Here is a 71,360-nt window from a genome sequence, read left to right on the forward strand (position 1 = left end):
TTAAAATAATGACACTTTATTGGCAATTGTTCTTATTACCCCTAGTTTTGGCATTGATGATACCTACTGCCGGACGGTCAGGCCCCACACATTGCTTTCAAGACATTTTAGAACAAATAACTGTGTGATTGAATACAAAGTATTTTTTTTGACAGAAATTCAAACGTTTTCCAACAAAGTCCCCTTGAGACATGCTCTGCCCAAAGCATTGATGCGGGGTCAGTCTAGCTCTGCCCCCCTCTCAATGATTAGGGGTGGGAGAGGTGGGTAAGCTGATCCCAGATCTGGCTATAGGGGCCTCCACAGTCTCCTGCCCCTTGAAACTTCCATGGGCCATACATAATTTTTTTTTTTTTTCAAAACCCTGAATGCTTTATTGAAAATATGCATACATAACACTTCTCCTACACAACAATACAAAACAGTACAATCACTTTTGTAAATAACACATTGAACGCAAACCCACACATCACCCCTACCCGCCCCAGCCCGAGGAACTCTTAGAGATGCTACAGTAAGCCCTTAGTACTCCCCCACCCCGTCCCGCCCCACCACCACCATCACCTCTGAGAGAGAAATAAGACATATTGTTAAATCAGAAACAACTCCCTTGGTAAACTCAAGACAAAAGAACAGAGTAGACACCAAATTGCATACAGACATAGCATATGCCACCAGCAGGTGAATGAGAAGCTTTACTGAAAAGCTTTTTTGGGTTCTTTGCGTTTATGATTTGCCTCAAGTCTTCTGAAATGATGTAGGGTGTGGAAGAGGAGGTTTAAGTCCATTCTACGGTCCAGGAGTTGATATAGAGGATTCCAGAGTGTGAATATCAGACCATGACACACACACACACACAACACCTACAGAAAACACCACTGTGTGCCTCAAGTGTTTTTGGTTTTGATAAGGGGTAGAGAACTGGCAACTGCCAATCAGCAATGGCACATCAAAAGAGAGATTTCGGTCAATTACACAGACATGCGATAAGTAGATTTTCACATGAAGGTAACTCTCTTTAAAGGCGAGGGGTGGATAGTTCAAACCTGATTGATTGTAGGTAACACACTTCCCAAAGACTCATCCCACTCATATTGGCATGGGTGTTACTGTGCATATTCACTTGTAATAGTAGTGGTAGATATATTGAAAACTCAACTGAAAAAACAAAAAAGAAACAAAACAAAACAGAAAAACAAATGAGAAGAGGGATTATAAAGATTAAAATAAAATGAGGACTCCAAATGTCTGGTTATATTTTAATATGATCATACAGGGATAGAGGTCAACCAAAAATGATATAATGTGAACAAAAAATTTAAGTAACAAAAAATTCAATAAAAACAGACAGAAAAGCATTGTTTTTAAACATTTTTATCAGTCTGTAGCAAATAGTCATTACATACCCTGAAAAAGGGAGGAAGAAAGCTTTGAATGGTGCACTGACCACTGAACAACTTGGCTGGAGAGCAAGGGGGTGTTGTGCAGAAATCTCTCTAAGCTCCAAGAGTGGTACCCTCAAGACGAGGCTGCTATGCCTTGTATGCGTGAGGTTGAGTTTCATGACGTATCGTGTACAAGATACTCAGTCACTGCGTAGGGGTGCATGGAGGCATAGTGAGGGCTCAATTCCTTTAGGAAACTCCTCTTAGGTTTAAGTCTTTGCCAATACAACCTTTTGAGCCGCCAAGAGTGGCAAAGGTGGCAACCATAAGGTCTAGATGGCTATGAGAACCTAATGGAATCAGGCCATTGTAGTAGGTGCAAGAGAGCAAAAACACCACTCAAAGTGCAGTGGGGGGTGTCATACATACTGAGGGCGTGTGTGCAAGTGTATGAAGAGGAAGGCAGTTTGTGTGTGTTTGAGGATTGCAAAAACATTCCCTAACACTGTGGGCTCAGAGTGTGGTTCTGGTTATTGGTGCCTCTTCCCTCTAGGGACGTGCTAAACCCTCCTCCAATAATTACAATCATTAACTTCTCATATGAAATGACCCTTTGCTCATAACACAACAGTTTACAGCTTTTTGAAACGTGCGCCACTCAATTTTGCTTTTTTAAATTTCCTTTTCCCCCACAAAAATTGCCAATAACTCAGTGCCATTTGAATGCCATGTGGTAAGGAGAAATATAAAAAAAAAAAAAATTCAAATGTAAAATTAAAGCCCCAGATTAAAAAAAAAGATTTTTTTTTTTTTTTTTACAAAATGGCTCTCAAGTATTCTCTGTTCCACAGATAGAGGTCGCTATGGGGCTTTGGATAACTTAGAATGGGTTTAAAATCCTCTTTACAATTTCACTGTGGGATCGGGGGGCATGGGGGGGGGGAGCAAGAATCTTCTGCTGGTGTGAATAGAACACACACATACAAAACACGCGCGCAAATAAACCCGCACCCACAAACGTCAACTCACACACAAATGTGTGCATGCATAATGACACACACACACCTCATCACCCACACAAGTGTGTGCATGCAGAATCTCACACGCACGCGCACACACACACACACACACACACACACACATACACACACACAGAGGAGGGACAGCAGTCATCAGTGTGCAATGTAAGCTGCACTTTATACTCCTTTACATCTGAAAGCATGTCCTTTGAGAGAGATCATAGTATATGGCCCTGCAGTGGAAACCCCACCTCACCAAAAATGACTGACCCCTCACTGTTGACATGTGACCTATGAATCCCTCTGTCTCCTCTTAGGCAGATGTAATGGAATTGTGCGGTAGCTAGCTCAACAGAGGGGTTGGGGGCTGTCAGTTAGGAACATTACAGCGACTGTCCTTGTTAGAAGTTAAATTAAGGGATAAAAAGTTTTTTTTTCCTAATTTAGAGAAACAGAAAGTGGATCCTTCACGCTAAAGCTTTCCACGGGCACTACTCGAGCTAAGATTCACCTCTTAAATGAGAATAATGCTATGACTATCATAAAAAAATTCAAACATTTAGCATAGCCTTTTTTTTGTGTTCTCTGTCAGTTGGTCGGTCAGTGTTTTACGGTGGATTTTCAGCCTTTGTCCAACGACTCGAGTGCGAAGAATATAGCAAGAAAGAGAGGAAGAAGAAAAACATACATACAGAAGAGTTGCTATATCCCCCTATGCACCATCCTCCCCCAACAACACCCCACCCGTCTCCAGGGACACATATACAGGTACGTGATGGACAAACAGGCAGACAGACTTAGTCCAATGAGTAGACGGCTGGTCTGCAGTGTCTGTCTGGAGGGATCGCGGGGGGCTTGACGTGGGGCTCCAAGCCCAAGGTGGAGGTGTGTTTCCCGGGAAACTTTGGGAGGCCCTGGCACGGCTGTGGCCATGCAGCGAGATGGGGGAAGAAGGGCCGGTCGGAGGAGGACAACAGCCGTCACAGCTCACCAGTGGATAGGGGTCGTATCCCGCCGGGGGGTGACTGGTTTTCCAGGTCTCTGGGTCAAGATCAGGTTTTGGACGAGGACCTGAATTTGCGAAGTGTCCATCGTCACCTCCACAGTTTTGTCTAGGTCAGTCAGGAGACAATTTTTTCTCACTTTTGTTTTCTGTTTTGTCTTGGTGGCTTTCGTTTATTTGTTGTTTTTCTTCAGGTTGGTGTTAGGTTTTGTTTGCCCGTTTGGATTTTGTTTTCATTGTGGGTTTGTTGGATTTGTTGTTAAAGAGAGAAGATGTCTTCTGCTCCATCAGTCACCATCAACTGTCCATGTTACTGCAGTTCTCTGAGGAGGAAAATGGGATTAAGTAAATATGGAGATAAGCTGCCTGTAACACCTTGTAATTACAGGTATAATACAACAGTACATTTTTACCAAGCAGCTCTGTACTACCTCACTAAACTGAACATGTTAAATGGCTAACACAAAGCTGCATCAATAGCTTTGAGGTTTAAAAATTGAGGAAACAGGAAAGGAAAGGTTTCAACCAGCTAAAGAAAAATTTCACACCACAAATGAAAAACTAAAGATGGTGGTCAAATGCACGAGGGTCCACTGTGGCACAGATCAACAGGTTGCAAAACGTTTTAATAGGTTTCTATGGCTTATGGTCACGCAATTTGTGAAGTACTGCAAATAGCTGAAACTGCCGAGCTAACGATGCTAGCTGGTACCCTCGTAAAAAGATGCTAACGTAAATTTCACAAATAGCACATCAATCTCCCACTGCTATAACTGCTAGTGTGACTAGGATAGTTACCATTGAGTACGTCCGCCTCTTGCGAGTCAAGGAAGGGCGCGGGCCCCCAGACACGCACTGTACCGTCGTCTGAGGCGGAAGCCATGAGTCCTGGGATGGCCGGGTTCCAGCTCACACAGTTGACGGTGCGTGTGTGGCCTGTTAGCTCAGCAATGGGCAGCTCACTGCGCCGGTGCCAGATGTACACCTTGTGGTCTGTGGAGAAAGAACGAGGGCAACAGAACGGAAAGAGGTAAAGAGAGATGGAGGGGAGGAAAGATGGTTGAGAGCGGATGGATGGGTGTTTTGGATTAGAGCAGGAACGTGGATGGGAAAGATGTTCAAAATTTTTAACAAGCGAGTCACAAAATAAACAATTGCTCCCAACGCAAGATTTATGACCAGCCTGATCTTGGTGCAGAAATCTACCTCGAGACAAAAGTTTACCCAGTAAACAGATGAACTGAACGATTGACTTGAATTCTGATTTCATTAAGTCAAAACTCAAAGCTAACCCACCATCAATTTTTTAATCATGTTTCATTAAGACTTTATGGAGTTTTTGAGCTATTATATCCAAATGAGGTTCATTTAATTACAGTGCTAACATTTACAAAGCAGAAAAAGCTTAAAAAAAAAATCACCCTGGTTACTGTCTCCCATTCATTACCTACTGGGAATCTTTTGGATTTGTCTTGGTTCTCCTGCGTCTAGCTATGAGTTCACAAAATGTAAAATGAACACGGAAGGACATAGGAATAATATGTTTGATTCTGTGGTAGAGTGGATCTTCCCTTTAAATCCATACACTGGAGTCAATATCATTTTGCCCGGATCCTGTGCAGTATGCAGTCAGAAACAGATGACCCATGTTTCACTATAAAACCACATGATACTACACCACACTGAGAGAAGATCTAAAATGGCTGACCTTCTGTTGGCTCTAACTCCCAGAATGTTCCAGGAATGAGATGAGGCTACTGTGAGCATAAATGAGGACAGGCAGTCTGGTTACCACAGTGTATTAAAACGAACTACTGCCTCAATTAGGGTATCATTATTTTTAATAATGTACCCTGTACTCACCCTCTTTACAAAGGTTATAAACTGCATCTCTAAGCTCTCTGTCTGTACCTTCGCTGCCGCTGGCAATGAAGTCTTCGTTGTGTCCTCCAAAGCAGGAGTGGATGGTGTAGAAGCCCTGGGTCACTCCTTGGTACTTCCTCACCAGCACCCGGTCCTGCAGGTCCCACAGGTGCACTCCCTACAGGGGGGGGGGTGAAGGGAAATTTTTGAATATATGGTACTTTTCAATGTGGCAAATACACTAATATTGCTCACGAACACTGAGGAAAGCTGGAATGATCAAAAGGCTCACCTGAGTTGCTACATTTAACAAAGCTAATCTTCCGTTCTTTGAAACAGTGAAAGACATGATAGGGTGGTCCTCCTGAACTCTGTAAAAGACAACAACAAAACACCAGCAGTCAGGCATGTAGTTATTAATTAACTAGTTGATAATGCAAATATATAAAGACATTTTATATGGAAAATGGTATCTTGAGGATGTGGCACCTATGTATCAGCAATACGATAGCTACAGTCATAAAGCTATGCTCTTATGGCTCGTTAAAAGGCAAAATGCTGGAATGTTCAACATTTTAAATCAATCATTTAACCTTTATTTATATAAGCATATTTTCTAAAAACACTTGCGGTGCACTACACGATAAAAGACAGTTGCAGGTGGTAGGAGGGCTGACACGCACATGTTTCTGTCCGTAAGGTCCTCGAAGTTGTAACCCCGGATACGTTGGTGGGTGTCCGAGGCCAGCACTGTCCTGCCATCGCTCAGGCACCACAGGCACTGCACTCTCACGCCCTCCCAGGAGTCCAACAAGTTACCGTCCAGGTCCTGACAACACAGACAGAGGGGATGAGGTCCTGGGCTCACTAGAGATCCCTGATCTCTCGTTCTTGACAGGTGATTGACAACATGTACAGAGCACGGTATGGCAATTTCTCTCAAGCTCTTATAGCATAGCATCTCTCTCTCTGCTCAGAAACAAACACATTGGAGTGATCAGACATTTAAACAACAGAACAGAAGTTGGGGAGGACAGAAGTCCAAACGGGAAAAACAAAAAAAAAATCATGAATTTACCTATCAACACCCTATGTTTTCAGCTCTTCTGCATAATTGTACCTGTCTCACCATTCTCTGATTTGATACAAGGCTAACAGGCAAACATGTCTGCATTTCAGAATTGTCTGGTTTGTAGTCAAATTATAATCAGAAGGCATAGCAGCAGAATCATAAATGATTCCAGCTGTGGCAAAAAGTGACTCTACAATATTGTAAGGACAAAACAAAAAAACAAAAAAAGATAACATTCATTCAGACATGATAGAAAGGCAGACAGAGATCACATTAGAGTTGTACTAACACCTAAGAGAAATCTGTATGTTTTGGCATTTCTACTTTTATGCAAGCCACTTCAATGGTTTCATAGCCCTTGTTTAAATATCCATGAAGTAAGTCAAAATTTCCATTCCTAGCAGCACGCTTTATTGCATACAAATGTACACAGTCAAGGACACAGAGACATGCGCATGCAGAGCACACACACACCATCCTGACAGTGAGGTATGGTAAACAACACATCCTTATGGGTTCAGCAGGTTCATGGCTGGCAAATCAATACATGGGAGGATCCAGTTATCTAGCCTATAAGCTGTCTGCTTAAGTCACAACAACATCACTGGAGGTTTAACAGCTCTTCTACATATACCATGACTCACACATCTTCACCTTTCCTATCCACAACACCACACCCACCCCCCTCCTTGCCCTCCTCCGCCTTGAACACACACCATTCAGCACTGATTGAACAAAGAAGTGGTGCATAATACTGACAGAGACACACAAAAAGGACAAAGACATATTGGAGGCACTTACTGGTAGAAACACATCACATATAAACAATACTGTACATCCACTTACACACTGGTAGAACTGTCCCCTCTGTCCCCCAGTCACGAAGCGCTTGCCATCGGGGTTCCAGGCCACGCTGGTCAGACTGTCCTCGTGGGACTGGGACATTTTAGTCCGCAGCTCCCCCGTCTGGTCGGCCAGGGGATAGGCAGAGTCAGTGGGAGAAAAGAAGAAGAGGAGAGAGATGGGGGAAGAGGAGACAAGCGAGACGAAAAATGAAGTAAGAGAGGGGGAGGGGTAAATGACAGAGAAGGGGAGGGGAAAGGGGTGGGTGGGCCAGGAGGGAAGGGGGAGGGGTGAGACAGGAGGAGAGGTCATTGAGTACACAGCCTACAGAAAATCTATGGGAGGCTCAAGGCATACAAATTCTCGCCTGTTTTCTTTCAAGCAGCCACTTGTTTACTGAATTTGAATTGAACAGCTCAAGTTCTTGGCCACATCCTATGCTTCTCTATCTGGCCAGTGCACATTACCATGTACAGAATGATACACAGGGAAAACAGGGGCTGGCATATACAAACACTGTTACTGAAAAGATATCACAAAATTAAGATTATGTAAAACTAGGATACAGGGGGGTCTGAAAACTATTTAGATAACCTCTGTTTGTGTGTGTTACCTGGACATTCCAGAGCCAGAGCTCGGAGCAGTCGTCAGGTCCGCAGGCGATCAGGTAGGTGTCATCGGGGCTCCAGGCTAAGTAGGAGACTCCGTAGGCATGACCCTCCAGGGTCCGCAGCAGCTTCAGCTGGTGGCTTTCCTATACACACACACACATATATGTATGCATAAACACATATGCACATAAGGGCAGTCACATGCATATGCATGCACACACACACACATTCAAAGAAAGTATATGAGTGAAAGATAAATATGAAAAATGCAAATATAGATCTATCCCCAAAGGTACGTGTAGGACACTTAACAGGGATTCACCAGAACATGCCTACAAAGCAATTTATTTGGAATAAATTATAAACAAGAGGGAGTGCTCGTTTGTATATGCATCTCTCACACTCACCGGGTCCACTTGCCAAATTATGACAGTTGTGTCTTTGGAGCCAGTGGCCAGTTTGGTGCCATCATTGGAGAATTTGCAGAACCACACCTCGTTACAGTGTTCCGTCAAGATCTGCTGGGTGTAACAGGGAAATTGTTTCCTGTGGCAGGGGGAAAGGTCAAAGGTTAAAATTTTTATTGTGCAAGTCAGCGGTGGTACATCTTGTTATTATTGTCTGTAGGGCTGCAACTAACGATTATTTTCATTGTCGATTAATCTGTCGATTATTTTCTCGATTAATCGATTAGTTGTTTGGTCTATAAAATGTCAGAAAATGGTGAAAAATGTCAATCAGTGTTTCCCAAAGCCCAAGATGACGTCCTCAAATGTCTTGTTTTGTCCACAACCCAAAGATATTCACTTTACTGTCATAGAGGAGTAAAGAAACCAGAAAATATTCACATTTAAGAAGCTGGAATCAGAGAATTTTGACTTTTTTTTCTTAAAAAATTACTCAAACCGATTAATCGATTATCAAAATAGTTGGCAATTAATTTAATAGTTGACAACTAATTAATCGATTTATCGTTGCAGCTCTAATTGTCTGTATCTCATTAACTTGCTGGAATCCAAAAAAATTCAAAAAGACATTTCAAGGAAAAGATAGGAGGGAGAAAACTCAAAAGGTTAAAACTAAAATAGCAAGATGGGAAGCATAGAGAAAATTTGCAACAGACAACATTTGGCATTTACCTAAGCCAGTGTTTCCCAACCCAGTTCTCAAGTGCTCCTGTCCTATAGGTTTTTGTTCCATCTTTACTCTTGATTACACCTGATCCAATTAAGGGCTTAATGCGGATTGGTTGAGCAGCAGAAACAGCTCTAACTGCACAGGGCTAGCATGAAAGTGTGTAGCCCTTAATTGGATCTGGTGTGCAAGAGTAGAGCTGGAACAAAAATCTACAGGACAGGGAGCACTTGAGGACTGGGTTAGGAAACACTGACCTACTGAACCGCTTTCAGTGCATGCGCCTCAGCGTTATAGTGTTATGACAGGAGGCTAACTGATCACATCCATATCCGATGTGGCGGTATGCTAATCTAGCGTTGAAGTCTTGACTGTAAAAGCAGCATGCTAGCTGTGTGGTACTGACCGGCTGCAGACATGATCGAGGAGCAGGGAGACAGAGTCCAGGCTACTGTCCAGCTTGGTGTTATGGTAGAGGCAGCGGTCCCTCTGCAGCTCCACTGCTTGCCGCAGCAGGGTCTGCAGCCGCCGCGGGGGCAGCATCACAGAAGGAGGCAGGTACGCTGTGGGGAGAGGAAAAAGAGATGAGATTTACCTTGCATATAGATTATATGTGCACCAAGTATTTAATGTGTGTGTGTTAGCTTAATCAGCTGAAGTCAGGCAATATGTGCTCTAATGAGTCAGTGTGCTCATGTGTCTCCTCACTCTGTAATTTATCCAGCAGTCGGCAGCGTGAGGCTGTGCCCTTGCCCTCCCACTCTGCCTTGGCTCTCAGATCCTCAGCATGGCTACACATCAGGTACCTGCAGGAAGACACAACCACACAGCTCCGGCAAAACAGCAACTCTGAGGGGATCTGGGCTGGGGTATCTAAAAGTATGTCAAGAGTACAATATCATTTTTCTAACTGATTTAAAACGGGACAAACATATCATTGCACTAAAATACATTTGCGAAAACCACGCCATAATATACACAGTAAATTGATCACAATAAGAAAATACAGTAATACGCGTTGATATAAACGGGTCCCCAGCAAGAGGTAAGCAGGAGCAGGAAAATGCAAGTCTCTACATCGCACAATTTCGATTGTGGTCATTCTTGTGGAGAGAATTAATTACAACAGTAACGTCAATATGATGGTGAAGATTCCCTGTAAAACAAACATCACATGCTTTTTCTATGATGCTGCACAGCTTACTCTAGATTTGCATGGAGGAACAAATGTCTGCCGAAGCTAGAAACATGCAGTATTTAAGTCAAATTACAGACAGATTAAAAACACTACTCTAGAAGATAGAATGACCAACTGAAATACAGGTCTCTACTGTTTGAGTAATGGGCTTGTTGACAGTACAGGGACACATCTGGATAGATATAGCTGATTGATTGACCAAAGACAGACAACAGATCAATAGACAATTCTGTCAATGGAGTGATAGCCTGATAAGACAGATAGACTGGTAGGTAGTGTTGGCTGATCACTTCCCACTAATTGATAAGATAATAGATTTGAGTAATATGTTGGCTTATTTGCTGAGAGCATAGGGATTGTGCATTGATTAGATCATTGGTTGGATGATCCCATAGCTAGTGAAAGATGCACACATGTCAGCAGAACAAACTGAAAAGAGAATACACTACAGAGGAGAACCTAATTAATAACAGGCTACAGATCATCAAAGTCTACTGATCCAAGCCATCTAGATCATTTGATTTTTAGGGCATTGTGAAAACAATCAACAACCATATTGATGCACTCAGCAGATGGTAACAAAATCAGGTGAAAATACTGTCACTAGCTATTTGAATGACTTCTGAATCATATTAATGTAACATTTCTCTTCTCAAGTTGCAAAAATATATTCTTTAATATCAATATGAATGAGTGAATTCATCCATACTTGTATAATTCTGATTATGAATAGTCCTTAGGCTTTCCCTGAATCCGCTTGCTTAGGTAGATCTACCTAGCTTTTTCAAGGAAAAAGTGCATGGTAACACCAAGTAATGGTGGCCCACCCCTGATCTAAGTGACCAACTGACAAATACATGGATGAGACTTGCTTTGGTGGTATCAACAGGTCAATGCCTGACAAATGGAAGCTGACACCAGAGTGAGTGTCATTAAGGATTATTAGGGTATTATTGTAGCAAAACAGAACTTGAATGTTGGAATTTACACTCACAGAAAATATTGACACCTGTGTTCTAAATTTGAATTCACAGAAAAGATCTACAAAGCTGCAAACTTGTAATATGATATTTGCTCAAATTAGTTTTTTGTTAAATATATTTTTCGAGTACAAGCACTCCATGATTACAACTTCTCAAATCTGCTCTTGCCACCTCTCAGATGCAGTCTTGTGCATCACAAATGGTGATGGTGTGAATATTTTCTGAGTGTAAACTCCAACATGCAAGTTGTCAGGTGTTTTGCTACAATAATACCTTCATAGTTGATGTATGATAATTAAACTGATGAACTGATATCAGTATGTATTGAAAAAATATTAGATGCTTTTACTGAGTGATATATGATAATGAGACAGATATCTGTAAGCTAGATGAGACAGCAGTGAGATGTTGGCTGTTTTTATGTGTGCATTTGTGTAGATACAGATGATTGACAAATGAAATATTAGGCATGTGACAGTACCCGCTGAGTACGTGGATGCGGTCTGTGTTGTACTTGAGCGGCGTCAGCTCTCCCCGGAGCACCTGCAGCGCCTCCAGGACTTTACCATCCTCCAGATACTCTAGGTACTTCTGCTGCAGCAGCAGGAACTTCATACGCTATGGATGACAGGAGAGAAAAAGACAGAGAGAAAGAGAAAAAAGAATATTAAAGGAAAAAAGAGAAAATGCAAGACAGAAGGAAAGAAATAGGAGAAACAGAAGGAATAGTTAGGATGAAGTGAGGGTGTGGGAAATAAGGAGAGGATGAAAGAAAAGGAATGACGAACAACAAGTTCAAAAAGGTAAGACCACAGAAGCACACAAACTCAAATAAACCAGTCTCAAATAGACTACAGAAGGCCATACATATATACAGAAAATGTCTAGGGTGCAAATGTGCATTGTAAATTGCGTGTGTTATTATTCACCTTATCAAAAATATTAAATTCACAGATGTAGATAGCATATGTGCAGAACGTGCAGATTTGTATAGTATACAGTATGTGCATTACTAGCAGTTCACCTTATTAAAAATCCAGATGGCGGTACTGTGTGTACAGTACACAAAAATGTGACAATGTCCAAGGCCGCATGTACACCGTTCTCATTATCAGAACATATTTATAGATGGAGCCAACAGATCTGGTAGTGTCAACACTAACAGGCCACTTCCTTCATCATACTGAAGACCAATGAGAAGAGTATTAACCAGTCACTGCTGCTGGTCAGTGCTGACATTTGTGGTGTTAAAAGGGACTCTATCTTATCTCTAGTATGCAGTATGAGCCACAGCCCTGACGATGGGTACAGTCAATACACACAAATGCAAGAAAACGCCCACGCACAAAAATCATACAAATACACAGAGCGCAAAAACACACCGTCACACATCTCCTAAATAACTAGGCCTGTAGTGTTAGTCATTGCCTACTACATCTGCAGTGAAAATGGTGTTGACAATGACAACACTAACCTGCTACCACTCAAGACCCAAAATGGCTCCCCAGTTTTCAGAGCTCCAAGAAAACCAACAGCCAGTCTCTCAAACCAACAACCTGTCTCTCAATAACCAAACCAGTATTCGCAGCTTATCAGTGTATCAACACAATAGCTGCAGGCACTTCACTGAAACACAGGGGACCATTTTCTGGAGCCCATCTTGTCTGCTAATGAGTGAGCTAGCTGGGGCTAATTAGCATGGTTTAGCCAAGCTGCAGTACTAGGGAGTGTTCTTTAGATGACATCTGCACATGCCAGGCCCTTTGGGAGGGATATCCCTCTTATCAGACAATAATCTCACAGGAACAGCTGTATGGAAAATATGTCCTTGACTTCAGACAGGGCTTTGTAAAAGCACTGATCATCACATCCTCCCCAAAATCTAATGTAACTGTACAGTTACTTACAAACTATATAGTTTGCTCTATATACGCTACATTAGGATAAAGCAAAAACAGTGGGCCTATTTTGAGTCTATTACTTCCAGTTTCTAAAGTGATCAAAGGATAAGCCAAAAGAACATCCAAGCCTTAAAGGTATGGCGGTGAGAAAAAATGATGCAAGCAAAATCATACAGCAGCCATATGCTTAAAAACATTGAACTGTACATGCATCCCCTCATAAAGCCAACATGGTATCCATTCTGGCCACTACAATTTCCGAGGCCTAACCCAAGACACTTTAGCTTTCAGCGTAGACACCAATCCCAGCTGTAAAGCAAGGGACGTGTTCTAGAACTAGAACCTACAGCCTGCATTCTGACGGCACCATTCTAGAACCTCCTGGTGTGCCTCCTCACTGTTTGGCTGTCATTCAGCTCAGTTCAGATTTGGGCGGAGAGAGCTTACCACAATAGCATTGGGAGAATGCATCAGTGCTCTCAGCTCGTTGAGATCATTCTCAGCCTGGACCAAAACAAAGAGAGGGCGAGAGAGGGGAGAGACAGAGGGAGAAATGGTTAGCTCAGCACTTTCCATGCATGCACAGGAAAAAAAGGACTAATCACAACACATCAGCAATATAACAGATCTTTAGGTCACTTTCTCGCTCAAGATGAGTTAGTGAGAGACTATAACAATGAGACTGATGTCGATATGCTGTGGTTATAGTTCTGGAGGGCTGAAAAATAGGTTTTCTGTCTACAGGCCCTAGTGGTTGGTAAGCTCCAAATTTCACCTGCCACTTTTACTATTTTACCCCTGAAGTAGACTTCTGGAATCGTAAAGAACCTCGAAATGATGGCGGGTTACCTGCCGAAATGGCTGGTAGAGAAGACAAAGTTACCCGTAACATTCAGAATTTACCAGCACTTGGCTCATGGCTGGTGTTAATTTCTCACCAAGCGGTTCTGATGAGGGCTCATGATTCCAGAAAATTTATGAGGCCATTTTTAATATGATGTGCACTTTTACAAGCCTCAGCTCCAGAATGTTGGAATGACAGTTATTTTGCAGCTAGAACAGTGTAGTACAGCCGGGAGTGGTCATTTTATAAGCCAATTACACAAACAACCCCTAACAATGTGCTACTATAAACCTCATGTTTTCAAATTCCACTTGGGCTACTGGGCTTAATGAAGCCCCCACAATCTTGTAATGATGCTTTACTGTGCTTTGGGCGTCTTTCATAGGCAAACATCATAATCTAATAATATAATAGGCACATGATGACGGCTGTGCCTTGTAGCTCCATTTCAAACATGACTGAAAATCATTTGCTAGACTTCCTGGTAGGCATAACCGAGATCCCATAAAGGCCTCACAATGTGATTCATTCTTGCCTCTGAAGTGATGTTTTACTTTGATGGAGCAGTTTCACTTTTTAGCACACACTCCTCCTTAGAGGTTCAGGAGCAGTTCACCAACCATACATTAGCTTCTCACCACCAAAAGTCAGGCTTTTCCCCCAGCTCTCAATATTAATAATTGCAAGCAGACAAAATATCTTCTTGTAAAGTACGACCCAGGCCACTGAATGAAAAAAAAACCTGGGTCTGATTTCCTTTGTTTCTAGATGTGTTAGTAAGTCTTCAAACTGAAAGCTAGTAATCAGTGCTGGCCACAGGTCTCCAAAAGTGGCAAATTTGTGGATGACTATTCATAAACTAAATCCTACAGAGCTAGGTGTACCAAAACAGTGTCAGTGTTCTACCAAAGTCAAATATCACTGTAAGACCTGTTGGTCGAGAAAGTACTTAAATGTCAAACACAGCTACCAGTTGCAGGAATGTGTATCAGCTTTATACAATATGCAACTATAATAATCTGTATACTTTACCACTCATGTAGGCCATTTAAAGGACATGTTATGCCTTAGCAGCTTGCCTTCAACCTGTTGTTTAACCAGAAGCCCCATTTTAATATTTGCATTGAGTTATAGGAGTTGACACTTGAGATTGATCTGAAAAGATTTATTTCTGCTACTTTCTTGACCAAACAAACAAGCTCTTTATATTACAGCCAAAGAACTGGGGAACATGGGAGGGAACATGGAATGGATACCAGTTCCATATCTATCAAGATGCTTGCTGTCATGTAACCATGGTAACCTGAGACTAACCTTGTCCCACTCCCCCTCCATGACGTGGTTGCGGAACTTGGTGGCTGAGGGGTGTTCCAGTCTGCAGCCGGATTCCTGCATCAGCAGGTCCACTGTCTGACTGCAGAGAGAGAGAGAGAGAGAGAGAGAGAGAGAGAGAGAGAGAGAGAGAGAGAGAGAGAGAGAGAGAGAGAGAGAGAGAGAGAGAGAGAGAGAGAGAGGAGAAGAAGATTACTCAAGTGTTGAAATATGATGAAGGCTTAACAATGACCTTTATAAGCATTAACTACAATGATGACATCACAGCTATAAAAAAAAAAGTACCAATTAGAGCCAGATCAATACCAAGCAAATGCGAGCACAATCAACATTATGCTAAATAAACGATCACACTATTACATTAAGTGGCGTTATCTGGGCAGATTCCTCAATCTCCCTGGATCCTCTATCAGTCTATGGCACACCATGTCAGTTAATGCCATGTCTAGAAGGACAGCAAATGGAAGAGCATGGGAGATCCGCACCTGGTTTCACAGAAGCATTTTAGCACTAGGATAATATTAGCCTCAATGGCTTACAATGGAACAAAGACATTTTTTTGCCAAGATTGTCTGGGGAAAGCCAGCCCAGAACAGTTGTGTCATCAGAGCATTTTTGAACAGTGGGGGATGATTAACATGGGTTAAGCTTCCACTGCAGTTGTCATCAACCTGTCAACCATAAACCTTAACCACCCCCACAAAAAAGGGTCTGCTGAGGTGTCTGTGATAATGAAATGAAAGTGGGGGAGGCGGAAGGGGGTGCTGACACCTCCAGCATAATGACATCATCCTCAGGTATCAATGGAGTGGCGCAGCAGCTCTGTTTTCAGCGTCACCCTGCTGGGTGCTACAACGTTTTCACTTGCATTTCCATAGCTGAAACGTAGGGGCGTCTGTTCGATACCAGGCAATGCCATGTATTCTCCCCCCTCTTTGTAAACATAGCGATGTAGGCTGTCTTTTACAGTGCCGTGTAATGGCAGCTACACTTCCTCAGCTGGGTACCAGAGAGCAGCGGAGGTCTAGCTGTCGATCAGTGCATTATAAGGATACCACGGTGACTTTTAAAGTAGAGGGCTAGGAATACATTTCATGCAGAACCCGCTATGCTATAATTAGATTCAAACCCAGCGTTTCCATCTAAAACAGCTGGTAGGACGCGCATTCCTCAGCCGCCATGAAACCCATTCTGTTCAATTCAGGACCAACTGTCGCCCACAATATCGACTGCCATGTCTCAATAAATACATGTCCTAAATTTGAACGTCATTGTTTGTGACTGACAGTGTTGACATTACTCTGACATACACTGATAGTGACAGAGAAAAAAAGAGGACACAAACGTCGAAAAACAAAGTTATCACGTTCCTGAGACAGAACTGAAATGGTGTTTATTTGATGGATAAAGGGCTTCCTGGAAATGTCAGCTTAAAACGTGCAACGGGTGCACTCAGCATACTAAAATAACCAGGACAGTTTTCATAACCATGCTCGTTATTAAAATGTGGCCGAGCTATTTATGCTCCCCCGACACTGTCTCGCAAACGACGTTATTTTAGCCGAGGCACCCGAGCTGGAAAATGTAGAAAACCACCATCAGGACGAAATCGACCCTGTCAACCCGCATATTATTATTACCTCCGCATTTTTTGCGCAATATCCTCTGAAATGTAAAAAATGTAGACAACAATCTCGCTAATCAAGCGTGTGCACTTGTATAAACGAGTTAAATCGTATCCATCTGTTCACATGACAGACTGATTTATGTGCTTTATAAACCATATAAGTCGTTACGAATCTTGTTTTCTCTGGATTACTAGATGATGTAATGCGCCTTCATTCCGTGTAAAAATCTATAATTAACACATTATCCCACTACTGGCCAATAAAACTTGTTTCAGACCACGATGGATGTGTAAGCACTCGAATGGTGGACTGTTTTTATGTGGAGGTTTAATGTCAGAATACAACACTTCAGCGCAGGCTAGTGGTGTTAGCCATCAAGCTAGCAGTGTTATTGTGCAAGATGGACCCCTTCTTCTTCCAACTGCCGAACTCACAGGCTAACCACCCCATCCCCCCATGTTTGTGTCTGTCAAACGCAGTAATAGCGCTTTCATCAACTGCAATTTCGCAGTTTCACACAAAACACCCATAATTCAGATTATATTTCACATGCTTAGATGTTTTTGGAGCTTTTCCCTCGACTGACACATCGAGTAAACTTACTTTAGCCCAAGTCCATGGAGATGTTGTCCTATTAATCGGATGACATCTTCCTCCGCCTGCGAAAGACGTTTCTTCTTTTTCAATGAGCCAACCTCAGAGCCTGAAGCTGTGGACACGGCCGAAGTCCCAGAACCAGGTCCGGTTGAAGCCCCGTTACTGGTACCGACACTATTCCCGTTGTTTGTACTGGACAGAAGCCCGTTGGAGTGCGTTCCGCCAGCCGAAGATGACTCCCCGTTTTGTGCGCTGTTTAGGCAGGAAAGCTCTGAGGATTCCTGTCCCTGTCCTGCCCCGTTTGCCTGCATGTTGTTGCTGAGATTGTTGACAACACTTCGGTTAAAGTGAATGGCAGAGGTGGCTTGAGAGTGTGGAGAAGAAGTAGCAAGTCCTAGAACAACTCCGGTAAGGCCCGTTACAACTGTTGAAGCCCCGGGCTCTCCTGCTCCCTCCGCCGCCGAGGCTCGGTGTTTCTTCCGCGGGGGCGGCGACGCTCCGCCGGTGTCCGAGTCGGAGGAGGAGGAAGCGGAGGCCAGAGTTTCCTCACCGAGAGCGGCCGTGGTTAGAAGCCGGCGAAGCTCCGGGTGGGAAAGGAAGTTTCAGCTCCCAGAATTGAGACCTCGTTGTCTGGCTAAGAACGAACTGACACTGTGGACGCTCTGTCAGTTGCCCCGTTTTTGTTGTTGTTTCTCTCAAAACAGCTGCAACCCTAATGGAGTCCTGACGCGCTGACGTAACCGGAAATTCCTACACTACCATGCTTCCGGGTAGAATTATAATCCATGGGTGGCGCATGAGAACTTATTTAGCATAATAATTAATTTGCAACAATAAAATGTAACATTAAAAAATGCATTTCCATATCTCCAGAGACTCGACTTTAATAGACTTGGAATTGGACGTTATCCCCAAATGTCAAGTTTTTGCTACCTCGCACTGACGTTCCACAGGTAGTCATGCCTATCATTCTGATCAACTTGTCGATACATTAATAAATCGTGTAAAATAATGCTTTCTGACATTTAGAGATTTATTGGGGCAAAGCTGCGCAGCGCATTACAAAGTTTTTTAATAAACCACCAGACTGATGAGCTGATCACATGCTGATCAAGCCAAACTCATTCAGGTGTTTTCACTGTAGGGCCTATAAAATAATTATTGACCAATGGAACTCATAGGCGTGCATTGTCACGATAACCTGGTGAATTGTCATACTAGAAACTCCAATCCCACTGATGAAGGCTGATCGAGATATTTTTGCTACTATTTATACAATATGTCATAAAATAACCAGCGGCCAGTGCATCTTATAGTCTTCAATTGTATTTATAATTCATTCAGTTATCACACCTGCATCTCAATTTCAGTTGCCAATCAGACGGAAATTTTAGCTGTTGCACCACAAATTAACACGTCCAATATTGCCTACCTGCCAGTGGTTCCTTCCCCAGTCTGTCTGTCTGTCTGTCTGTCTGTAGCCTCTGCATGTTTGTTTGTTTGTTTGTTTGTAAGGAGATTTTTGTGTCCTGCAAAATAAAACGCATGGCAGTCTGCAGAGATACACTCTATAGACCCCCCGTCCAACAACATTCTTTTCTATTCAAGTTACAGGCCTATGCTTTTACAAATATATTAACCATTCAATAATCCTTCGACTTTTTAAGCTCAGCAAGCACACTCACTTCATCTTCATGAAATGCAACCTTTTTAGTTTAATACCTGTGAACAAAATATGAATTTCTCACCTAACTATACTTGCATAATGTGGAAACCCAATTATACTGACGCACGATGAACCGATATACATGAAGGGCAACACTGACACCTAGAGGGTAGATATTGCAACTCAAATCAACCAGATGGTTAGGATAAAAAATAATAAAAAATCAAATTATTTAGTGAAAACATCTTTAATCAAGACAGTATAAATAAAACGGAATTACAAAGCTGCATTATTTTACACAACCTGAGCTCAAGGTATTGAAAACAATAGAATATGGAATAGAAGTTAATATATCTGTCCGGTCCAAGCTAGTGAGTCCAACAGCACTCTGTGAATCAAGTGCAAAGTTACATATCTGATGCAGGAGCTCTGTGAGACATTTGCCTATATTCCTGAATTATGTGCACATATGCAAAATAAAAGTTTCTGTACTTGAATCCCTTTGTTGGCGAAAACTTTGTATTTTACTCCTATAATGCTTATGATAGTTTTAGAGATTTATTTTGTGTATGTTTGTCTAGTTCCACATGGTTTATATTGCTACAGAGCTTATGACAGGTAAGATCTATGTAAATATATATCTGAGAGAAATGGAGTGTACATCCTGCGCTCATCGATCTGTCCTTGTGTTAATGACGTTCCAGCAGGTGAAAAGAGTCAAGAGCGGTCCGCCACTTGGTGTGGAAGGGTGGTGGTCATCGGAGCCGTTCCGTTGCTACTGGGCTTGTCTTTGCCTTTCATGAAGAAAGTGAGCAGCTCCCCTTTCCCTTTGACAAATATGGGCCCTCTTCGGACAAAGCGGAAGCCGTACTCCTTCAGGATGTTAGAGCAGTCCTCCACCACCTGGGGGCAGAGCAGAACAAAACACCACAGAGTCAATAAGGAAGGAAGTTGAAAACGAGAACAGAAAAAAACGGTTAAAACAATATAGAGAAGTTAAAGTGTTTTTGTATGTGCTTGTGTATCTGTGTGTGTATGTGCTTGCATGTGTGTGTTACCTGGATGTTCCCCATCACCCCAGTAGACTCCATTCTGCTGGCCACATTGACTGTGTTGCCCCAGATGTCATAGTGAGGTTTACGAGCCCCGATCACTCCAGCCAGCACTCCCCCCTTATTCAGACCTGAAGGAGATAAACATGGAAACATCAACACACATGCATGCACACGTACCCACTCATGTACACATGCATGTCTGCACACACACACACACACACATACACACTCACTGACCGATACGGAGCATAAAGTTGTTGAAGGACTGTTTGTTGAGGTTGCCGAGGGTGACTTTCATGGCCAGGGCAAAGTCTGCCAGGTCAGCAAGGTGCTGCCAGCGCTCTATCAGTGACTGGTCCTCTGGCTGGGTAAAGACAATATGTAGTCATCATCATCATTATCATCATCATCATCATTAGCATTAGCAGCAGCAGCATAGAGTGTTACGCGGTACAACAGACAGAAAAAAGTATATATTTAAGATAGATGCTATTATAGTATCCCACCTTGCGGTTGCTGTATCCGTTAGTGTTGCTCTCTGGTGTGACACCTGAGGCAGCCATGTAGGTGCTTCCTATGGTCTTGATCTTGGTGATGCAGCGGAACTCGTCCCTGTCTAATAACTGGTGGAGAAAGTTGAAACCAGTTAGACACTCTGGAAGTGTCTCTCTCTCTCTCTCAAACATGGTGAGGAGCAGAGGTCCTACAGACTCTGTGGCAATGCTGAAAGGAAAGGCTTCTGTGCACCTTAGGGTGGAGTATATGAAGTTTTCTCTCAGAAATTATACTGTCAGATCTATGAGTGTTTGGCTGTGGAATGCAATACGTATGAAGGGAAAAGAGTCTGATTGCTTGTCTTAAATGTCAGTTGTACTTGTGTGGGCTTTCGGGACTATAGAGTTTGATATAGTCACTTCTGTTGTGTGTGTGTGTGTGTGTGCATGTGTTTCGGGTGTGTATGAGGGGGTGGGTGTGGGAGTTGGTGAGTTTTTGAGGTGTTTCGATTTGTTGTGAGATGTCTCCTTAGGATGGGGACACACTAGAGGATTATCAGGCCAATTTACACCCAATCAGAGGGGGAAACCCAGATCTAAGGCTTGGTCGGGACCAGTGGTCGGTCAGTAAAGATTATCTGGAAGCGTGAAGGGTTTACAGATTCCAACCAATTCTAACCAACTGACTCGCAGACTGACCCGCGCCACCCCGATAATAGCAACATCTCTCTCACAGATACAAACACTCTGCTGTGACTCACGCTGTCAAAGTCGGAGATGATCTCATTGAGAATACGGAGACACTCGATGCCTCCGTTGTTGATGCTCTCTTCGGTGTAGAAGTCAGAAAAGTTGGGGATGGAGGCAAACATCACACCTATCTCATCATATGACTGGCTGTACAGCTCCTAGGAATGACAAGTTGACACTTGTTTTTAGTTTCCTCTTTCCTTAGCTCATTCTTTCTTTGATATAAAGCTATCTGTTTTTCTTTCTAGTTGCAGTAATAGTACCATAGACCCACTTTTACTTTCCTCACTCCTTTTTTCAGTTCTCACTCTCGCTCATGTCCTTCCCTTTTCTCCACTCACTACCCCCATACTCAGATAAATATGCATGTTTACACAGACACACACACACGCACACACACACACACCTCATCTCTCTTCTTGGAGCCCAAGAAGTGTTTGGCCACATGCTCAGGCAGCATGTTGGTAACCAGCGCTTCGTTCCAGCGCCTCATCTCAAACACCCTCTCCTTCTGGTCATGCACTCCAATCTTCCACAGGAACAACTTCCGAGACTGACGCTCCACCTACACGTGTGTGTGTGTGTGTGTGTGTGTGTGTGTGTGTTTGAAAGACAGAGCATGAAAAGGATGAAAGTTAGTTCCATATAAGATATTAGTAAGATATTTGGGGAGAAATACATGCCATTATGGAAAATGAGAATTGCATTATGCCTTTTGTAGTGATTTTGAAAGGTTTGTGAGGCTGTCACCGACAGGCTGCGGGTCAGTGAAGTGTGATACAGTGTGGGTGTGGAGGAGAGCGTGACTCACATGGCGGGCAAAGTAGTAGAAGCTAATCATCATGACGATGATCATCATTGTCATCAGGTACTTGGAGGGCACTATGGTTGTTCTGGAGAGAGAGAGACAGAGAGATTTCCAGGATGTAAAAGTAATGGGACTTTGATATAAACATTCAAGAAAGTACATTTTTTGTAAATTTTTTGGCATTTATTGCTAAATAGGTGTACATTATGATGTGGAGAATTATCTAAGTAGGTAAAAAAGTCATTTTTCATTGATCTGTAATATGCATTTCTCACCTGTAGCTGGCGAACCGTATGAAATCATACAGGTCATAGATGTCCCGCCAGCTGTAGATATTGACGGCGCCAGTTGCTGTGACAACCATCACCATAAGCCCTAGTTTGATCAGGTGGCTGACCTGCACCAGCATGGTGGTTGCTATTAGTGACATCACCGCCATGAAGCTGTAGTGCTTGGGATTGTCTGCACAGCCTTGGTCCCCTAGTGACTCCAGCATAGGACCAGAGGTGGTGTTGAAGACCCGCAGGGACGGAGGGACACAACTCAACTGCAACATCAGATGGAGTGATAGAATAAGTGAATAAGTTGGGAGGGAATGAGTTACATCAACATCTTCTATAAGCACAGTACTAGGTTGTGGTTGGCTAAATGAAGACTGGGGCGAGGCCACTGTCGGCAGCCTTGGAGGAGGCGGCCGCCTTCCAGTCGACACTCGGGGAACAAAAGTCCCCTGTGCCCGGATGTGTGTGTCACAAAGCTGAATCTGAATTAAGAAAACTGAATTTGAATTTGGAAAACTGAATTTGAAATTGTAGTTACAAGTAAAATTCAATAATAATCATATTGAGTTTCAAGCTATTGCATTCAATTTGCATTTTTCAATTCAAGTCAACATTTCAGTTTGAGAACAGCAAATTCAAATTAATGCAATTCAAATACAATCTCTGCTGGCACTAATCTCTTGCCGTTGTTAGTGCATAACCTTGTTGTTGTCATGTTGGCTCTTGTAGCAATTACAAAACCACAAGAAAAGATTTATAACAATGTTAGTTACTGTTTGGTGTATGTTTTGAGGTGGGAATATTCCTATTGAGAATATATACATAAGGACAACACCTCTGGAATAGTTATGCATGTCAAACCTATTCATGTATATATGGTTGTTTTTCAAGAGTTAGCATTGTGTGACTGTCACCTTGTTGTCCATATGATGACTCTGACGGAAAAATAAGTGTTCACTTCAGTATCCTCTATTCCTGCCAGACTAAAAAGGCAGCAGTGTGTGGAACAGGCTGCTCCTGTGGGGCCGTGACAAATGAGCCAGCAGGCAGCGAGACAGACAACTAAAGCTCTGTACCTGTTCCCACTGGGAACAGGTAGTCAGACACATAAAAGGCACTGATAGTTTGATGAGGACAAAGTGGAAACACACAAATGGAAAGATGCACATACACACACACACACACACACACACACACACAAACAGAGTGTGTGACAGTCATACCATATCAGCGATCTCAGCCATGGTAAGAACGAAGATTGCTGCCATGGCCCATGTGTTTCTCGCCCAGCGTGTCCGATCAATCCACACTGAGAAAGACACCAGCCTCTTGGAGAACATCTGTGTCAAACAAGCATCCATGTCATTATCAACATCAAAAATAATTTACTCAAGTAGCCTTCAGCCATATATGTAAGACAATAGTTCTCCAAGTACAGTCAGCAGGTCAAAAGTACTCATGATGATAATAAACAATTGCCATATTTCTATATGTCCAACTAGAACTTTTACCCGTCAATGCTAACTTTATAACAAAATTTTACAGAGAATTTCAAAGCCCAAATGATAAGGGAAAATAAAACTTGCTCAGTATCAGAGTTCCCCTTTCTGTGTGTGAATCCCTTTGTTTTTAGAGACCATCTGCGAAAAAGGTTGTGAAACACTGAAACACAGACATCATTTCTATGCGTTCTCACCCTGGGGAAGACAGCAGCAAGAGAGCAGACTGTGAGGATGAGCAGCAGCACCTCTCCTATGGCGAGAGTCACGTAGTTCACACTCAGCCTGAAACAGGGAGAAACACCCTTGGTCAACTTCCCACACACCATGGACACTATACAATGCACTGTAGAAAATGTACTGCATGTAATATTCTTGTGTGTAGTATGTGTACACAGTAGTATGCACTTGCACTAGCAGCACAGTTAATAGAGTGTATGTGTCCGACGTTGCCATTTTCACAACACTTGACAGTATAAACTCACACGGCCTTGTGAGCACTGCAATGTCCGCATGCGTCTGACTTTCATATCTGGTGTCTATTATAAAGGATGTAGTAGTAGTGTGAAGTATGCACTGTAATGTGCTTAAACTCACAGTGGGTCTATGAGCACCTCCATTGCTGTGATGAAGAGGAGCACTATGCAGCAACAGCAGAAGGCCACTCCGCTTCGCCTCTCCTTCTCTGAGGAGTAGCGTTTCTCCAGCTCCCCATCCACAAAATAGAGTGATACAGGGTTGACCTGATGCTCCTTCATACTGTGAGAAAGAGAGAGAGATGTTGCAATAGGGAAAAGAGTGTTTGTGGAAGCAAGTGTACAAATCTTAAATTGTCTTCAGTCTATGGCAGGGTGAGAAATTAACAGGGGCTTGGGGCTAAAATGCCTATGAAATACCCTGTTCACTCTTTTTTGTCAAAATATTCATGCATGAATGCGACTGCTGTCCCCTGTGGACCACTGTGATTCATGGGAGCCTATGACCGAGCGATTGTTTTCAGTTTCAATCTGGGTGAGAAAAATGGAGCAGTTTTCGATAAAAAAAATGAGTTTCCAGCAGTGGAAAAGGAGTCAAAACAAATCTTAGCGGTACAAATTGAGTGTTTGTTTGCCAATATGCAAATGTTTTATTTCACAATTCAACAAAATTGCCCCTAAAAATCAGATCAAAGAGTTAAAAAATGCTCTCTGAAAAAAAAGTAAATTGGTCTAAGGTAATCTCAGCTAACCTTGTGAGTCATCTGGATCTTGCAAGTTCAGACATTAACTCTCAGTTTATTCTTCTAAAGCTCTATTCATTCTGCTCTTCACATCTCTATCTCCTTTTCTTACATCTCCTGGTTTTCTCTCTCCAGCAGCTCCTGGTGCAGCCGTCTGTTGATCTCTCGTTCCTCAACCATCTTAATCCTCTGAGAGGTCACCAAGGCAACAGAGATCACAGAGAAGGTAAGATTATCAAGAAGCGTACTGATGGAATTGTTGGAAGAATGGCTGTGTATTTAATGGCATTGAGGATTTATCTGTGGTCCTAATGTGTGTGTATGTGTGTGTATCTGGGTAGGGGGGTGAGTGCACTAGCAAAGCATTCTTTAGCCATGTGTGCATATTGTATGTAGGCTTGTGTCTGTGGGGTAAAAGTTAACTTTGGACCCAGGTTTATGGTTGACAATGAATTATAAAGTCCTACACCTCTATCATGATCTACCTCTTGTTTAGACTCAGTGGGCGAGGTCCGGGGTGAGCCAGCGTTCCCATTGGTTGCTGTAGTGTTAATCAACTGGTTTGAATTTCGATTGGACAGTGTGCCTGGTTTCTGAGGGACGAGAGGGGGAGAAAATGTCAGTTAAAATGAGACAAAGAAAGATACAAAGGTGTAATGAGAGACAGACTGAGTGACACATTAAAGAGAAATCAGAGATGATTTAGCGAATATATGGCTTTTAGTGAGTTTGAATGGTCATGTTATGCTCAGCTACTGTAAAGCTAGAAGGCACTGGGAGAGGGCAAACCTCCACCAATGCTGAACAATTCTCCAACTTGCTGTTACACCCAAAACCATCATTCTTATCACTTAATTTGAAGTCAAATAGATTACTTGACCCTGCAAACCGACCCTCAGGATTTGGAATCAAGTCTATCTCCATTTGTTTCATAATTATGGCTACAAAATTGTAATCTTCTAATGGTGGAAATCCTAGATCCTTGGCCCAAGGCCTATCTGTCCACTAAATTTCATGTAAATCCATTCATACATTTTTTAGATATCCTGCTGACAGACAGAAACATGTCCTCCTTGGTGGAAGTAAAAACAGGAAATGCCAGCTTACTGAGTTTTTCAGAATAATGTTCAACGTACATGAATTTCAGGTATTTTGTTCTTTTGATTCAAGCAACACTTTTGTCTGCCAGTTAATAAAATGATTGCCTGGAAAGAACAAGGAAGCTATTTATAAAAGTAAAATGTTAACTGCTCTTTTGCAATGCTGTATTATGGTTTCCAATTGACAAGGACATCTGGTAATGTCTTTTTCAAATTGAAAGTGATCTTTTGAGTAGCTGCAGGTAGTTCTATCATTATACAGTACACTGTATCTTATAACATGCTATATGCACTGACTAGTCTAGATGGGTTCTTGATAACACAAGCATTTTCCTTGTGTTTTAATGCTAAAAAAAAGAAAAAAAAAGAAAAGACAAAAGACAGATAGGAACAAGAAAAATGTATCATTAAAAGTTGAGAGAGTTACATGAAGCTACAAGCCACTCACATTCCCATTGAGCCCGTTTCCATGGGTCGTCCGTTTAGGCACTCGAACCAAGTAAGTGTCAATGCCTTTCTCCAGCAGGTACTCACACCTGTCTCCTCCATTCCCCGGCTCCAATTCAAACTCTCCATGAAGACACTCCATCGTGCTCTGGGAGATATGCACTCTCCTATGAAACACACAAACATATTGAAAACAAATACACACACACGTACACATGAGGAGAAAGAAAGTGATTGATGGCCGTGACAGTAAGTAACCGGTATCGTCCTCTTACCCAGGAATCCCTCCAGACTCCATCTTATTGGCTACGGTGACGTCCGTGGACCAGACGTCAAACTGCCACCTCTTCTGACCCAGCACCCCTCCCAGCACTGTGCCTGTGTGAACGCCCACGCGCATGTCCACCTCCGTCCTCGTCTTCTCTCGCACATACCTGGAGGGAGAGGGAGAGCAGGGGATCTCTGTTGTATCTCTGAAGTCAGTCTGAGCCCACACCTACTGCATGTTCTTTCACATCATCTTTCACATCTTCTGCTAAACACTGCATCTGTTCCCTCATCTTCCTCAGGCCTATCTCTCCATCCTCCTCCATGTTCCTCATGTTCAACTTTGGTATGAGATGCAATGCAGCCTGACTTATCTAGTCTTCCTTCTCCTCATGCTTTTGTTTTTTAATTGCTGACTGCACAAATGTCCTCTGCATTCCCTCCCTCGTCTTCCCTTCCTCCTTTCCTTCATCCTCTTCTTCTTTTGTGTCTTGATGGTGAATCCATTAGTGAACTTTGTCTTATAAACGTGCCATACAATAACATTTGTCTTAGAAAAGTGCCATATAGAAAAAGTTATTATTACTATATTATCTTTACTTACGAGATGGCCTCTACCATGGCTAGGCCCATCAAAATGGAGCAGGCAGCATGGTCTTCTCTGTAGTCAGGAAGACCACAGATACAATAGTAGCAGTCTCCCAGGATCTTAATCCTCAGCTGGTGATGTTCCTGCAAGAACAGGACAGAGCAAGAGCAGAGGAGCACTTACATTGAGTGTATCAAAGTAATACATCCAGAATACCTTGAGTTTCAACAGCTGATTTTGCTGAAGTTCTTAAAAACATAAGCATTGGAAAAAAGTCATATAAAATACATTAAAACAAAACATGACCAGTAATCATATCCTGAGGTTTAACACATTGGAAGTGATAGAATAGAATAGAACAGAATAGAATAGAACAGAATAGAATAGAATAGAATAGAACAGAGACACTCACAGCTGCCAGTTTATCGAAGCGGGCAAACAGTTCATTAAGCAGCTTTACCAGCTCCTGGGCACTGCAGGCTGACGACAGCTGGGTGAAGCCCACGATGTCAGCAAACAGGATACTGGAACAGAAGGTTGGAGGGTGAAACGTAACATTTAACATCACTGAAGCTGTAAAAACCTTCCTGTCATGTTGCCAATCACAACTAGCACCTTTGAAAGTTCGTTCCAACTTTTGAAAAAGCTGATTGTGAGGTTCTGACCTGACGTTTTCGTGGCGGTACATGTACATGGTGTTGAACTGCTGATGCTGGACCTCGCTCTGATTGGCCTGCTTCTTCATGCCCTGCAGCATCTCGTCGGCTATGTGTTTGGGCAGGATGGACAACAACAACTCCTCCTACATGGAGACACAGTCAGGGACAGTGCGAGTTTAGCTGTGTTAATTTATTACAGACGTAGGGAAGAATAAGGTGTGTGTCTGTGTTTTCGTGTCTGTGTGTACACAAGTGTGAGACTGAGGCAGCAAGCGGATCCCAGCAGCTCTCACAAGATGCCGTCAAGCCGTCAGATGTGTTCTGACTGGCTGGTTGTACCTGTCTTGTAGCAGCCCCCAATGCCAGGGCATTCTGGGAATTCTCTCTCTCTAGCTCTCAATTTCTATCTCTTTTCCCCTCCCTCCCTTAACAACTCTCATGGGTCTGCTCTGTTTGTTCCACAAATAGTCACCGTCAGAAACAACATGCACAGACAGACAGGATGGAGCATGGTGAAATGGAGGGATAAACAGTAAAATCAAGGCTTTACACAAGAATATTCCAAGAATATTCCACTTGGTGTTGGCGAAGGAAGAGGTTGGAGACAGGGCTGGGAAACATTAACTCTGAATTCACAATTAATTATGGATTTGCAGCTTGCACTTTCAAATTTTGACAAACTGTTGGCATGAGAAAATGCCATATTCAACATACTATAAAATAACTGTAGAGGAATGCTGTATCAAGTGAACTGACTTTGTCCCTGGCTGGAACCCATACTGTTTCCTTACGTTTCTTTTATTAATGTAATCCTTCACCGTTCAGCCTCACATCTGGGAGAGCCAGATGATACATGATAGTCAATTAACAAGATTGGCCCATCAGCAAATGAACCGCAGCACAATGTGCTCATTATAGAAGAATGATAGAGTGGCTGGAGAGAGAGATAGAGAGACGACTGGCAAGTAATAAATGAATGAATGAAAACGCAAACTATGACGAAAAACATGATGGCCAACGAGGAGAAGATAACAAGCTTCTGACTCAAGAGAATAAAACAAAAATCAACAGGGGAGGGGAAATTTGAAAATGGACTGAAAGACAGGAAAGGAAGTGTAGTCCTGCAAAGTCTGTGCATCAGTCTACTGGAGCTCTGAGCTAAGTGCATTAAAAGGATGGGAAAACACAAATAGGACATGCAATAAAGTGCTATAAAGGCAAGAAGATGATGGAAAATTCAGCAAAATTTCCCCCAAAAATGCTTTAAAAATATCTAATCATATCAATTCCACAATGCTTGGCCCTCTAGCCATTGCTCATTGCACAGTTCAGGTCAGGCTTCCTATAGTCACAGAGCTTAAGCTGACCGCAGTGTGGCACGTCGCTAACGATGGCTCCACCGGTGATAACAACAGTCTCTCTAATCAGCCTATTAGCCCGGAGCTGAGCAAAACACACCGTAATTAGGCAGCACTGGGTGTTCCAGCTCACAAGTCACATAACAGGTGTACCTATGGGTTTATGTGTGTGTATGTGTGTGTGTGTGTGTGTGTGTGTGTGTGTGTTTGTCCTAGATATGAGGACCCACAAGTATCAGAACTTTAGTGTATGGGCTTATTAAGCAAGGTGTAGGTGTGACCCTGTGTGCATTTGTGTACGTGTGTGTGTGTGTGTGTGTGTGTGTGTGCCTGCCCTACTTACCTGCTGGGTACTCTGCTCCTCCAGGGTGAGTTTGACCTCAAGGGACTGACGCGCTTCCAAGAAAGCCGTCCTGTACTTCCTGTCGGCCATGTAGAATGACAACACCCCGACAGTGGCTGAGCAGAGGTACAGCATCACATTGGCTATGAGCTGGAGAGAAGGAGAGAGGAAGAGAGGACGGGCGGGGGTTGTGGGTTGGTGCCACAGTGCTGAATAATGGGTAGTTTGTTCTTATAGGCCTAGTCATTATATACCCACTGTGTAACCACTCTACAAGCTTCTTGAAAGAAAGCAGTTTCTCACTTTGGTAAAATGTTTTCACTTTTATGATGCATGCCATAACGCCATATAAGTTCATGAACTGTCAGCCACCATAATGGCTGCCTCACCTGGCTGTAGTCACATTGCTTTAACTCAAACTATGGCAAAGCTACCCAAATTCTGCGTATTTTTCTATGTTTGCGTTATACTGTGCTCTGTTTCGTATTGATAAACCTAAAAAAGGCCTGCCTAACCAACTCACTAGGTGGCTAGCTTTTTGCCTGTAGCAACTATCAATGAAAACAACCCAAAACAGCTAGGAGTATAACACACATGGAGGTTTGCATGGTGAAATGTAAATCCTCTATTGAATGTATATATTGCTTCAAGATGGATCAGAGATACATAAATGTGGTGAAAAAGAGGAACACAGTCAAGTATGCCCTTGGCTATTCAAATTGTCTCTGTCCCCTGGTGTCCTTTCTACATACATTGAACCCTTTCACCTGGACCAGCTGTGTGTATAAGCTCCGCCTCTCACACCTCCACTTAGGGACTAAGTGCTAATGAATGTCACTCATTCCCTACAATAGGCTGCAGGCACATGTAATGTCATGCTTACCCCTTTCCCTCACTTAACTTTCTCCCACTCAGGTTGCCTCCCCTCCCCATTGCTCCCCACTCCTGTGTTAACACCTGTTACACCTTGACTTGGGCCTCTTTCATCCTTTTGTTGAGGGTTGCAGGTGCATTGTCATTTGCATGCAGCACACCCCTGAAGGCTTTTTACCTGTCTCACCAACATGTGCCCCTGCAGGTTGTCCTGGAACCTTTGAGCAACAGCCACCCCCAGAGCCAAGGTGTGTATCCCGCAGGAGAAGGCCGTTAGAAGGAGGAGGGGCACCAGGTTCAGCGGCAGTGTTAGAAAGCAGGAGAAACTGAAAAAGGCCTGCCAGCCCACGGAGTCACTGGCCTGGGGGAAACGCTGGTAGTTCAGGTGCATGTAACATAAAACATGGACGGCTATCATCAGCCACAGTATGTATGGTACTGCTCCGCGGGAGACCGGTGACGCGGGGAGCTTCCGCAACCGGCACAGCACGTACAGCACAATATCCGCGGCCAGCCCCACTGCTGCGACCACCACCATTGCCAGTTTGTCCTCGGTATACATCACCGCGCACATGACGATGATGTAGCTGTTGAAAAGAGCGGCAAACATCACCAACACCAGGAGGGTCTCTTGGCGCTGGCGGCGGAAGTAGATCTGGTAGAGCCGCTCCAGGGATTCGGGCGTGAAGGTGAGGCGCATTGAGCGCGGCAGGCAGCGGCAGCAGCCCGACTGGAGCACCGCTACTTCATGCCTCCGACCCGCTTCGTGACCCGGATCACTGGGACCCGGTACTGAATATTCTGCAGAATACTCTGCAGAATTTCCAGTGTCTGTTGTGTGCACCCGGTTCAGAGACATGTTGGTTCAGGAAAGGTAATCCACTTGATTCATATAATACTGGTGTACAAAAGATGAAGGCACTGTTCCCAAAGTGCACAGAATGCCGAGATCCTCACTCTAGAGAATCCGTAGGGTGTCCCATCATTATGATTCCTTTTGGGGTTAATGACATGATGAAACTGCCACAGCTGTGGAAAGTGTCATCCATCCAAATCAGAGACACGGTGTAATTTCAAGGCAACGAAATGAAATTCCAGGCGAGTCAAGTGGCACCTATTAGAAAGTAACATAATCATCAAATACTGTTTCAACTATCTCTCTCACCATATATCCACCATAAAAACTCTCTTACCTTTAGAAATCATTATCATGTTTCTGTTTATGATTATAATTCCATTTAACACCTTAAAATTGAATCCGATGGTCAGAGCCTCCTAGACAGTTACAGTCTCGGTGCTACTGTTCCGTTTCCATGGAAAAACTTCTTGCATCCTCTTAGCTGAAGTCCTGTGTGCTGCCATGGCTGATCAACAAAACCTTGTGCCACAGGTGGGTATCCAGTTGCATACATCTTCCCAGTGAGACAGATATGAGTTAATCTATAAAAGCTGAAGAACACCACATTTTGACATTTTGAAGTATAAATACAATTTCCTTTCAACCATGATAAGAATATGCCTACACAACAGTATTCATTCTCTACAAAGATGCTCCTTCTCTCTCTGTCTCTCTCTGTCTGTCTCTCATTCTCTCTCTCTCTCTCTCTCTCCTCCCACTCCTCCTTCCTTCTCCCCTCCCCCTTTTCCCAAATAGCAAGACCTCTGTTACTGTTGCTAAGATGAAACCAAAGTCACTGCCAGATTGCAATCATGTCTTGGGAAAGGTCGAAACAATGCTGTGAAGAGGTGAAGAAGAAAAGCTAAAGGGAAAGTTAAAGCCACTCTACATCTTCAAAGCTCTTTTACTCTGCATAAGTAATGATTTATTTTACTCACTGGTCCTTTGCAGCTTACTGTAATTGTAATCAGTCCAGTTTCTCCTATATCCCCCAGGAAATAATGTACAAATACAACAACATTGGCTTGGTTCATGTTTTTCATCTCTTTTATTCAACAGCGGTGACAACAATAATCAATGTTTCTGACGTGATTATCAGCTGAGAGAACGGTAAATGCCTGTTGAAACACAAATGAAAATCAGAAGATTTAAAAGGATATCACAGATTTGTTTTTGTTACAGTCCAGCTCACATTCAAGCAGCATTATTTAATGTGTTGCAATGTCCATTTGCAGGTATGCAAGCACACACACATCATCACTGTTCTTTAGTGTTCGGCTACATGTTAAGGCATGCTGGTGACTGACACCAGTAGAAGATCTCAACTCAGCCATCGATCAGTCTCTGTGTTCACTTGTTGTTGGTGGTGATTTTCCAACCATGCCACTCAGAGTCTTTCCCACAGCCAACATTACAGTCGCCAGAACTCCCACAGTCCCCAGTCTCCCCAGAGCTGCGGTACCCAACGCTGCAGCCCCCAGTGCCCCGGCTCCAAGAGGTGCTGCTGCTGCGGTGACCGTCTCCATGCCGATTCCTCTAATTAGGTTTGGCCCCGTGAGAAGGCCCCCTTGTAGATTCACCTTAGTGTGGAACGGGCTCTTCGGTGCACCCAGGATGAACGCCCCTACTGCAACAAGGGTGACTGTTATGAGTTCCGTCGGTGTCAGTATAATCGTTGTCAGCGCTAGACCTCTGGTGGCCAGAACTGCACCGACAACAACTGAACCTAAAACTGCTAAAGTGGTGTTTCTAGCCCTGAACTCCGCTTTTACTGCGACGCTCGCAGCCCCGAGTGAGATTCCTGCAGCTGTAGCCGCCCCTAACAATCCCCCCACGCTGCCCCGGGCTCCTAGAATAGAGCATGCTGGGAGAATGGCTCTCAGGGCAACTGATGATGTTACAGCAGCGGCCACAGCCACCCTCCCTGCCCCCTCTGGCCCCAGCCCGACCATAGCCACTGTTCCCAGGCCAGCTCCCAGCAGCCCTGCAGACAGGAACCCCACCCAGAGGACCGACTCCAGCATCAAAGCCACCTTCGCCTCTGCCCCTCCTTCTCCTTCTTCTCCTTCACCTGAGCCTAAACCTATTGGAAATCCCAGCATTGCCACCACAATAGAGTAGAGCAGCATCCTCTCCAACAGGCGGCCGCTGTTGTTAGTGTTGGGCCTTTGTGTCGCCCTCTCTGTCAGGGCTTTCCGCAGGGCGCAGAGGAAAGAAATGGTCAAACCCATGGTGAACAGCCCGGTTATGACGCCCATCTGTCCGTACATGACGCTGAGGTAGAAAGTGGTGAAGATGATTAACAGAGCTGTGGTCATCTCGTTGATATTGGAGTATGAATACACTACAAGGACCATAATGCATTGGGCTGTGATGGAGACCCATGCTGGAATGACGCCCCCAAACGTTCCAGTTGCGACAGCACCCACTACGATAGAGGCTCCTGCTGCGGCCTCCGCTAGCCACGACCTCCTGTCTTGAACCCTGGTCAGCAGCTTCATCACCACGGCAGCAAGGAGGAAGCCGCTTCCTAGGGAAATGAGCGCTGAGGTGAATAGGAGGCATGCCGTCACCACCCCGACTCCTCTGGAGCCCACTCGCTCAGCAGCTAGGGCTGCAGCGGTCAGCAGCGGGCCGTCTTCAGTCAGCGTGGGCTTAACTGCAACTAATACAGCTTCTCCAAAGGCAAACGCTGCTGCTGCACTTCCTAGGATCGCCTTCACCACACCAAAAACACCTTGGAGGGGGAGAGATAAGGAAAAAGAGAGGATTATAGTCTAGTATATTCTAGTATTCATAGATCTATTTTGCAGTTCCCCATAACTGCTCCTGTCACTTTAAGAGGAAAGTGAAACTACTTCCATGCACGCTCCATGCTGAAACTTAAAACCAGGAAGTCTATCTGAACCGAAAAGATCAACAAACATTTCAACAGAGCGTCAGTTAATTGCCATGAAAACCCACCTTGAAACTTTGTCTGTAAAACTGATTCTTTGCAAGTATAATTGCTACTTTTGACATCTCTATGCACTTATTAATTTTACACCAACTCCATGACATGCTGAAACCTGCAGAGCTTGTTGAGATTCCACTATGTTCTCTTTCAGTGTATCAAATAATAGCAGCTGCATGGAAACATGAAAATCTGACAGTTATGTTAAACATCACAAGTTTATGTTTCCCTGTGCCCATGTTTTAGGTGTATTTCTGATGGGATCTTACCCAGGCTTGTCTCTGCCATTGCCTCTTGTGGCTTCCTCACTCCTCAGTCTTCTCAAGCTCCTCCTTTCCCTGTTTGATGTCACATTTAACCCACGTGTGTCAGTAAAGACTCATGAGGGTATCAGTGTTACAGCCTAGGTCTTTATTCTGTAAAGTAAGTAAATAACATTGTAAGTTCTATTCATATAACTTTACAGAATAAACACACCCAGTAGAAGGTACAGTACATTGCTGGGACTATATAGTCAAGGGGTTTCTAGCATTGCAAACGGGGTAAACCCTATTCACATTATAACCCAAATTTAGTTTTGATCTCAAGAACACAGAACAAAGAGCAGTCTCAAATCATATGTTCACTGAGTTATGATGTTATGGACTTGTATATGAGCTGGAAGGACTGCACAGATGATGCATTTTTGAGTCTATTTGGTTTCACCTTCATTCATATTGGTGAATGAATCGGTGGGGGGAATGTGTAGTGTATCCATAAATATTTAGTAAAAAACTGTATTAATGTTACAATGCATTTTATAAGCCATACCAAGTGTGACAGTTAGTTATAAAATAAGGTTTACCCCGTTTGCAATGCTAGAAACCCCTTGACTTTACCTAGTCCCAGCAATGTACTGAACCTCCTACTGGGTGTGTTTGTTTGTAGTTACACTATGCATTTGCTCTGCTCTGCCAATCATTTTATGTCGGTGGCCTTATCTGATCAAATAGAAATCACAGAGCTGCCATGGACCGCTCTACACATCAAGGTAAGTAAAAAGTGTAATTTTCTGCTATTACTTTTACAATAGAGCTGTGGTAATTCTGTAGTACATTTTGGATAGATACTATACAAATATCACAGTAAAAATACAATAGACTATAAGTCCCTACAGGAATATTGTAGGGATATTATAGTGATACCAAAGAAGATTATTAATATAATAAGGTCACTATAAACTTACTGAGTAACGCAGACACACCGGGTGTTTATTTTTGTATTATTGGGTTTACTTAGTAAAGTTTCCAGTGTTTTCTGTAAATACCACATTGTCTTTAAAGATTATAACAACAGGGGTTTGTCAGTTGGTGCAACAAAACAGACAAGGGAAATTCCTGAACAGAGTAGCAAATCCAAAATAGTAAGCAAAGCCGGTTAGACTGGCTGCTTTTCATGTGTTGACTGTCTTGATTTCCAAGAAGACTCTAGCTTACCCAGTCAAACTTCTTTCACTTGGATAACTTTTGGTTTTTCTTTTACATTTACAGGAACACTGAACACTGTACTGATATCTTTGCTGAGTGGTTTTGCCTTTGGAAGTGCTGCAGTTACGGCTCATGAGGCTTCATCCATCCTGACTGCAGATGGTCTCCATCCAGCGGTGGTCAAGGTGGCCGGTGTTATTGGCACAGCTGGCACAGCCGCAATACTCCTTTCTTTGGCAACTGGTGTAGCTACTTTGACCACATCAGCAGGCCTGGTTACGGGTGCTTTATCCACTGCATCTGGACCTATGATGACACTTGGTGCCATCGGAGCTGGACTTTTGATAGGAGCAGAACTACAAACAGCATTGTCATTCGGTGTGTCTGGGCTCTTGGTAACAGTTACTGCCTTGTTGCTTGTCGGCTACTTAATCATGTCGTTCCAGAACCAGAGACTGACTGTGGGACAATGGGTGAAGCACATTGATTCTTCACAGTTTATGGTAATGCTGGGCGTGGAATTTACTGGAAACCTTGTGGGTGTGGTCTTTGGAATGGCGGAAGGAGCACACCTTGAAAAGTCAAAGGGAGGAGCTTTGCTGTGTCTAGCAGGTCTCAGAGTGATGCTTATGATATTATATATATTCCTGATCTTGCTACGTGTTGTAATGTTCAAAAACCTATGGACTGCACTTGGATATGTGCCATACTACACTGCCCTTAATTTCCTGTCCTGGGTGTTTCCTATGCTTGCAGTGCTGGGAGGATTTGTGGCTGGTTTTGGGGCTGCGTCACAAGCTGAACCTGAATCAGAAGCAGAGGTGGCGCTGATGCTGAAGTCTGTCCTGTGGGTGGGGGTCCTGTCTGCGGGGCTGCTGGGAGCTGCTGTGGGGACAGTGGCTGCGGTTGGTTTGGGGCCTGAAGTGGCTGGGAGGGTTGCAGTGGGGGCTGCTGTGACATCATCAGTTGCCCTGAGACTCATTCTCCCAGCATGCCATGTGATAGGGGTGGTGGGCTGTGTGGGGGGGCTGTTAGGGGGCGCTGTGGTGGCAGGGGTTTCTGTGGTAATGGCAAGCCGTTCTTCGTCAGATGCGATTATATGGTGTAGTCTTGGGGCACTTTTGGGATCGGGTGGCTTTGTCTCACTGGGGAAGATGAGCACTTTTACAATTCTGATTCTTGCAGGAGGAGTGACATGTTTCCCATCCTGGGAGGCAGCAGCTAGACTCGTATTTGATCTTCTTCTTTTGCCCGCATACTTGGAGACATCAGTGGAGGGTGCTGTACTAGGTGCGTTGGTGCTAGGTATAACAACTGTAGGGTCAGCACTGCTCGGAGGGGCAGCGCTATGGACAGCTGCTCTGGGGAAAGTGGGGACACTGGGGGTGCTGGGTGCTGCTGTGGTTTCACTGGTAGTCAGTGGCCTGGAAAGACTGAGAACACTAGAGAAACCAATGACATTTACAGAACTAGCTGGAAATCTTACAATCACATTTGCCATGCTGTCTGGAATAGATCTTGCATACTTTATATTTCATTAGGTTCTCAATTCACTACACCACAGTGGTCACTTGTCTGCCCAGAGTCCACATGATTAGACAACAGACATACATGTGTGACAATCTAAGAATGACTATAAAATAGACAACAACAATAAATACATAAATTATCATTTCATCTGGTTTGTGCTTTGCCTGGCAGCCACAGTGAATTGGTCCTCTGCTTCTGTATTACACGCGTGTTAAAAATCCATGTTACATGTAAACTATGCATTTTTCCCATCAGACAGGAAGGGACAGGAACACAATGCCTGTTGGCTTTTATCCCCAATTTCTGAGCTCTTACCAAGACATTTTCTATAGAATGTTGAACGATTATGTACTGATCATCTCCCGTATCATTTACGGTTCATTTACAGCTATGTCTTGCACTGTGTATGAGATCGTGTGGACCTTGTACCATGTATTTCAGCATGAACTGTTCAATCATTCACATTTATTGTAGCTACTTGACAAAGTGAGTGTGACTGTGACAAGCTAGAGTTGGAAGAAAACAAATTACATGGAAGCAACAAAAAAGCAAACAAAACAAACACTACATCAAAGAAATACGTTTTTAGAGTTTGAGAATAAATGAATTGAAAAATGTGTCTGCAGTTTCCTAATAATTTCCTAGAATGGCACTATTAATTTCTTAGAACGTTTTCTGGAAAGAACCATGACATTATGTACTATTTATAGGGAAAATAGAGGAAGAGTTCAGAGGTGGAGTTGGTGAGTACCAAGAAATAACCATTAAATTATGTAGTAGTTATGTAGAAAATGGAAGCTGAACAGGCAACGGCAATTTATGTCTGTCTTCCTGTAAGGTTATAAATTAAAGATAAATAATTCTACATATCCCAAAAATAACTTATAAAACTTACTAACTAACTTGGACCTAACTTGGAAATTGTGGACCCGGAAAATAAAGCATTACTGTTGACCTTTAGAATGGCCCGTGGCAATTAAACAAGGCACTATAATAGTTCTCATGCAGTAATCTTAGGAGATTCAACTGTGGTTCTTCTGCTCAGTACTCTTCCAGCACAGCACCCCCTTCTGGATATATTGCTATTTTTTGCAGTGATGCTTTTCCACAAAAGTACAGTGGGCAAGTCAAAATGCAATACTGCTGAAAGTGATATTTTGTGTTGGGGAAAGTATCTGGAAGGTATTTTTATGTTAGTATGGGAGCATACTGAAGAGTTTTAGGTTTGTGTATCATTGCTCAGAGAATGTGAGATTTAATTTGTGTTGAAATGAAGAATTATTGTTTGATTGTTTGCAATAAAAACTAGTGGTCACAATAATTCACTACCAAAAAATCAAGAGAGTAAAATTACTTGATCTAATGGTTTCACTTTGCTCCAATCACATGTTGTCCAACAGCAGACAGTTGTGGGAATCCAAATGCACTGTGGTTAGCAATGCATCACTTATGTCTTTTTTATTTAGAGGAACATGGGGGACCACAGTTGCAGAAGTTGTGGGATTTTCCTTGCTGTTAGCTGTTAAGAAAGCCACAATATTTGCTCGTAATGGTGGCAATTGGTATGATAGGCTACATTGTTTTGAAGGTTTTCATTTAATAAAATGAAAACATTAAATGCAATTTTGAATCTATATTCAATATGTATAATCTATTTACTGCACATCCTCACCAGTTACATCAAATTGTCTTGGTTATATTTAATGCCCTTCATGGTCTCTAAATCCGCCCTGAATTTGCAGTGGGATCAAGATTGTCCTGATTTTGCCATCAAAACTAACTCCTAATCTTTGTCTTTGAGTTTTGAAAAATGCAGAAACAACATTCAAGCTTGATTAAAGGTTTGAATGGATTACTTGACCCAAATCCCATTTGACCTTATGAGTCTTCAGCACACCTGCCCCTGCTTTGAGGCATGGACTGGGAAAAGTTAGTACAGGAAAGGCTCTGTCTTCTTGTGAATATAGCATATACACAAAAGTACAGTTTAATAATGTATATACGATCAGTAAATCATGGGTTATCAAACACTGTTTCATTGACAATAAAAGTGATGGAATTTATATTTTTTTCTCATCCAACTAACCACCCAACAAAGACATAGACTACATGCATGCACATGTAATACATAAACGAGTGTATTAGGCTACACTTTGGAAAGATTTTAAATGTGGATATGTTAACAACGTAGCCTGTATTTGAAAATAAATCTTTTGTCTCTTTTTGAAAGACCATGATGAAAACCGCGTATCATTCGTCGCCATTTATGCATGGGAAAATAACATTAGAAAATTCAGCGGAATGATTGGGGAAACGAAACTATGAAGAAAATGACATGTGTGAAAAAATAATGGAACGGGGCCTTCCCCCCTCCCGCTTCCTCCTTCATACGGTCAGCTGACAGCGATCCGCTATGTCATGTGATTTTCGCTTCCTCGTGCACACGGATCGCTCAGTTTATGTGTTTAGAGGGTTTAGAGCCGGCTTCAAGAGGAGTTTACTACATCGTTTTAAAGGCTGTGTGGAGTTTGGAGAAGAGCAGGTTCGTGGACTTAAGGAGCCGTAAGGAGCCCGTCTTCCTTCATCTTCCCTTATCTTCCAGCTTCCAGAAACTTTCTGAGAGCCTAGCAGTGAACTTCAGTGAGTATTCAAGTTTGTTGTTTCGTTTATAATTCCGTATCTCATTTTATGTCAGTAACCAGTGGGGATTGACTGCCACTTTATACTCTTCGCTACTGTAGGATGTTAGATACAACCAGCCTTTTTTGCCACTTGATTATTGAATGAAATTCTTGCCATCCCCATAGATGAAAAGCTACATTTCAGTGGTAGGCAAGTCACTGTTGAAATACATAGCTTAAGGCTTAAATTACAGTATTGGAGAAGTTAATATTGTGCTTTTGGCAACTCTGCATGGTAATTTCCACAAATACTGTAACGTTATCTGTCGGGTTGTTAGAACTGTAGGTTCTTTGTTCCAACTGTCCGTACTTGGTTTTGTTTGTGGTTTAACGTTAGTCAGCTGACAGTTTTATACCTTTTGACGGCATAAGTCACCTGGCAGGTTGGTGCTGCTTTCAGCCCAGTCACACCCAGTCGTCAGGTGTGACTCATGTGTGTGTGTGTGTGTGTGTGTGAGAAAGCAATGACCACAGGCTTGCATGTATTACTCAGAATCCATAAATATTGACAGTACTGTTGTTGTCTTGGCTGTAACAACAAGCAGGTGTAGTGGAGATGTGTGGCTATGGATCCACAACAAGGGAACAAGAGACCAAGGTAATGCAGGATACAGAAATCACTACTGACCAGTGCACAGGATCAGTAAAGTCTTCATTAACCAGATATGTTTTAACAGCTCAGATTGTCTATCAGCTGGTATCTCAGGCACAGATGGAGGACAGCTAACTGGGGGAGGGGGCTGGACAGAAACTCTGCTGTGCCCAGTGTGCCAAACAAATCACCTGATGCTCGATGTGTGAAGGACTGCATTCCCATCCATGCTGCACACCTGCTGTGTTTCTTTCGCAGGAATGCGCTTGGCAGTGGTTGTTTGTGCGCTGGCGCTCTCTGCGGCCACCTTTGCCCTCGACAACGGGCTGATGAGGACCCCTCCCATGGGCTGGTTGGCATGGGAACGATTCCGCTGTGACATTGACTGTGAACATGACCCCAAGAACTGCATCAGGCAAGGCAAAATAATATGAATATTATACACGGTAATCCCCTATGAACCCTTTCTTTAAATACACTCTCACCATAACAATGTGCATTTGACAGTGGCCAACAGATGAAGAGCTCCTATTACCTTGGTGCTAAAGTCCCTCGGCTGTATTAACATTTACATTTCCTTATCAAATCCTTTTTTGTGAAGGGAGAATAATGCTGCAGGGGAAAAAAGAAGGAAGGCGCTCTGCAGGCAAAAATTTAAACATGAAAATAGTTTGGTGTGCCTCTCCCTGATGAAGGCCACAGCATAGCCAAAACATGTTGTATAAACATGGAGTATATTGTTTTGAACTAGCTATACAATAAAGGCTTTTTAAATGCCTAAAGAGTGCCATGGAACCCCTGCTTTTTTCATTAAGCAACAAACCAAAGAGCACCAATTCAACAAAAACCTCCACACCCCAAAACCCAGTAGAATCACTCTCTATCCTCTCCTCTTTGAATGCTACAGTGGCTTTGTCTGTTTATTTATGTGTTGGCACTTTATTCCCTTCTTTCATGACTCATTGCTCTGTTTCCCCAGTGAGAATCTGTTCATCGACATGGCAGACAGACTGTCGGAGGACGGCTGGAGGGAGCTCGGCTACGTCTACATCAACATAGACGACTGCTGGTCCTCCATGGACAGAGACAAGCAGGGACGACTGCAGGCTGACCCTAAGAGGTATTCACTGTTTGCATACAGAGACAGACACACACACAGAAGCCCTCTTGCCTTACTACAAACACTAACCTCTTACTTCTAAGCCCATAAGTCAATAAAACCATTAAGGTGATCACAATATGACATGTCATGCAGTCATATGACTAACAAAGAATAAAGTCAATAGCTTCAGCATAATTCACTGTGCAGTGTCACTGTATTGACCTTTGTGGGTACAACATGTCAGCAACATCAGCACAATGACAACAAAGAGATATACAGTAGATAAGATAGAGATGGAAGAGATTGATTGGCCGATAAGACAGCTAGGTCTAGAATGGACTGTAAAAATCAGCAAAAATTCTGTAAAATATTCCAAAACAGCAGCGCTTATGTATTGTTGTAAAATTATCGAATACATTGTGAAAGGAATGGAGTATCTTTTCTACATTCATGATTATTGTACTTTAGGGCTGAACAATTAATCGAAATTTTATCGAAATCGCAATATGGCCTACTGCAATTTTCAAATCGCAGGAGGCGCAATATTTGTTAAAGGCGAAATGTGTGTCAAAATACCATTTTAAATTAAATATTGTCCTGCTGCAGAGACGTCCTGGCCTACACATCATATTCTACAGACTTAAGAAAACATCTTTGTTTGGTACAGATCCCCGCAAAAGTCACACCATAATCATTTTAATACGTTTTTCAATGAAAATGAGAATAATGATGTAAAAATTATCATTCCCTCTAATATCGCAAATCATATCGCAATTGCAATATCAGTCAAAATAATCGCAATTAGATATTTTTTTCAAAATCGTTCAGCCCTATTACTAAACTGCTTGTACACTTGGATATAGCATGTACATAAGTCTTGAACCGCTGTACCTCAGGTTCCCAGGAGGCATTCCCAAGCTGTCCCGCTACCTGCACGACCGGGGCCTGAAGCTGGGTATCTATGGGGACATGGGCACACACACCTGTGGGGGCTATCCCGGCACCACGCTGGACAAGATCGAGTTAGACGCCCAGACCTTCGCCGACTGGGAAGTGGACATGTTCAAGTTTGACGGCTGCTACTCTAATGCCACAGAGCAGGAGCAGGGTGAGAAAGGGAGGACTGAACTTGACATATGGAGATGAAATAAGTTTTGGGAAGAACTATTGTGCAGCTCTTGTTTGACTCGACTGTTCCTCTCTTGGATAGGCTACCCTCGCATGTCCAAGGCTCTAAATGCTACGGGCCGTCCCATTGGCTACTCCTGCAGCTGGCCCGCCTACCAGGGTGGACTGCCACCCAAGGTGATACAAACAGGGTGTCTGCATGTCCTGAAAAAGACTTCAATGTCTTCAATTATTTTATTGAACTGAAACATAAGGCCTTAAATGGTGCTTACAGTTGCATATATAATTCTCATTACATGTATCAGTCTCAAATTCAGTTGTAGAGATCTTAAAAATGTTGTAGTTTCTTTATGCGCTGTTTTTTCCCCAGTGGAAAAAATGTCAATAGTTTTAATTTTCTTTTTTTTATATCTAATTCTAACTGCCAGTAAAAAGGTCGTAAAAAGTCTTAAATGTTGTATCTCTCTGATGATTTGTGTTTTCAGGTAAACTACACCCAGCTGGGCGAGATCTGCAACCTGTGGCGTAACTACGGTGACATCCAAGACTCTTGGGACAGCATTATGAACATTGCAAATTGGTTCTTTGAAAACCAGGATGTGCTGGTACCTGCAGCCGGACCTGGAAGATGGAACGACCCAGATATGGTCTGTCCGGCTGACTTTATCTAAATGTGTGGACTTTATCTGTCCACACATTTACTCCATTATTTTGCTTGATCGTACCTTCTTTTTCTTTTGCTTGATCTTACCTTGATCGTTTACCGGCCCTTGACCCCATGTTGAGAACCGCTGTTATGGAAAATACAAACACATCTGTCTTTTCCATCTTCTTTCTGTCTGTTTCTGTCTTATCATTTAAAACAGCATCACAGCTATGAAATTAAAACAATCCCAAACTCATCTTATGTGTGACTTTGACCTAAACAGCTGGTTATTGGGGACTTTGGCCTGAGCATGGACCAGTCCCGTGCTCAGATGGCTCTGTGGGCGATCATGGCTGCTCCTCTCTTCATGTCCAACGACCTGCGCACCATCAGCAGCGGGGCCCGCGCCATCTTGCAGAACAAAATGGCCATCAGCATCAACCAGGATCCCATGGGCGTTCAGGGACGCCGCATTGTAAAGGTGACAAATTCTAGAAAAATTCTAGTGACACATTCGCAACGAAAGTGTTCAAAATTGGGAACTGAAACAAACTGAAATCGACCATGGAGAGTTTGACTTTAGTGTGATCTGTAAATGCAAAGTTTTACTTCACCCGTTGTGGGTCTAAATTAAGAAGCAAAGGTTCAGAGTCTTCCGTGGATTCTTTATTCATACATGCATGGTTCAGTTCAATGTACCAGGTAAGCAACAAAGAAGTGACAAAGACAGGAGTTTAGGATCCACTTATATAGGTTGAAGTAAACAAAACTATAAATCTTGGCCCATAGCCAAACCTACTTGGCTCAAAACCAACCCACCAGTTCGGACTTTTAACTGCGTGTCCACCTATAGAATCACTTAAAACCACACATAACCATATATAGTGATCATGCATGCATTCAAGCACTGATTACATCATTGTAGTAAGTAGGACAAAAGACACTCCACTTTTCAGGACAAAGGAAAGCAAGAACAGAGTGTACTATTCATATAAAAAAGCACAGTATACATTTTATTTCTTACAGATCTTCCCTATGTTGTTCATTTGTGTGTGTCTTCTTTTTCTCTGCTTCATTATTCACATTCTGTCGGCCATTTCTCTCCAGGAGAAGAGCGGCATCGAGGTGTTCTTGCGCCCCCTGTCAAAGAATGCCAGTGCCTTGGTCTTCTTCAGCCGCCGTAATGACATGCCCTACCGCTACCAGACCTCCCTCAGCAAACTCAACTACACCACCGGCAGCTACAAGGTCAGTCTGTGATGAACGCTATCTGGCCTCCGTGTCAGTCGGCTGCCGGATCTCCCATTGCGTTGATGAATGAAGTACGCCAACTGCAGCTTGCGATTCTTGACTTACAGTTAAGTTCTCTCACTTTTTCTCTGTTATTCTCTCTCTCTCAGATCTATGATGTCTTCACTGAGAAGACCACAGCGCTGAAAGACTCCACTGACTTCGTGGTGTCGGTCAACCCCACGGGTGTGGTCATGTGGTACGTCTCTGCACCCGCCAAGCTGAGCCTCCGCCAGTTCTACGCTGGCGGCAAGCTCCGGGGACCTGCCGACTATCGCCACGACAACGCCATCCCACCCAGCTTCCTCTAACCGCTCGCCGATTGAACTGTCACTTAATCATGACATCACCATTTCTGCGTCAATGCCATGACTCCTGATGAAGTGATAACTGACCAAATTCCATGCATTCATTGCCAGGTGCTTGATTACCTCAGACAAGAGGAACATTGGACTTACTTCTCGAAGAATTGAGAACCAGTATATGCAGTGTTTATGAATAGCATCAAGTAATGATATTTAATGCTTGCCACTATCTATCCCAAGTAATGAAGATATCATAAGGTCAGGGACAGCCATTTTGTGTCTGAAATGCACCTCTCTCGCTTTGATTCTCTTTACAAATTCTGCACTTGCATAGTAATACACGTAGATCAAGTGAATGGGTCCAAAGCAAAGCACACTTCATACCTTTGTGAGAAAGGCAGCAATTTGACACACATGTATTTCTATACTTTTCAAACCATTAGAGTTGATGACTGAGTTTACAGTCTCGATCAGGATTGCCAAAACTGAATCACTGATCATAGATCAGCACTGCTACTCTCAGATGTTTCCTACAGAAGGACTATAGTTAGTGAAACATGCTGAGATGAAATCAAACACAGATTTCTGAATGATGTTTGCATTTCTGTTCTGATTAGTTTTATTTGGAGGGATAATTGTTTTATTCTGTTAAGATGAGGATGTTTTTTCACTTTTAGGGACAATTGTTTTGAATGTACTGGTAAGTGTGTTAAAGAAATGAATGATTTTTTATAAGAAATGATTCTGTGAATTATATTTTTCCTCTTCATTGAATTAAAGAGCAAATTTCACTATTCAACCAGGCAATAGCCATGTTTGTATTTCAGTATGTTTGAAATCGTCAAACGACTATGCAGTGCACTGCTCAGTATACAGTCAATCAAGGCTGTTATCACTGTAATCTAAGAATTCCCTGTATAATTTGGATCAACACTCATCAGAGGTGCTGGTCCAGGATCACTTCTGTCTTTGAGACCTTTAGGAATGAGCATGGTATGTGCACCAGCTGTGTGATTCTAGATCAGTCCCGCTGCCATTGTGTAGGGTTAGAGTGTAAAACCCACTATCTAGGATGATGATGAAGATTGCAATAAGGGCTCTTATTAATGATTATATGCTACATCAGCACTATTGACAAATACATGTTTTACTGGGGAGGCCTTGACCCAAAAACCTGGCAGGAACAGCCCAATAACACTGAGGGATCCTGTTGAGGCTACCTCACAGTTTAGACTCATAGAGTCGGCACAAACATTAATATACTGTAGTACAAAATGTAATAAAAGGACCCTACAAATAGCTTGAAAATTGACCAGCCCTTATGAAGTAATAATTGTAATGTCATCATGTTATGTTATTACATTATCCAGCAATTTATTGCATTATCAGGTTTTATTACATTTTTACCCATTCAGAACAGCATTTTTATTACATTTCAACATTACATTATCCAGCAGTTACTACATTAGCAGGTGCACCATGCATCAATGTTCAGTTCTTAGAAACACACACTGTTATGAACTGGTATGAGGTTTTGTTTTCACTTGCACTTCCCTATTCCATACAGAAGACCAACTGTCAAATATTTTCTCTTCTTGGTTTTAAGTTTTTGATGTGCACTGTACACATTTATTATGAATCAACACAATATCAGTTACCAGTCATGTCACTCACAAAAATGATAGGTGCATCTTCGCTTTGTCGTTTTTCTGTGCGAATTACAATGCAGAGCCTTATTTTTCACGTCTCACATTTACTCTGTGCGCTACATTTTTTTTTCTTGAAAAATAGGCAAAGCATCAGCAGCAACTTACCACAGCCATTCAAGCGGTGATCATTTTTTGCATACGTATTCAGGAAAAACAACACTGTCAGACAATGAAAGCAGATCTATAGCTGTGAGGGCGACCTCAGCATGAAACCACCATGACCACAGTGACACTTCCATATTGAGCCACTAGAGGTCAGTGGTGCCTCAGGCTTCAGGCTTCAGGCCTTGTCTGACAACGATGGCCTTTCAGTCAAATCTACTGCCAAAACTCTGATGCACCTGCTAAACAGCACAAGGACAGTCAGTCCATTCTGCTCTCTCCTTTATCTCTCTGTTTTTCTTTTCTCTGACATCTCTCCCTTTCTCTCTCACACACAGACAACAATGCATACACTCCATCTATGCTTCATCCTTCATTCCTCTCCTCTGCCTCATCCATCACCTGCTAATTCCTTGTCCTTCATTCTGCCTCCTCATCTCTGTTCCTCCCTTTCCTCCTCCTCTTCCTCCTCCTCCTTTTCTCCTTCCGTTGAATGTTGTGGATATATTGCCTGACCTTGGCTTTACAGCACCTTGTTTACACACACTCTCAAGATACTGTAGATAGCAGAATTTGGACTAGTCACATGAGTGTGTGCATAAGCATGCATGCTACTGTAAGTGCGTATGTATGACATGCGTAAACTCGCTCTGAGTAACTGTGGAGTTTGGACTCTCTCCACACACGCTGGCACTCCCAGAGTGCATCAGCTCTGTAAATCAAAGCGCATCATGTTGCTATGCATGAGTTGGCCAATGCATTATTTTGACTGAGCTTGCTATGACTAGTTTTCCAGACTGTGCAGATTTAGACACAATACATACTACTGTATCTAGGGGCTATGCACGCACACACACATACACACACACACACACACACACACACACTATCCATTGTAGGTCATCTCAGGCCAGATCCACTGTGTGTGTGTGTGTGTGTGTGTGTGTGTGGGAAATGGGATCTTTGCCTTCCTTTCTTTCTCTTTCACTCGTCTCAGATATCCGTTGGCTGGCCGAATACGACACATCTCTCATTGTCAAGGTCCCCGCCATTTGGGAACGTGAAGGGGGAGAGAAGTGAGGGAGTTTATGATAGAAAGAGAGAGAGAGAGAGAGATTAGTGCAAGAAGAAGGAGGAGGAGGGGGGGTGGTGGTGTTGTCAAAAGTCTATTAGAAGGTGCAAATGAGCCAGGGAGGGGGGAGAGGGGGAGGGAGAGATGAGAGAGAGAGAGAGAGGGAGGGAACGGGTGAGGGAGGGGGCGGGAAGAGGAGCGAGAGCGAGTGCGTTCCTGCCGATGCTCACGTAGGCCCACAGCTGCAGAGACGCAGTTGCCACTCTCGTCCTTGTGCCCCCCCCCCACCAACAACAACGCCCCTGAATCTGTTGACCCCCCCCCCCTCAACCCAACACACACACACACACACACACACTGTTGTCACGCTGCTAGTCACGCTGTCTGCCTCGCGCCTCTCGTCCCTAAAATTCAACACAGATGGAGGGGGGTCGGCCACACGTGGCTGTGTTGGTGGGGGGGGGGATGGGGATATAGGTCAGTACATACGAGATGGTCTCAAAGGAGGCCCCACACACACACACACACACACACACACACTCAAAATCTCTAAGGTGCTGCCATATAAAAAATGTTTGAGCTGTGCCTCTTTTGTGTCTGCCTGTATCTGTCTCAGTGCAAATATTTACATTCCAGTGTGTGTATTGTTATGAGGACTGTAGGTTTGGAGAGCACAATAATGAATACATGAGCACTATATGTATGTATGCTTGTACATAATGTTTAGGTGTTGCATGCTGAGACACCTCAACCTCAGGGTCTGCCAGCACGTGAGTAGCACGTATTATTAACACACAAACACATACACACATACACGCACAGGCACTTGTGACCGTGCTCTTCAGCTGCTACCGGTGACATCATCACTCTCGGCCCTCTGGTGCTGCCTGTCTGCATAGCCAGTTGCTGACTGATGACATGTCACCATCCCACCCGTCTACACTGAGGCAGGGAAGATTATTATTTTGCCGGCATTAGTTGTTGACTATAACCTCGTGCCTCTGAATTCACCATATTGTTATTGTCCCCTCTTTGACCCCAATAGCCCCTCCAAACCTGTGCAAGTTTGATCAAACACACAAAAGCCTCACGTGGTTTCATTCAACTTTGTCACCACTGATACAAAGGAAACATTGGACAGGTGAAAGAACCATTTGAGAGGTAAGCTGCCCTATTGCTTTAACCAATTACTCCATTTTGAAGTAAATTCAGGCGAGGCAGAAGACATAGACCTTCCTACTTATACTTTTACTTACTGTTCTTACAGCTGCATTACTTCACACTTTGGTATCTTCAAATGGCAGCGAGAGGTAACTGAAAAATTTGAGCTTTAATGCCCAGAAATCATGTAACATGGCGTCAATGAGCTGCACACAGCACACTCATATTTACCAACCCATCCGGTCTGTAATTGCTTCATACCAAAGGAAACCAAAGGGACGAGAGAGGAAAAAGATTTAACGTTGGTGGTTCCAGCTTTCTCTGGACGAAGCTCTACTCACTGCCGTTCTAAAGGAGACAGTTTTGGATTTCACTCAAAATTTTGATTTGTCATTTCCTGTGGGTGGAGAAGATTTCCCGCCAGTGTCCTGACTCCACACCAGAATTTCATTTGGGCAAATAGGGCGAATCTATAGCGTCTCAATTAAAGGGGATGGGACGCTCTTCTCTACTGCAGCCCCACTGATTTAGGATGATAAGACAGGTGTATTTTTACATACAAATCTTGCCAAGAACAGCTTTAACCTCCTACTTTTACCTCCGGTGCATTAGGCAGAGACCAGACACCATGGACTTGCCAAAGAGGCCTACGTTACACACTATCCTCAACTCTCTTCTGTTGGACTCTGCGGGACCAAACAGCAAGGGACGGTGTGCTGCGGACGAATATGTTTTAACTTTTTACTTTTAACCCACCAGGCCAAATCCCTTGTACATGCTAATGTACTGTAACAATAATAAATTGGCTGTGAATCTGGTTTGGATTCTGACAAGACTTACACTGTAAGCTTTTAGGTTGAGGTTGTTCTGTTCTGTTCTGTCCTATAGGCTTTTACAGCAGAAGATGTCCTGCTGGTTGAGTGGAGACACTGTTATTTCAGCTGGAGTGAGAATATCTGTTATTGTATCAGCATGATATGTATGGCTGGGGAGTTGGGGAATTGTATGTGTGTGTGCACAATGAAAAAAAATGTATGTTTTATGTCTGCAGGTGTAAAGGGTTACACATACTGATTCATATCTGTGTTTCATCACCGATTAAAACTTACATGGCGTCAGTGCAAAAGGTTTTTGTGATCAGTTCATGCCTCCATGCCACTCCACTGCTTTTTAACGTCTATAATTATATAACTTCACGTAAGGTGATTCCATGATCAAATTCCACTGTTATGTGATTTTTATGAATGAGTGTCTGGTTTTGTCCACCAGTGGCTGCTGTTGATTCAGCCTGGTAACTGTTTCCACGACGCTGCGTTGCCGGGGCTGTGTACGAGGCGAGCTGCACGTTGCCGAGGCGTTGGGTTCGCATGGCGACGGGCCAGGCTGTCAGCTGCCTTCTTACTGGCAGGCTGTGTGGGTCAAAGTCAGAGACAGCAGCCAATACTGCACTCTCTCTCCCTCCTTCTCTCTCTCCCTCACACACACACAGACACAGACAGACACGCTTGTGCACACAGAACCCCCCCACACACACACACCCACACACACACACACACTGTCATGATCTCATTCACTCCCTCTAACTCTGTATCTCTCTTTCTCCACTTTGCACACAGATTCGTAAACACACAATCGCTGAACGCCCATGCTTTCTCGTTTTCCCTCCCTCTCTCCTTTTCATTTCGTTCTCTCTCTGTAAACATGTCCTGTACAGACAAATCCACCGTATCCTGGATTGTACAATACAGCAAGACCACATTTACCTTCGTGCCAGTAAGCATACCCGTGCAGCGCGATGTGTACTTGTGTGTGCACGCACATCCGCCCACGTTTCCGTGTGAGCGTGTATACACGCGCGTGTTGTGTGTGTATATGTGTTTGTACATCTGCGAGAGAGTGTGTGTGGTCATACCATTCCCTCACCGTCGCTCTCTGTTCACTGTAGCCAGTCTCTTTGGCCCAGTCTGAGGTTTCTGAGTCAGATCCTGAAGCCTTTCTGGGCAGCAGAACAAAACCCCATCTTCCTTTTCACTGGCTGGAGCAGAACACAGCCAACACAGCAGTAGGATTTGGCCTGAATCAGCTTCAAGGAGAATGGTTGGAAAGAGCTGGAAAGAGCAGGTGGAGTCCTTTGGCAAGGGTGTTTGCGTGCGTGCATGTGTGTGTACGTGCATATGTGTGTGTGTGCGTGTTCATGCATATGTGCGTGCATGTGGAGAGGGTTATACTGTTCGACCCTTGTCAGATATCCAGCAGATTTTGATCTGCAGTCTTACAGCAACAATTTGTTAGGTAACATGATGCCATGTAAACTGCTGCTGATTCCGCATCTATTTTTGGGCAAAGCCTCATAATGATACACAGCATGATGCTGTAGAAAGTGGACTCACAAGATTAGTTTGCAAAAAGGACAGAGTCATGCGTGTGGCCGGCCAATAAAAATAGAGATGTGGTCGGTCAACAATGCTTCCCATAACCTTCAGTCTGGTCTGTGAATATCCATGAGGATGAATCGCTGTGTGTGTGCCTTTCTATTTCTGTCTGTGTCTCTATCAGCATTTTAGAGTTTCTCTTTTTTTTATATGGGTGAATTCTGGTGAGTGCTTACCACCATTCCTGCCTGTCACACAGTGTCTCTCTGTCAGTCTGTCTGTCACTGAAAGTACTTTTGCCTGCCTGTCTGTCCATCTGTCACTCGTAACTTTCACCATGATTCACTCTGTCTGCACGTCTGTCTGCCTGCCTGTCTGTCAAGCACAGTCGTGTGTGAGAAACGGAGAGAGAGAGAGAGAGAGAGAGAGAGAGAGAGAGAGAGAGAGAGAGAGAGTTACTTAACTTAACATTAATGGATCCATCAAGTTGATACCTGGTTTTTACTGACACATACAGTAGATGATGACTTTATCACTCTGCCTGGCAATAGTTCCTACCTGCGTGCACCCCCCCCACCACACACATACACACACACACGCACACACACACACAAAAAGAAAACAACTACTGTCAAACAAACATTATTTCTGTGCTATTTCTTTTCTGACATACCCTAACCTGTGTCTCGCCCCGTCGTCTGCCAGTCCGTCTCACTTTCTCTCCCTCTCTGTCTCTCTCTCTGTACTGTCTCTCTCTCTCTCTCTACTGTCGGTCTCTCTCTTTGTATCCCTCTCTCTGTATTTCTCTCACTGACCTAGTTCTACCAAGGTGATTGCGTCTCCTTACGTAAAAAACACTGACTTTGATTCAGGTAGGTCAGTCAGAGCTTGGGAAGACCGTGCTGTCAGGCTCCTCCCCCCCCCCCCCCCCTCCTCCATCCATGTCGTTGGCTGGAAAAGATCAAAAAGCGCATGTCAGCCTGACCTTCAGCCCAGCACCCGCCTCCTACTGTGTGTCTCAGCAGGCATAATGCGTCTAAATATTAACCCTGGGGACTGGGCACAGTTTAGTCTAATGGAGCTGGTCTGTGTGTGTGTATGTGTGTGTGTGCGTATATACACGTGTACGTGTATGTGAGTCTAGTGGTCCGAGTCACCCGTTATGTAAGTCTATATGAAGAGTTTGTCTGTGGTGTGCAATGTTTTAAACTGTAGTGGTAGGGGAGTGAAATATCATTCACTGGGATGTGTTATTATTTCATGTGCTATATATCATACAACATCATGAAATTGGGTCGAGAGAGAGACAGAGAGAGGAAGACTGAGACTTAGTTCCCTGACATCCATAATCTCTTCCATAATCACTTAGTTACACTGTTAGTGAGAAACACAGTTCAGGGTGCAGAAGCACCTGTTGTACTGGCACAGCCTGACCAGAGTCCCTCTGGCACTGCTGCGTGTTGGGGCCTTGCTGCCATAGTGAGGTGCATCTGTGCCAGGGAGCCCACCTGCGTCAGGGAGCCCACCTGTGCAGCGGAGTCTACATCCCCAACAGGGCCTGCCACCTGCAGCACTGGGCCTTCTTCAGTAACGAGAGTGTGGTTCGCAGCCTTGGAGCCGACATGCGAGCAGCTGTTCTCTCAGCTCAATATGAGCACAGTTGAGGCTTTGTGTCTGGCGAAGAAAAGAGCTGCTTTTCAAAACTGTGATGTAAAAGTCCCCTGTTCTGTGTCATAGTGTCAGAGGAACTATTGGGTCAAGTCGTATATTATGTGTGAACGCTGTCACGTACTGCACTGTAAATGACTCATAAAAGCACCATGTCAACCAGCTACACGATCAACTTTGCTTTATCTTGCTGCTTCTCATTCTTGTTCATTCACTGCTGCTTGCCTGGATAAGTCGAAGCACATTGTTGAATAATTGGCAAGAGTGTAACACTTTATCAAGGCTGTTACACTCTGGTATGCTGATGATTCACTCACCTGGTCTGCAATCCTGGATCAAGAAAACAATATGTGGGCAAGATTTTAATCTCTTCTACATTCCCTCTCTATGTAATTACTACATAGACTTGAATGTTTCAATAAGATGATTTACTTTGGGTGAAATGTTGCTCATTTACTCTTTCTTTAAATATTTTTATCAGTTGGAGTGCATAAGAAATGCGTATCTTATCCAGTGTTAACATACAGTATACTGTATATCAGTTGACCACATGCATCAAAATGACCTCAAAGGTCATTTGCATTTGCCCCGTGACCACTGGGGGGCGGTATGATATTGCCTGACCCATGGTGGGGGATCTGATCCCAAACAACCGATGTGGTTTCCCCTAGACCCCACAATGCTACAAGCCTGGCTGAGTCACCCAAATCATCATAAGTGGCTGGCATTTGGAGTCACGTCAGTTTTACCTTATCTTCATCTCCTATCTCCAACTTAAGAAGTACTTAAGTTTATAGCCCCGAACACTGTTTTGGGATACTTGTATCCCATTTTTTTACCTGGAATATATCTGTAATTTACAAACACTCTCTGGAATTGCAGAACAACCCTACCGCAAATAGCAGACTTCATTCTTTGCCACATAGTTGTAAGATCTGTGGTCATCAAAGGGGCATAGTGGTGTGTAAATCGATTGTTTCCTAGAAAGTCAAAGCTCTTCTGTGATTTGGCCTTGCTGGCCAGAGGGTACATTAGGTCACACACACACTCACACACACATACACACACACACATAGAGAGAGAGAGAGAGAGAGAGAGAGAGAGAGAGAGAGAGAGAGAGAGAGAGAGAGAGAAGAGAAAAAAACAACAAGAGAATGAGAGATCAAGAGGGTGATATGTACAGTGCATAGTCTCCATCTCAGGAGTCCATAAATCACCTGAGGCTGACCTTCTGACCCTGTTGCGACACATGACCGTCTTCCCCCCCACTTCCTCTGGTTGGTGTACAATCAAGAGCCCCAGCAGTAGCTGTGGAGAAACTTTAACATTTTTCTCAAAAGGAAATCTCCGATAAGCCCTAATCTCTCACCTTGATATTTATGCCACCGCACACACACGTTCTCTCCCCCTTCACCGCTTTGAAGTCCTGAAAAGCAACCATTGTTTAGGGCAGAGCAGGGGGAAAAAATCTGATTTGGCACTCATGCGAATGATATGGAAATTCGGGACATGGGAATTTGAGTTTGAGAATGTTGTGAAAGGGAATAATAGCTTGGAAATGTGTGACTTTGATGAACGTGATTTGCAGTGATATGAATGGAAATATTGTTGTGAGAGGATTTATTGTGGTTATGTGTTGAGGATTTTGCCAAATGAGGACTGAGACCGAGGGTAAATATGATAGATTTCATTTTATCTGATGCCAGGTTTCCTTCTGTTACGGTCTGCTTGCTGTGTAACACAAGTATGCACACACATGCACATACATACAGTTTGCACACACACACACACACACACACACACACACACACACACACGTGTGCTTACAGTCATGCATACAGTCTAACACTAGCTAGAACAAAGCCTTAGTTTTCAACACCTATGGAAAATATGACAAGCATAAAGTCACAAGACTACCTGTGTCAAATATTTGACTTAATCATTACCGCCACCTGTCTCTCTTTCAGAACCCCTCGACACACACACACACACACACACACAGTTAAAAAAAAAATCAGTCAAAGTTAAATTAAGTTAAGTTAAATTAAGTTATTCCTACAATCTTGGATTATTCAGTCTAACATGCACACAAACAAGTCACTCCCTAAATTAGAAAAAGAGGACCAAGACTGTGATGTCTTTAGGCGATACTTGAAAATGATTTTTTTTCTTTTAGCACTATAAGAAAAAAAGCTTCTTTATGTGTAAAAGCTCAAACAAAAAGTTGCCCTGCCATTTAACTTGAATGAGATCAGACTCGAGTCTTGGTTCTCTGGATTCTACCTTCGGGAGAGAATTGCTCATGTCTGCAAATATTGATTGAACAGTGAACCAAGTCCATTGTCCACAGTGAGTGAATTCACTCACTGCCAGCCATACCTAAATATACTGGATGTCTGGGATTTCTATTATTTTACTCACCAGTCCACCTCCTTTTCTTTCTTTTCATCCCCCCCCCCCCCCCCCCTTATTTATAGACTAATGGATTACTTGTACTTGTATAAATCTCACTACTACCATATCTTAATCATGTTATATTGTTAATCTTTTACCATTTTCTTTCATAATCATTGTTATTTTAAAGTGGTGCTTTGGCAACACATGTCAAATGTCATGCCAATAAAGCCCATTGAATTTAATTGAACTGAATTGTTTTAGGATGGCTATGCCTTGTAAGAGTTTGTACATAATTGTCCTTTAGACAAAATTTGACAGCAAGCATTATATGATGAAAAATAACTCAGAAAATGGCATATGCAAATGAGTACCCCAAAGCATAATGCAACACTTATCTCCTACATCATCCATCAGAGAAGATGCCAGTTACAATGACGATGATGATGATGATGATGATGATGATGATTATGATGACGATGATGACCACTTTGCTGCCTGAGTCAACTCCATTGCCCAGAGCTTGGTGGATATTTTGGACGGCAGCACTCACCACTGCAGAATGTAGATAAACACATACCATTTAGGTTCCCTGTCATAATCCTACAGTCAACAAACCTTCCCTGGCAACACTGGCCCGCCAGTTTACAATGCTAAGTCCCAATTACAGTGCCCCTAATTACTGGGCGACCTCTGTGTATGTATGTAAGTGTATGCGTGTGATTGTGTGTATCTGTTTGTCTGCCTGTCTATGCCAGTGTCTGCGGGAGAGAGAGAGAGAGAGAGAAAGAGAGAGAGAGAGAGAGGGGGGGATGGGGGTGTTCCTCTTTTAGCCACAAAACTCATTTTGTCCTGAACGTCCTCAGACATAACGTGCGTGCTGCTGCATACAAAAAAAAGAGGATGGAGACGCATTCTGAGTGCGAGTACGAAGGAGAGGAAATGACATGAAAGAGGGGAGGAAGGGTAGAGGACTTAAACCAGCCATACAGCCACTCTTTCTAAGAAACTACTTTTACTCTCACCCCTCCTTCCCTGCCAAAAGTCAGAGTTATATTTGGCCTGCCTCGCTCCTCTCTGCCCCGCTTTGTAACTGGCCTTTGCCTCTTCCCTTGCCAAAGGACGGAGAGACGAAAGAGAGCTTTTTAGGCAATTTTGAGATTTCTCAGATTTGCATTGACCTCCATTTCAACACATAATTTCACCATCCAATAGGAGGTGAACTGAGAACTGATGAAAGATTGACGATTAAACACTGACGGGTGATAAGGAGCTAGGTGTGGAAGAAATAGAGAGAGAGAGAGAGAGAGAGAGAGAGAGAGAGAAAGAAAGAGTGAACAGAGGGCAGGAGAAGGATGGGGAAATTGGATTTCTCAATGATTGAAAGACAGACGGGGCGGAGACATTATGTGATTAATGAATCGATAAAGAAGAGAACAACAGCGGATGATGACAGACTAATAGAGGAGAAAGGGACAATAAGGGAAAGTGAGTAACAGAGAAGTAATTATGGGCAGGAAAGAGGGTGAAAGGATAGTACATAAGCCTGAGTGAATCAGACAGACAAGAAGTGTGTGCATGAGTGTGTGTGTGTGTGTGTGTGACAAAGAGGAAGAAAGAGAAAGAGAGAAACAGTGACAGTACCAGACACAAATGAGATTCAAATGGTGGTTCTTACTGTAATAGGATGTGTATGAAGTATAATCAAATTTTATGTCCCTGCTCATGTCCTCCCTGATCACCTTGACCTTTTACAGTACGCTCCCTCTTAATGTGGCCGTTCCAAACTGTGATCGACCAAGAACTCAGCGATATTCTGTGGCAGACACCCATGGGAGCCAAAGCTATAAATTGTACATGTTTCTTTATTTGATCTTGTGCCACGTCCTTGAAAAAAACATGTCAATCGTAAATGAAAATGTTTAATCCAGGAGGCGCACAACAAATACGCTCATATAAGCAGGTATGCTGTACACACACTCATATACACACACATATAGACACACACACTTTACATAGCCATCATACACAGAGGCCGTTGATGGCTTGCGTAGTCGGGAGAGTTAAGGCTAATGACGCTGCCAAGAAATTTCTGGCTGTCTTTGAGTCCGTTAAAGCCTCTTTCTTCTGAAACCCGAGGAGCCATTCATCATGTTCTGGGTACAACAGGTTGGTTAGGATAGTTTCTGAAAGTCAAAGCAAAAAACATGTCAGAGACAAGTGTTCTGCTGCAGAGGAAAGCAGCCTACACCTGTGCGCACCTGTTCGATACGGCGGCCCCCTGCAGATGTACTGGTTCCCTTCTCAGACTGCCAGAAACCTCGGGGATCTGCAGCTTACACATCCTAACCTCACATTTCCCTGTCCTTCATGGTGGGAACGCTAAGCTGCAAGTCACGGCCTGCGGCTCAGCCCACCTTGGCCTCCAGGAAGCCCCTGGTTTGCGGTCTGTGGCCGGCTTCTGTCGAGCTGCCGATCGGGAACACATGCCATTCCTAAGAACTCTGCGGGGCTCGTGGGGATCTGGTGACAGCGGCTCTTGGCTTACAGATACTCGATGCTAAAATGAGATACACTCATGGCAGGCGAGTGGAGGAGGGGGAAAAGGAGTGGGATAGAGGGAGCGCGGGAGGAATGATAGAGGACTGGGAAGGGCCTATATGAGAGGGAGAGGGAAAAGAGGAGAGAGTGGGCAAGGGAAAGAGGGAAATAGAATGTGGGGCTGTGATGATCGAGTGTCAATGAGTGCATGATGGAGAAAGATCTCTTGTTTCAGAGAGAGAGGAGAGAGAGAGAGAGAGAATATACTGCCTCATTAAATGTACTGTACTTCTCTCTCTCTCTCTCTGTTATCTCCATCACTGATCCATACAGAGTTAATATTTATTTAGTGAGCATCTTGCCTCCTTAATGTGATGCATCTCCTATTGAAACAGGATATTGGGGCGGGACATAACGAGGGAAGGCCTCATTCAAAAGTGTAAACCAATGGGACATCAGTTAGGGAGAGAAAGGCGGTTTTGATTGGAGGGGTGGAAGGGCCGGATTGTTCAATAATCTGCGATGGTTTTATTGGTTGGAAATTTTTTGTACGCCTCCTTTTACACAATGAAGTCATCACTAAAGATTTTCCATTTTCCAGGAAGTAAAAGTAATGAGATTTTTATATAAAAATAGAAGAATTTTTTTTTGCCATAAATTGTCAAACAGGTGTATGGTATGATAGTTTGAATGAGCTAAAAAGGCAAAAAGTCATTCTTCATTTCAGCGTGACTTTAATAGTATAGTGGCTTTCATCTCTCCTGGCCTCCTTCCAGTTGATTCAAAGTTGTTTATACAGTCTATGTACACACTACAGGAAGTGAAATCCCATTAGAGCTCGCCTGATCGCTGCTAGTTTGATTACATTCTGAGTACCTGACATGTATTTTCAATAGAGGCTTGTTATCGCTCAAAGTGCCTTGTGAAGTTCACGGCAAAGTGTGCATGTATATTTTCTCTTAACGTAGAGGGAAGAGGAGCTTTTCAAACATTGGATACAGTCATGGAGATTATTCAGTGAAATGAATATTCCATGCAATGCTCACTCTGTTCCACTCCTCAACGAGAGTTTATATTTGAGTCAATGTTTCATTCCTTTTGCACTTTTCCCTGAATTTGATAAATATTTGATTTAGTCTTGGCTCTGGAAACTCTGTGAGAGTGTATATGTGTGTGTATGTGTGTGTGCAGTGGGTGTGTGTGTCCTCTTATCTGTCTGTCCTTGAGCTTGAGCCTGCCAGACAAACCTGGGCATGTCTGCAAACAGTGACAGTAGAAGCATTCCCGCTTTTCCCAAGTAGGAAAATCGTGGCATTCCCTAGATATTTCTCCCACCTATCTCCACGTCAAGGTGAAATTACAATTCTGTCTCTGATGGAACATTTACAGTCCACTTTTCAGAACCTAAAACCTCTTGGGACTGTTAAAGTATGCTGATAAAGGCTGTATCGCTGGAACGTGTTCTTTGTGACAATGGAATGAAGACAGTCATAATAATAATTATTATAATAATCTTTATTTATATAGCACTTTTCAAAACACAGTTCCAAAGTGTTTTACAAAGGTTATAAAAACATATAAAATCAACAGCAAAACTATAAAAAGGTAAGAAACATAAAAGCAAGGCAAGGGTCATAAAAGGGAAGTCCTAAGTCTTAAAATGAGTTTTAAGAGGTAAATTAAAAGATGATACAGATTTAGCTCCTAAGGCAGTTTGTTCCAATGTCTAGATCATAAAGGCTTAAAAGTCAATTCAATGAATTTATTTGAGCTCATATTGAACTCTGCTGCTGCCAGGCGGTAAGTGCACCCATCCAACTCATCTCTTTAAGAAATATTTCCTGTCCCTGCCTCCTGAATGACATGCCCCGTCTCCCTGTGTCTTCCTCCTCAGCTTGTTCTGATATGATCCAGTCATTCTACCTTTTCTGCTCTGCTCTTATTTCCTTATTTCCTTCTCTATGGTATGTCACAGGGATATTTTGTTTCATCTTTTATCAGTGTGCCATGTGTCTGACCCATAGACTCCTCACTAATGGCTGCTTGTAATGTTAGTGATCTAGGAATTCTAAGCTTATTCTACTGTTGCACACTTTGTAAGTCTGTAACTCTGGGTGTGAGTACATATGGAGCCTCTACCTGCGAATTTGACAAGGTGAATAGCAAACAATGCATATAATGACGCCTACACAGTCTGTACATTATGTTATCTGTAAATTTGGATTACTTGATAATGCAAGTTTTTGTCAATGCACATCTGCACATCTGGATACATTACAATAATAATGTGAATATATAGTGATGCACACCTGCACATCCGCTCAGTAAATCTAATGATGTAGAGTCAACAATGAACATCTTGCACACCCTGCGCATGTGCTGAAAAATTATATATTTTCATTTCGATTTTTTGTATTTTGGATGTATTTGTATTCTTTCTTGGTTGTATTCATATTGGTGGCTGCTTGCCTTACAAAGTTCACTAACTGGAGTTCATATTGTACACCTTTTATTTCTCACTACATTTCTACTTGTGCTCCCTGGTGCAGCTTCATGCTGCAGTGAGCCCTGCGATATCACAGTGGGGCCTGTTGCCTTGTTTCCACTGCCCAGAATTGTGCTGTAACCTGGTTGCTTCATCGCAAAATCCTCCATTGTGTTCATAACCTGGCCAACCTGGCCAAAACAAGCTGCAAGTTATGTCATATAGGATTCATGGTTATTGAATGTTTCTTTTCTCTCGTGGAGAAAAATGCACAGTGTTCTGTTTTAATAGTTATCCATGTCAAATTTATATGTACTCCATAAAACAAACGAATGGGAGTAGAGCAACAATGAAACTGCCAATTGTTGAAAAGAAAAATTGATTTTACATGCCCGAGAAGTGCTTATTATTTTCACACTATGGTATGAAATCTGAAATATTGACAGAGAATTCATTTTTGCCTGCATGTATGCAGCTATGGGTCCTGTTATACAGCAGCAGACATTGTGATGGAACAGTGGGTCCTGTGATACAGCAGTTTGCTCCGTGATGCTGCAGTGAGTCCTGTGATGCAGCAGTTTGCTCTGTGATACAGCAGTTTGCTCTGTGATGCTGCAGTGAGTCCTGTGATGCAGCAGTTTGCTCTGTGATACAGCAGTTTGCTCTGTGATGCTGCAGTGAGTCCTGTGATGCTGCAGTGAGTCCTGTGATGCAGCAGTGGGTCCTGTGATGTAGCAGTTCACTCTGTGATGCAGAAGCGAGTCCTGTGATGCAACAGTCCACTCTGTGATGCTGCAGTGAGTCCTGTGATGCAGAAGTGAGTCCTGTGATGCAGCAGTGGGTCCTGTGATGTAGCAGTTCACTCTGTGATGCAGAAGTGAGTCCTGTGATGCAACAGTCCACTCTGTGATGCAGCAGTTTGCTCTGTGATGCAGAAGTGAGTCCTGTGATGCAGCAATTCGCTCTGTGATGCAGCAATTCGCTCTGTGATGCAACAGTCCACTCTGTGATGCAGCAGTTTGCTCTGTGATGCAGAAGTGAGTCCTGTGATGCAACAGTTCACTGTGATGCAGAAGTGAGTCCTGTGATGCAGCAATTCGCTCTGTGATGCAGAAGTGAGTCCTGTGATGCAGCAATTCGCTCTGTGATGCAGAAGTGAGTCCTGTGATGCAGCAATTCACTCTGTGATGCAGAAGTGAGTCCTGTGATGCAACAGTTCACTCTGTGATACAGCAGTTTGCTCTGTGATGCAGAAGTGAGTCCTGTGATGAAGCAATTCGCTCTGTGATGCAGAAGTGAGTCCTGTGATGCAACAGTTCACTCTGTGATGCAGCAGTTTGCTCTGTGATGCAGAAGTGAGTCCTGTGATGAAGCGATTCGCTCTGTGATGCAGAAGTGAGTCCTGTGATGCAGCAATTCTCTCTGTGATGCAGAAGTGAGTCCTGTGATGCAACAGTTCACTCTGTGATGCAGCAGTTTGCTCTGTGATGCAGCAGTTTGCTCTGTGATGCAGAAGTGAGTCCTGTGATGAAGCAATTCGCTCTGTGATGCAACAGCTCACTGTGATAAAGCAGTGAGTCCTGTGATGCAGCAGTTCACTCTGTGATGCAGCAGTTTGCTCCATGATGCAGCAGAGGGCCTTCTGACGCAGCAGTGAGCTCTCCTATGTGATGCAGCTTTACAGGCTAGCACAGCTTTGAGTGATGGGGTGCTACATTTTCTGAATGGATTTGGCTGTAGCTATCCATCCATGAAACATGAAAATCCTTAAATATGGCATAGTAAGCAGATTACACCTAATCCACTTAGTGTTTCAGAATATTATCCTAATGTATAGGCAATATATGATCACAACATGAGACATAATGCGACAAGGTCACACATTATGTGAGTTGAACCATGAAACAAGAGACTTTGTGTTAAACGACGCACTTGAGTCCGGAATGTTTTGTTATGGCGTTTTTCATCATCTACTGTTTCATGCATGGTTTGTTTTTGGAAGAGTATAACTCTTGTGTTCGTATGGGTAAATAATGATGTGAGGTATCACATTCTGGCTGTGTTATGGTGGATTCTGTGGGAATATGGACGGCTGAAAATGTGTCCATTATCAAAGGGAATGATGGGTGAAAAACTCCAGGCACCAGTAGTGTCTTTAATCAGACACATACAGTATACAAACAAATCTGTATATCAAAGCAATACATAATTTAAGCGCTTGGAGAGACATGCCAGACACCTTGTCTATAAACAGCCACCAACCGCAAAATCCAGTATACACACACACACACACACACACATAAACAGGCTTCAAATTACTCACTGACTATTGGGGTCACACTAAAAATAGAGGCCTGGGCCAACACTTACATTTGAACATTTATGAGAGTGCTATGATTTGTTTTTAGAGGGTGTACTCCCATACATAACACACACACACACACACGCACACACACACGCACACGCACACACACACACACACATGCAACACACACAGACACTCAGCCGCATAACTTAACCTCACCGTTCCCCAATCCCCTCACATGCAGGTTGGTTGACCGGCAAGGTAATCACATGTAAATGATTTAAGTAGTCAGGAATAGGCCTATTTCACAGAGAACATGCAGGGAATGTCTTAATCTCAGCCTTCAGTGGCCCCTCAAACTGCTAATCTCCCAGAAATATCTACTGCTCCTGGACACCACGTCTCCGCCTCGCTGGGCGACACGTTACCAGCAATTAGCCACAGCTAATTAGTGGTACCGCCGGTCTGCCTGTACCATAAAACAATGAGGCATGGCTCAGTGGCACGGCTGCCTTCGAGCCCTGAAGCACGTTTTGGTGACTCCGATTTTTAAAAGCAGCCATTAATCACGGATAACTAGTGTGGCTGTACTTGTCCAGCTCACTCGTCTGAAGCAGGACCATGACTTTATTGCTCATATCATGTTGCAAATGTCTTGGTGTACATACAGTACATGCCTGCACACGCACACACACACACACACACACACACACTACATGTTGTTTTCACTGTGCTGTGTATATTTTCAACATATACTGAACAAAAATATAAACTGCACATTTTAGAGTGGCCTTTTATTGTGACCAGCCCAAGGCACACCTGTGCAATAATCATGCTGTTTAATCAGCATCTTGATATGCCACACCTGTCAGGTGGATGGATTATCTTGGCAAAGGAGAAGTGCTCACTAACACGGATTTAAACAAATTTGTGAACAAAATTTGAGAGAAATAAGCCTTTTGTGTGCATAGAAAAAGTCTTAGATCTTCTATTTGCAAAAACAAAAGTGTTGCGTTTATATTTTTGTTCAGTATAATTTTACACAAGAAGCACCATCACACACTATGTGATTGATCAACATTGACACTACACTGTGAAACAGATGGATGTGACTTCAATACAAGAAGTATTTTTCCTAACCTCAACCCTAAAATAACTTTCAAAACTGTAAACCCAACAGTGAACTATGTACTAGCGCAGTGAGTCTGTACTGTAGGTGAAACGTTGTCCTGTCAGAACGATGCAAGAGCTGGAGGGGCAGGAGTTCTGCTCACTAAGGGAAAAGTCAAGGGGAGGCAGCACAACACGGGGCCAGTGTATTTATTGTCTTGGGCAGCCAATGCCAGTCAAAAGTTCTGGTCAAAGTTTGTTGTGGTCATTCAGAAGATAATATCCATGTGTCAGCCTGGGGGAGTGAGATCAGAGAATTGCGTCATAGAGAAGGGAGAGAAGTAGAGAGAGATGAGTGGCGAGAAAAGTAGGATGGAAAGAGGGAGGATGAGAAAGGGAGGAGAAAGAGGAAGGCATCAACTTTGTCCAAATGACTGCAGCCAGACTCAACCCTTGTCACAGTGTCTGTGCAACGTGGCAGTAACATCGTCATCTGGCCCGGACAGCACATCACAAGAAGGCAATGTCAAACACAGCAGAAAACGTAGAAAATGTAACCTGCTCTGTGATTTCTATTTATAGTAGATGGCAGAGTTAGATTATTGGGGAGATACGGTAATCTAAACGCCAGATAAGAGATACACATCACATCATTCGTCATTTGTATGTTTCTATAAAACACCTTGTGCAGGAGTCGACACACAGGTCAAATGTTATGGAGGGTAGAAATGTTAGATTTACAGTGTATGTGGGAGAAAGAGCAAAATGTTTACACTGTGGTGGGTCTGCAGTATAGACCGGGGTCCGTATTTATATAAGGTTGTTATATACAATTTCTATTTAAAACAAAGTCAAGCAAACTTGTTATTTATAGTAGAATGATCTTCATAACCAAAATGACCAATTTACACTGAATTTTAAGAACTCAGTTGGAAAGATGAATGTAAACGTATGTCTAATGTTTTCCAAATGCGTAGATACACATAGAAATAATATAAACATTAGTTGGAACTAAATGCTGTTACAATGAGACCCAAATACAAGTAGTATGATTGCAGATTTGTTATTGTATTTTAGCTCTATGCTTATTCAGTTGTGCACAGATGTCTATGATCATTAAATTGATTGATAAGATGATCATTATTAGACAGTCGGCAAGATCAGTCGGCATTTTTCATATATCAGGATACTCAATAGATGTTCTTTGAGGCCTTTGCAACACAATAAGCTGTGCAAGATCAACAAAAAGCTAAGACAGATCAGTAGCCAAACAATTTGCATGCACACACATGCACAAAGATAAAGTCGGAACTCACTTTTGGACTTTAGGATTATAAGAGTCAGATTTCACTATGAAAGCATTCTTTTCAAACTTCAAGGGAAGTTCAACATTTGTCTACATCAGTGAGCCTGAATCACTGACATCCCTCTGGGTGAATGAAAGAGTGAATCAATGTTGGCCTATGTCCTAATCCTTCACATTTCACCTATTATTTCATGCTTCTCCAAGTTAACTTCCTAACCTATTTTATTGAGTGACTTGTGGTTGAATTGAAGTTGGAAGTCAGTTCTGGCAAGGGATTTTGATGTTGTGCCCACGTGGATTCTCCAACAAGGCTGGACCTGTCTGGTGCGAGAACACAACATAAACCAAACTCCCTGCCTCATCTCCAGTAATTCCCCAACTGACTTCACTACTTCACTTTCAGACCTTGCACACACACATAGTACTTTTTGACTACTATCTGGCCTGCTGAGGTGCCCTTGATCAAGACACTGAATCCCTGCCAGCTCCAGCAACTTGCTCTGTTGCTTACCCTGACCTTTGACCTCCCTGTGGAGGGAGAATGTGAAAAGAGCATTTCCAAACAGGGATCAATAAAATATCACAATTGTTTGAGTCTGTCTTGAGTTCCACACTCTAAAAATAATATCTGTTGAAAGTACCTCAAGCTGTCTTGCCCCAAAAATAACACTTGTGTGTTGAAAAACCAACACATGGTGCAATTATATATCATTATTCAGCACATAGCAGGCATGATCAATCAATCACAGAAAAGCACAGTGTGCTTTCCCAGGTTTGATAATGCAAGCAAAGGTTAACTAGTGCTGAATCATAATGCTGCACTGATGCTGAGTGTGAGATTTGAAAATAGGGCACAAGGAGAGAGAGAGAGAGAGAGAGAGAGAGAGAGAGAGAGAGAGGGGGAAAGGTAACACAGAGATCAGATGAAAAGAAGAAAGAGAAAAAGGAGAATTTTGGTGGCCAACTCTCCTATGTGTTAATAACTTATTACTGAGCAATAAATTGTGCCATTGGCAAGCACATACAAACGCAAATACACACACGCCCACGCAGACACAAACACAAGCACACAGTCACAGATACACATGGCGAATGGTAATACGGTGGTAATGAGTGTAAGCTGCACTAACTCTACCATGTGAGGGGTGAGTGGGTGCAGCCAGGTCTGCAAAACCCCCACAGTCACCATCTTGACCAGCAGACTACACAGCATCTGGTGCTACAGAGACGTAATAGAATCATTTAGAATGAGCTACATAACATTCATACTGTTCAATTGTTTGGTTCTGCATTCAGGTTAACAGCAGTTTTGAATGGGATGAGAGAGAGTGACATACACGTTATACTTATTTCTTGCTTTCACTCTTTCTCTGCCTGACCTCCGTCTCTCTATCACTCCCTCTCTCTCACAAACACACACACATACGCAGGTTAATGAGGAGACAGTAGATCAATGACCTTAATCATTGTTTCAGTGCTAAATAACAAAGTGATGCAATGCCCCCTCAGCTCTCTGCTTCTCTCCCTCCTTCTCCCTTATTCCTTCTCTATCACGCTCTCCAACTCCATCCCGTTTTTCTATCCTCTTTTCCTCTCCCCCTTCAGCTCAATTAGTCTCCTTTCCACTCCGTTCCACTGATCCCTCTTTAAACTGATTTCAGTCTCATTCCCTCCCTCCCTCCCTGTTTCCCTGCCTCATGACTCACGGAGGATCTTTTTCAGTGTCACAACCAGGCGGAAACGTGGGTAAATATAGATCAGATGCCTTAAAGACGTAGTACGTGTGAGTGAGCACATTATACCTGACCGCACTGCACACCACGCCTCAGGGAGGAGTTGTGCCGAGGCGTGATTTCTCTTTCCATTTACATCAGCGCAAGATGATTTACCTGCCTGGGAGCACGTCGTCTGGTCATCATGTTAACCTCATGCTTAAAAGGTCTTAAAGCTACGGCCTCCAATCTCCTCCCTCACACCTCTTTCTTCTGTTCTACACTTCCATTCCACCCTTTCTTGCTGCTAAATCTGTACTCAATCCACTGTCATTTTGAGCCTCAAATCTTTATTAAATTTCTTACTCAGAGAGACACGGTGCCAATTATTTATCTACCAGTCAAAAGTTTGGACACACCGCATTTTCTTTTATTTTTTACTATTATCCACATTTTAGAATAATAGTAAAGACATCAAAACTCTGAAATAACACAAATGGAATTATGCAGTGACCAACAAAGTGTTAAACAAATCAAAACTATCTTATATTTTAGATTCTTTAAAGCAGCCGCCCTTTGCCTTGATGGAAAGGCAAAGGCTTGGGAAAGAAATTCATACATAGGCATCAACATCACTATTTATATTTGTCTAAGAAACAAATTTAAAGCATTTAAGCATAAGCCTTTAGATCAAAATGGCTTTAAGATCATGAAAAACATAGTACATTCAATCAGGTGTGTCCAAACTTTTGACTGGTAGTGTATCTGTGCATTTTATTGCAAATCATCACATGAGCTAAAGTTCCTTGACTTGTGACTTGTACCTTGAATCCTCTTGGAGGCCTAACAGCAACAACACTACCTAAAAATACAAATCCAACCCTTGTGTTTCAGTTTTCTCTTGTTTACGAGAAAATGAGAAAAAATATCTCATGTGGTGACATGAAGCAAACAAGATGAACAGTAGCCCACTGTTTTGTTGTTTTGAAGTTCTTCATGTTAGTTAGTCACTCTCATTCTACAATGAGTTGGTGAAGAAAAAAAACAGTTACATCAGCAGTTAATGGCATTGTCGTGTATCAAGCCTTCTCCCTTTCCAAGTGAGCTGCTGCCAGATAAGAACATGGGTTCAGATAAATCGCATAATGAAACACTTCCTTGCAACACCATTCTCATACACCACGCCTGAGGTGATTTCCTGACTGTCCAATGTCCAAAGGGGAGTGAGTGTTGGAGCTGGAGTTATGTTGGGGGTTTTGGGGTGACATTTCTGGGCAGTGGTTTGTATTTTAAGTTGGTGGTAAAATGGAAAGTGAGAGGAAAGTACAAAAACATGTACAGACGGGCATTTCCCTATCACACACACACACACACACACACACACACACACACACACACACACGCACACACACACACACAGAGCAAAGTTGATGCACATGTACAGTTGCCACCAGTGAATTAGTTTCTCTACTCTGCAATCACTCAGTAGTATTATCTCTCCCCTATCTCATCTTTCCTTTCACTATATATCTAGGTTCATGTGGTAATGTGTTTTATGGGTTCCATAAAATTATGATTAACTTGCTTTTTGATGTATTAGTTTAGCGAAATTAATGACGAGGCGAAGATAGGCTATGGTCAGGGACTCCCCATGTAAAGATTAAGAGAAGTTACTTTTAAGGGATTGTTTGAGGGAAGTGGGTCCATGTTGTTTTTTCTGTAACTGAAAAAGTAACTAAAGGACATATATTTTGTTCTGTATAGCCTTCTCTCCTGTAAACACTTTTTGATGGCAAATTCAATCACACTTACTGTAACATGCAAGCAATGATTCATTCACTATCTGTAAGGGAGTAAAACTGAAACCAGCACTGAATCATTAAAACATCCTTTTTTATAAACAGTTCAATGTGATACACTGTCCCTAAATCAATAGAGTAAAGTCCAGTGTGCTTCTGCTCTCTCACGACAGCTAGCTAACGTTTACATAGCAGGGGAGACAGGCGGCTACAGCTAGCCCGCCTCAAGCAAACTGGGTTCTTGGTAAATCACAGATTAGACGGTTTATGACATTCTTTGGGGTGTTTTGCCCAGAGAAGGGGCCCCACGATTTACAGGGATTACAGGTCTATATACAGGGCCATATATTCAAGTATACACGTAAAAGAGCATGAGTCAGTGAGGGGGAGCTTTTGCACGGTTGCATTAGCGCCCGGCTCTAGGAGCTAATCCGGTGGGAAGTAGCTGGCAATGGGGCTAAGAGGGAACTAGTTTCAAAACAAACATGGCCAAAGACCCAACAACTTCCCCTTAATCTACATTCATAGGGGTTAGATTTGCTACTCAGTGACGCTTCCTTTAACCGTTTATGCAATATTGCTTTGACAGATGTGATGTAACTGTAGAGGCAGTAGGGTGGCCTATAGCGATCTGCCCTGCTGGAGAGTGCTTGATGAATTTTGTGAAAGGAGCATGATGTCTTAAAATGAAAATAACATGCCTGGGAAGTGAGAGAAATATGTTTCCCCACCATGAAAGGATTGTGTGGAGGAGAGACGATGAGAAACAGGCTGGTAGTTTATAGCTTGGTGGAAAGTAAGGATGGAAGTCAGGGTGGAGGATGGGAATTTACATCTGCCTTAAACTCTGATGACCTGGGTTCAATCTTCAACTCATGTGAATGTTTTCTACTAAAAAGTTAATTTTCAGCAAAAGTTTTTCTTATATAACTGTGACCAAAACCTATCCTGACCAAAATGTTTTAGTTGCCTAACCCACCTTAATCCTAACCTTGACCAAAGCTGTTTTCGGTGGCTAAACTTAACTGTAACCTTACCTTTTCACGTGACAAACACTCGTGTTATTGTCACATAATCCATTCATGGTGGAGGAATGTAATCTTCACATTATTCCTGTTCACAACAGAGTTCGTGCTCATGTAACGAAATTTAGTGAGACTGCATATTGGTTTCCTCCAGCTCCCCTCTAATGGCCGTCTACAGTTGCACGTGCATTTAAAACATGAAATTACTGCACACTGCTTCAAAGTGCCGTTTTATTCATGAGGCTGTAGATCTGTCTGTCTGTCATGAAAGGCGTGCAGGAGTTTCTTATTTCTCAGTTATATTTTTTTACCCCAACACACTATTCAAAGGATTCTTATTAGATGTGTGTGTATCAACTTGCTGCACACAAACATGGGAAACTCATATCTCCCCTAATTCAATCTCTTGAAAACACAGCATTCACAACACAGCAACCTTTTCCTTATTTTATATAAAAACAATATAATTTGAAAATAAATATGCTTTACTACTTTACATAGACACAGAAAAACATGTTAATATTGAAGAAGAGACAATAAGAACTAATAATGAGGATTCAAAGACTGGTGGCAGAAAGTATGCAGTTGGTTATCACTCAAACTTAAAATGGCGGTGTTGTTGTGGTTCTGTATGCTGAGCTGGTAGCAGCAGTTTATTCTTATTTGCATCTTGGAGCTCTGAGGACTGACAAGCACAGGTCTGCTACTTAATTACAACACACACACCTACACACAGATGCACGCACACGCACACACACACACGCACACACACACACACACCTACACACACACACACACACACACACACACACACACACACAGGCCATAGCACAAGTTACAAATTACACACAGCACCCACACCCTTAGATAAGAAGGGTTGAAAAATCCAGAGCAGATGGCATCAATACAAATGATCCATTGAGGGAATGTTTACACATTGTTTTTGATTTTTTTGTTTCTTACAAAAGCACAGAGCAGAGAGCCTCTATGCTAGGTAGAGAGTAGCCATCGATGACCTCACACATGGGGGGGGGTGGGGGGGGGGGGGGGGGGGGTGGAGCCACAGGTACATAACACTGCATATATAAATAGATCAAATTAAATATGGGTAGAAGACTGAATACTGAAAAATACTCTATAACATTATAAATTATCTAGAGTGGGCTATGGCATAAGGGGATATTAAG

General features: G+C 43.1%; 5 protein-coding genes and 1 long non-coding RNA gene across 7 annotated transcripts in view; 2 read left to right on the top strand and 4 right to left on the bottom strand.

Annotated features, from left to right (window-relative positions):
- Window positions 1–587: 587 nt before the first annotated feature.
- LOC139927044 (WD repeat-containing protein 26-like) lies at window positions 588–18,011 on the bottom strand. The gene is made up of 14 exons (XM_071919022.2): window positions 17,420–18,011; window positions 15,171–15,270; window positions 13,460–13,516; window positions 11,593–11,729; window positions 9,639–9,736; window positions 9,337–9,493; window positions 8,204–8,342; window positions 7,799–7,939; window positions 7,189–7,308; window positions 5,954–6,099; window positions 5,563–5,641; window positions 5,319–5,448; window positions 4,206–4,400; window positions 588–3,730 (listed from the first exon to the last, which is right to left on the bottom strand). Exons 1-14 carry the CDS (start codon window positions 17,722–17,724, stop codon window positions 3,705–3,707), a joined length of 1,830 nt encoding a protein of 609 aa, XP_071775123.1. The 5' UTR covers window positions 17,725–18,011; the 3' UTR covers window positions 588–3,704.
- A 1,785-nt stretch (window positions 18,012–19,796) lies between these two features.
- LOC139927050 (adenylate cyclase type 3-like) lies at window positions 19,797–31,680 on the bottom strand. The gene is made up of 20 exons (XM_071919031.2): window positions 31,000–31,680; window positions 29,949–30,098; window positions 28,254–28,390; window positions 28,001–28,112; window positions 27,604–27,731; window positions 27,008–27,166; window positions 26,734–26,899; window positions 25,671–25,778; window positions 25,298–25,374; window positions 24,564–24,725; window positions 24,164–24,251; window positions 23,691–23,807; window positions 22,462–22,733; window positions 22,190–22,319; window positions 21,785–21,943; window positions 21,390–21,536; window positions 20,641–20,757; window positions 20,372–20,498; window positions 20,138–20,262; window positions 19,797–19,982 (listed from the first exon to the last, which is right to left on the bottom strand). The coding sequence occupies exons 1-20, from the start codon at window positions 31,678–31,680 to the stop codon at window positions 19,797–19,799; spliced, it is 3,348 nt and encodes a 1,115-aa protein (XP_071775132.2).
- A 1,068-nt stretch (window positions 31,681–32,748) lies between these two features.
- On the bottom strand, window positions 32,749–36,221 carry LOC139927046 (uncharacterized). Of its 2 annotated transcripts, none has more exons than XM_078289955.1 (2): window positions 36,148–36,221; window positions 32,749–34,456 (listed from the first exon to the last, which is right to left on the bottom strand). In XM_078289955.1, the coding sequence occupies exon 2, from the start codon at window positions 34,218–34,220 to the stop codon at window positions 33,057–33,059; it is 1,164 nt and encodes a 387-aa protein (XP_078146081.1). In that variant the 5' UTR covers window positions 34,221–34,456; window positions 36,148–36,221; the 3' UTR covers window positions 32,749–33,056. The 2 variants fall into 2 exon arrangements, with proteins under 2 accessions (XP_078146081.1, XP_071775125.2); XM_071919024.2 differs by lacking the exon at window positions 36,148–36,221 and adding an exon at window positions 34,942–35,059.
- LOC144542762 (uncharacterized) lies at window positions 35,646–39,197 on the top strand. The gene is made up of 3 exons (XR_013507450.1): window positions 35,646–35,702; window positions 36,202–38,591; window positions 38,630–39,197. It is a non-coding gene; the product is annotated as an uncharacterized LOC144542762 (long non-coding RNA).
- Window positions 39,198–40,113: 916 nt separating this feature from the next.
- LOC139927045 (alpha-N-acetylgalactosaminidase-like) lies at window positions 40,114–46,211 on the top strand. The gene is made up of 9 exons (XM_071919023.2): window positions 40,114–40,308; window positions 41,200–41,356; window positions 41,921–42,061; window positions 42,940–43,151; window positions 43,254–43,348; window positions 43,657–43,818; window positions 44,101–44,298; window positions 44,925–45,065; window positions 45,218–46,211. Exons 1-9 carry the CDS (start codon window positions 40,128–40,130, stop codon window positions 45,416–45,418), a joined length of 1,488 nt encoding a protein of 495 aa, XP_071775124.1. The 5' UTR covers window positions 40,114–40,127; the 3' UTR covers window positions 45,419–46,211.
- A 24,395-nt stretch (window positions 46,212–70,606) lies between these two features.
- The window catches only part of vegfab (vascular endothelial growth factor Ab), a 13,320-nt gene continuing 12,566 nt past the window's right edge, over window positions 70,607–71,360 (bottom strand). The window contains exon 7 of the mRNA XM_071919005.2: window positions 70,607–71,360. This exon is cut by the window's right edge and continues 973 nt beyond it. The gene's annotated coding sequence lies outside the window, so the exon portion shown is untranslated.

The sequence above is a fragment of the Centroberyx gerrardi genome, chromosome 18, assembly GCF_048128805.1.
Source record: "Centroberyx gerrardi isolate f3 chromosome 18, fCenGer3.hap1.cur.20231027, whole genome shotgun sequence".
NCBI classification, from domain to species: Eukaryota; Metazoa; Chordata; class Actinopteri; order Beryciformes; family Berycidae; genus Centroberyx; species Centroberyx gerrardi.

What these genes read in the sequence shown, in the direction of transcription:
- LOC139927044 (XM_071919022.2), bottom strand. Translation starts at nt 17,724, where the DNA reads ATGCAGGCAAACGGGGCAGGACAGGGACAGGAATCCTCAGAGCTTTCC. An exon ending in GACCTTACGGACAGAAACAT is followed by an intron (nt 5,642 to 5,953) that starts GTGCGTGTCAGC and finishes TGTCTTTTACAG; the next exon opens with AGTTCAGGAGGACCACCCTA. An exon ending in AGAGGCGGACGTACTCAATG is followed by an intron (nt 3,731 to 4,205) that starts GTAACTATCCTA and finishes TTTCCTCCTCAG; the next exon opens with AGAACTGCAGTAACATGGAC.
- LOC139927050 (XM_071919031.2), bottom strand. Translation starts at nt 31,680, where the DNA reads ATGTCTCTGAACCGGGTGCACACAACAGACACTGGAAATTCTGCAGAG. An exon ending in GGCACATGTTGGTGAGACAG is followed by an intron (nt 30,099 to 30,999) that starts GTAAAAAGCCTT and finishes CCTTCTCTCCAG; the next exon opens with CTCATAGCCAATGTGATGCT. An exon ending in TCATCTCCGACTTTGACAGC is followed by an intron (nt 20,758 to 21,389) that starts GTGAGTCACAGC and finishes TTTCTCCACCAG; the next exon opens with TTATTAGACAGGGACGAGTT.
- LOC139927045 (XM_071919023.2), top strand. Translation starts at nt 40,128, where the DNA reads ATGTGTTTAGAGGGTTTAGAGCCGGCTTCAAGAGGAGTTTACTACATC. An exon ending in TGCCACAGAGCAGGAGCAGG is followed by an intron (nt 43,152 to 43,253) that starts GTGAGAAAGGGA and finishes TCTCTTGGATAG; the next exon opens with GCTACCCTCGCATGTCCAAG. An exon ending in AGGGACGCCGCATTGTAAAG is followed by an intron (nt 44,299 to 44,924) that starts GTGACAAATTCT and finishes ATTTCTCTCCAG; the next exon opens with GAGAAGAGCGGCATCGAGGT.